General features: G+C 38.4%; 1 protein-coding gene and 1 long non-coding RNA gene across 5 annotated transcripts; one reads left to right on the top strand and one right to left on the bottom strand.

The window, feature by feature from the left end:
* Positions 1-11,649: 11,649 nt before the first annotated feature.
* On the bottom strand, positions 11,650-53,226 carry RDX (radixin). Of its 2 annotated transcripts, XM_074860109.1 has the most exons (15): positions 52,929-53,226; positions 45,023-45,091; positions 34,363-34,446; positions 33,917-33,952; positions 29,352-29,447; positions 26,992-27,266; positions 23,054-23,137; positions 22,464-22,610; positions 20,934-21,030; positions 20,173-20,336; positions 19,418-19,548; positions 17,152-17,312; positions 16,079-16,171; positions 15,001-15,243; positions 11,650-14,009 (listed from the first exon to the last, which is right to left on the bottom strand). In XM_074860109.1, the coding sequence occupies exons 2-15, from the start codon at positions 45,032-45,034 to the stop codon at positions 13,845-13,847; spliced, it is 1,788 nt and encodes a 595-aa protein (XP_074716210.1). In that variant the 5' UTR covers positions 45,035-45,091; positions 52,929-53,226; the 3' UTR covers positions 11,650-13,844. The 2 variants fall into 2 exon arrangements, with proteins under 2 accessions (XP_074716210.1, XP_074716211.1); XM_074860110.1 differs by lacking the exon at positions 33,917-33,952 and having other exon boundaries at positions 52,929-53,225.
* A 998-nt stretch (positions 53,227-54,224) lies between these two features.
* LOC141939748 (uncharacterized) lies at positions 54,225-58,410 on the top strand. 3 transcript variants are annotated; one of them, XR_012627719.1, is made up of 4 exons: positions 54,225-54,261; positions 54,348-54,754; positions 54,855-54,892; positions 55,014-56,694. It is a non-coding gene; the product is annotated as an uncharacterized LOC141939748 (long non-coding RNA). The 3 variants fall into 3 exon arrangements; XR_012627718.1 differs by adding an exon at positions 57,441-58,410 and having other exon boundaries at positions 54,231-54,754; positions 55,014-55,158; XR_012627717.1 differs by having other exon boundaries at positions 54,231-54,754.
* Positions 58,411-61,884: the final 3,474 nt, after the last annotated feature.

Genomic DNA, 61,884 nt, shown 5'->3' with positions numbered 1-61,884 from the left:
TTGGGGACATGCCCAACCCACAAGCCTCTCCAAGGAAAGCCTGGGAGAAGCTCCAGGCAGAAGAGGACCTGTCTAAAATCAGTTTGTAGGAGACCCAGGAGGCCAGTCCTCACTAGAGTCCTGCAGGCCAGGCCAGGGCATGGGTTGAGGAGCAGGGGTGCCCCACTCTCACCATAGCCAACAGCTGGGTGCTGAGACATACATGTGAGCATCCCGTGACAGGTGTGCAGAAGATGTTCCTGCTGTCACTCTATTTAATGGCCTCTATAGAAAGGGTTGGGCTTTTTTTTTTTTTCCCTTTTTTTTTTCCCCCCCTCACAGTTGAACGTGCCAAGAGCAGCAGGTAGGTACGATGGAAATTAAATGCTGCTATTAATTTACATGAGCTGGGTGAAGCGTAAGCAAGAGGACTGTGGCGGATAAGGAGCTGGCGATGGGTGTTTGTCAGGCAGGTTCCTTACATCGGCCAGGCTCACCTTACAGAGATCCCAGTTGCACCCTGGAACCGGAGCTGTGGCAGTGGTTTGGGTGACCCAACACTCCGCCCCTTGGGAAGCGGCCTGAAAAGGGGAAAATTGCACTGGGGTCTTGTCAGGGTTTTTTGGGAGATAGGGCGAAGGAATTTGGCTTTCATCCACCTACACAAAGCTTTCAGGCATGCACAAACCTGGATTTAATTTATATTATGCCAATTTCAGAAATAGAAATGCTCTTTTTTTTCCTTGGGGGAAAAAATGAACTGAATTCAGTAGCAAAACTCCCCATCTCAGGCAGTGTGTTTTCCTACCTGCTCCTCCCTGCTCCAGCAGTTGTTGCTGACTCTGGCACGAGCCACATATTTGCAGACTGACTATAACCACCAACCTGCTGGGGGCTCAGCCCCAGTTCAATGGTTTTTTTGGGGGGTGTGGACCACAGTGCCCTCCGTTCGCAGCCTGAGGCTCTGCCCTGGCCTTGTCACAATCAGCACAGCTGAGGAGAGGAAGATGCTCCAGGAACTGCAGAGAGGGATGACATGTTTGTTTATTGATTTATTTTATACAAGAAGAAATGAGTTTCCCTTGGCTCCTTCTGTGACAAAGTGATTTAATTAATGCTGAAACTCCATGTACACAGGACACAGCAGAGCTGCTCGTGGTTGGCACGGGCTACATCTATAGAATTATTTCAGAGAAAGGAAAATGTCAGCATGATAGAAATGGAAAGTATTAGTGTGCCACGTGCTGCCAGGAAATGGGGCTGCTACCCTCTTCTAAACCTGGATCAGGCTTTTAATGAAAGTTAACTTATTTACCGCACCCTTTTCTTTTGACATTTAAAACTGATTTAGTGGGAAACCACTCCCCCAGTGAGGGCCATCAAGTGCTGCAGTAGGAGGCTGACAGGGCTGGGGAGGCACGCAGGCTTTCATTCACTAACTTGCCAGCACACGTGAACTATGGAAAGTAAAGTGGCAGCAGAACTTTAGTCATGTCGTCACAGAAGCTGGGAAAAACCCCCTAAAAATGTATGTAAGTTTACAATATTGCCCTTTGCAGTCAGCGCAGCGAGGTGGGCAAGCCTGGAGACCCAGGGTGTGTGCACCCCAGCCACTGTGTGCCCGCTCGCCTGGCCCTGGCCAGTTGCAGCCCTGCTGCTTTCAAATCCAGACCCTGCTGTGGCCACAAATGCAAAGACCACTTGTGAAATTAGAGGAAAGACCCCCAGGATGAACTTCCGCAAGGATCAGGAAAGCCACTGGTCAGCTACCAAGTGTGGAAATACCACAGAGGTGAGGGGGAAAAGGAAGGAAAACACCACTTCAAGTGGTGATCAAGTTGCTTTCTGCCTTACAAACCAAGCACAGCTCTCAGGCCAGGTATTCACAGGCATGATTGAATTCACGCTTTCCTTCCCTGCAGGACAACATTCTTCATCACACAACTCTGCTACAACGATACTTCAGACAGACCTTTACCTATGGGTAAATACCAATCTGCTATTTCAACAACAACATCATCATCATCCTCACCAGGGCAAAATCCTGATCCCCCCAAGGTGACTTAGAAGCCTCCTGCGGTCTCCCCACAGGCATGATTGATTGCCACCCTGCATGGAAGACCGTGACAATTTTCAGCCATCATCAAGGCTTAAACAAAACAGCGGCTGCACCAGAGGAGACAATGACCCCGGGCTGAGTCCTCCAGCAGCTGCTGGTGGGGAACTGCCTCCTCTTCCCAGACCAGCTCCTGCCGGCCACCCGCAGTGGGTGTGAACCGGCATGTTCCAGCCAACAAGCAGCCTATCCAATCTGTTATAGCTAGACCAGAGCAGCTACATTTTGAGAAAAGCTATGATCAGCAGTGAGAAAGAGCTCAAGGATTTCATTACATCAACATCACTTTCTTTCATGTTGTTTTTAAATCTGGCTGCTAAGGTAACATTACACTTCATCTTCCCCAATTCCCCCTCTGCAGGACATCTACTAGAGAACTTCAACACTGACAACAGAAACCAAAAAAGTGGTCTAGGCAGACATCAGCAAAGGCAGCACAACAGTACATAAAATCCTTCGGAACATTTTGCAGTTGTAGTAAAGATGTATTTGCATGAAAGGGTCTTACTACCTTTCACTGTTAGTACTTAACAGTGAAAGGTACTAACAGCAAACAGAGTCTTAGAGAAGGTGGCTTCAAGTGCCAATAACTGCAGAAACACTTTAATATCTAGCTAAAGGTAAAATTCATGGAGGCCACTGTGCCTTGGTTCCCCTGAGCACCAGGAACATCTCTAACCCCCCTATGTGGATCACACAGGGAGGGAGGCTGCAGAAACAATTTTAAAAGAATCACTCACGTGCTGAGCAAGCCCATCCTGAGGCCCCAGTGCTGGCCTAGATGTGCAAAGCAGCCCCTAAAATCCTACAGCTCTGGATTTTATGTTCCTCTTGGTGTCCTGAACCCCAACCTTGTCCTCCAAGGGCTGAGCCAGGGTCTTGCTTCAACTGAGGGTGCTCCAGTTTAACCCACCACCAGTTAGAGGCAGGGCAGGCTTCCTTCTGCACAGCCCCCCAGCTCTGGCGGGGTTTCAGCAGAGGCTGGTGATGACCCACAGCCCACCCTGCCCACCCACAGTCCTGAGGTGTGGGAGATGTGGCTCCAAACCCTGCTAGGATGGGAGTGCACACAGCCCCTCTGCCATCAGTCAAGCCAGAGGATGGCTGCCTGCAGGAGGCACAGCAGCGAGCACCCAGGCAGCATCCCAGTTCAACGGGAGGCTTGCAGAGCACTGAGGCAGCTCCCTCATTAGGCAGTTACCAGCTAATGATTTTGGGACATGCTGTAAGGCTTTGGCAGCTGCCCTTTCATATCTAAGTCCTCTGATGGATCTACTCACACAGTTCCCAGTGCAGGAGGGCATTGGGCAAGAAGGCACCACGAGGAACACAAGTGTTTCCGAGGTTTGGTATATTCCCAGTATTCATTCCTAGATGAATTTGGGAATAATTCAGGTGTCCATCTACTCAATTACCAGCATCCTTAATTACAAGCTCCCATCTTTTCTTTCAAGAGCAATCCATTCTTTGCAAAGCCAGCCTCTCATGGCCTATCTGATCACAGCACAAGATGTTTACGTGGAAACTCCACTTTGGGCTGGTGCCACAAAATGAATTAAACTTCTCAGAGAAGTGAAAAAAAATTTTCACCAGCAATAAGCAACACTGATCATCAAATGAATAGTGATTCTTCGCATCAACATTAAAACCCATTTATTCAGTCTTTTGTGCAGGGTGCACAATTCAATGCAGTTACGTATACACAGTATGCACATCCTAATAGCGTACAAAAAGGCAAGTAGCAACAGGTGCTTACACTGGAAGTGTATGTACAGATATCTTAAATTGGGATTTTTACATTAGAAAATTGTCTGACACTATTCATGTGTCATCAAGGCTATTAGAAACTGTGTAGAAAACCAATAAAACTTGGAAAGTATCTATTCTTATTTCACTTTACCCAGGCTGGATACAGAGTCAGGTTTCCCACACCACATTATTTGTGGGCAAAGCCTACACGATCCCCAAGCACTTTGTGGGGTCACATCACCATTCACTCTAGCACATCCCATTACATGTTAAAGATTAACATATTAGTACTATTCCCTGTTTTTCTGGGAAGAACAGCAGCTTAAATACTTTAAAAAGCTAATTTTCTCCTGGGAAAAGACAACAAATGAAAGATTTAGAGAGACCATGAAAGAATCAAAGATTAATGAAATGTCGTAACAGCACTTCCTGGTCCTTCCAAAAAACTCTTCACAGACCAGGCAGCACCTAATTTAAAGCGCTGTAAACTGTCCAGATTTACAGAAGCACAATAGCAGGCCTTGGCAGACCACAGGTCTTCTGCTGATCTTTACCTTGTTCCTATCCTAAGGGCTGCAAGAGATCGTACTTTTGTAACCTGCACAAAAAGACACAGAGAGATCAAGTAGATTTAGCAAAAGGATAATAAACAAAACCAGTAAATAGAAATATGCAGCAACATCCAAAAGAGCCATACATCACTCCCTGTAACTATTCTGAATTTAATTTCTAACTGAATTTTGTTTCTAAGACATCAGCAGAATAAGGAAGCATCAGAAAATGAATGAAGAAACACATGGTTCTTGTGACCAAGGCCCCCAAGGACACCCAGAACCCATCTTCATTGACTTTCAGCTTGAAGAGCAAGTCCAACTCTCTTTAACTACTCTTCTATGCCAGAGTCAAATTCTTGCATGTACCAAGTAGTTTTGATGGCAAATTTTAGCATTATAAAGAACCTAACCTAAAATTCACCCAGGGAGTAGTTTTAAAGGACTAGTTTGCTAATGCAGATGACAAACCACAGCTGAGTATGATGTAGGTAAGACTGAGTTAAAACTGCTCCCAAAGGTGGCTAAGATGCCTTGTGCATAAATACACCAAATATAGAACATATTTGTAGAACATTCAATCACAGCCAGTATGATTTCAGACATCTCTTCTTTTTAGCACGGCACACGTGCTGTTTGCTGTATACGCTTTCAGGTTTATTCAGTTTGTTGCCTTGCATGAGCCTTTTGGAGTAGAGGTGAGGACAGCATTAATAATCTCTCTCAAATTCATTTCTCTCCTAAAGTTCTCTGGTGTTTACAATTAGTCAAAATTTACTTGAGTGAAGATACATTTAAACGATTTGTCATTTCCATGATGGTTCTTATGAAAATTCATTAAGTGGCTTGAAAAATGTTTTCCTTTTAGAGAATGACTTCCTTAAATATATTATACTACGAATAGGTAAATAATAATCAGTATTTTAAAGTCAGCCTTCCTATAGTGTGAACCTCTTATTCTGATTCTTTTAGAGAAACATTTCAGCTGTAAATATTAGTAAATCAGAATTTCATTCAAAAGGAATCAGGAAAAAGACTTCATTACCAGATGCTCTTTGTCATTGCATAACCATAGGGAATGAGTTGCTATTCAAAAGTAAGAAGCCCTCAGTCTACATTTTATGTTACATTAACGAGTGCAGCTACATCGTGTAACACATAGGAACGTTACATCAAATTTTATACCACAGCCTGTTTCCCACACAAATCATTTTTTGGCACAGAAAGTCAGTGGGAACTTCCAGGGCTTGACTATAAGCAAATAAGACGTGTGGTTAAGATTTAGAAGTACTAAAACCACTCTGGCATTTTAAAAGTCTGACAGCAATTCCTGGCCAGGGGTGGGGAGGAGAAACAGGCTTCTGGCAGTGAGTGAAACGATAGACTGGGAAGGTACCACTGAAATCAGTGAAATGTTTCCTGGTACTAAGAGATCCCCAGAAACAACTGGCTTTTGCAGGACAATGAAAACAAACGTGCAAATAGATGAGATTTGGACACAAGGACAAAACTGAACCATACTCACTCTGCATGCTGTAATATTTTTTAAACCATTTCATAAAACACAGCTTTAAAAACCTTGATTTCTGAAACTATTAAAGATCAAAGTTTATATAAAAATAAGTAGCAATTTGTGTATTTCACTGTAATACAGCCATTACAAGGCTTGATGCCATACTGTATTAGAAAACTCCAATTTAACCATGCAATATATTTTTATATATATATATATATGTGTATAAATTATCAAGCTCAGTTAAACTCAAAGCAAATTATACTACCTTTCCCTCATAAAATGGCTTCATCCATTAAGCTCCAGATTGCAAAGCTAGTTGCTGTGTCATAGGCAAAACACAATTTTACAAAATCACTGGGGAGGAAAAAGGCATTTTTACTCTTAAATTGATAGAATAAGCCACAACAGAAGTAATTAAAGGAAATATGACTGAAGAAAGAAATATATGGTATTCTCTTCTCTAAAGAATCCAGCAAATGGCAATAAATAAATAAATAAGAAGTCTGGTGAATTTTACCACAGTACTTTGCTACCATAAATTGTTTGAGAAGTCTACCTTGCCCATATGTCACTACCTGCCTCTTGTTTCCACCCTGTAATCTAAGTAGTCAGCTAATGCAACATATTTCTTTTGGTAAGTCTTAAGGCTTAAACTTTTTTCCCACACGATGTTTTTAAACTAATAATTACGCAACATGTTCCTTCCCCGTCTTAATTTGCATTCTCATACTGAAACAAAGTTATTTAATTGCATTAAAGTTCTCAATCAGCTAAACTGAAATCTATTCTTCAGATGAAATAAATGTCATGACACACTAGCAAGGACAAAAAACCCAACAAACAGTACAGCAGTAAAGCAAGGTGAGAAGAATCAGTCCAAAGACTGGAAGAAACACGTATGAAAAAGGCCACCCAAAGCATACAGAAGCCACCGCTAGGAAGAAGGTTCTCCAGAATTATTTTCACTGCCCTGTATTAAAATGAACAGAGACAGGTATGAGATCTTTTCCCCTCACCGCTGCCACTGCTTCAAGTCTGGATGGGCTGAAGAGACACTGGATCCCGAACTCCTCAAAGATACCTGCGCTGAGGCTATAGAGGAAGGAGTTCAGCTTTTACCAGGGTGACTGTCAGAGGATGTTCAAAGCAAGGCAGGAATGTAAACGTAACTCTTTTAAATAAGAGTCCCCAGGAGAGAGTCAACTATTTCGTGCTTTTTTCTATTCAGTATTTTTACACCCAGGATAACTGTTGTGCAGAAAAGCAAAGCCATAGCACCATGCAGTTGTGCCCGACTGCTCTGCTGTTTGAGTGGGCATAACCATCCTATTCCAGTGCTTTCTCTTCCATAGTCCAGTCTGACAGACAAACAAGTTACACAATGCAAGCACGGATTTCCTCTCCCACGTGCTCCCTTGTGTGTGTGACTAGGGCTGGGCTCAAAGTTGAACCTCATGGGTATAAACGTTGTGATTCAGATCTTCCCTCGTTTTCTGCATGCATTAACATACTTGTTTTCTGTTCTCCAGAATCATACTAGCAATTATTAACTAGTCAATACAGTTATTTTGTCTATAAGGTGGCATATACTCATATACTATGCATGCCTGACAAGAGAACATGTAGCCAAAATTAATCCAAAGATTATTCCAAGAAGTAGCAGTAATAGTTCTAAATTTAAATATGATGAGTTAGCTGGCTTTGTTGAAAACAACACTGTAAGATCCCAAATGCAAAAGAAGAAAGAGGAAGAGCTGTATTTTCAAATGGTACAGAGAAGTACAACAACTGGCACTGAGCAGCGAGATGGATGCCCGAAACACTGTTTGCAAAAGAAGAGATCCAAGAATTCAAAACATGAGTTAAACTGAAGAAAAACTATCAAGGATAGGAAACTTACAGCAGAAGTGCTGATTGATGATATGAAGATTTCTTATAATTTTCAGAAATTTTTCTGATATCTGAGCAAGCTTGCTGTCCTGTCCCAAATCCCTAAACACGGAATCTGCTCACTCAAACATAAATGAATTTGTTCCCATCAATAAAGGTGGTGGTGACAGAATCGACTGGTCTGTGTATTCTAGATGTTACCTACACATTCTCAACTTACTTTGTTGAAGACCGAAGTGCACTTGGCAGAAAAGTTTTCAGCCTCAGCCCCGATGCAAATGAATCTCTTTCTGGCAATACAACTGCAATTACCATATTTATAGAGATTATTAATTAATCAGAAGTGCTGCTTAAATAAAAGTGCAATTATTTCAACTCATTAGTAGAATGTATTTTAAGAAAATATTTGACACAGTAGTCAACCATTTACTGGAAGCTCAGTTTAGTAGAATATTATTGAAGTTATAGATTAAGAAGTTAAATACTGTATCAAGTTTAATGAAGAAATCAAGGGTGAATAAGAAGCATGAAAGCTGAGGCCACAGGGAGCTGTAGACTTGATATGAGATCCCACAGAGTTCAGCGTATGTGGCCACAGAGCCTGTCAGGCGATTACTGTTTCACATGGGTACCACGTGGTTTCTGTGTTGCTGGAACAAGTAGTGGGGCAGCTAGAACTGTGCATGTACACAACTCTTGTCAATGCAGAAATGCTCTAAGGCAAAATTATCAGACTGCAGAGGATGTCTTCTGCTAAAATTTAGCAAGCTATAATACAGAGGCCAGCCTAGGTACACATGGTCTTAAGAACTCCAAGACCTTTTAGGGCTGGGCAGCAGGCTTTCTAAAAGCCTTCAGCTAAATATTCAAGTAATGGCAACTCCTTGCGTGTAAATAAGGTAGTTTAAAAGCAAGCAAGCAAACAAAAAGACAAACAAGCAAAAAAAAAAAAAAAAAGCAATGCAATTGTCCTACCTCTGAGCTTGATCTCTTTTCACCTGATCCACTTATCCAGAACACAGGGAACATTAACTCTTACAAACATGTGCATTTGGAATATTTGCACCGACTAGGCCGCCTCCTTTGATGTGCATTTCCATCTCCCCTCGTTTCTTCTGCTGCCTAAAGTCTACTGCTGTGAACAGAAACACTCTGACACATTATTTACAAAAGCCAATATAAACATCTAATAGAATCTCAGCAATTCAATATGCTCCACTTCCCTTTGCTAACTTTGTCTTTCCCTAAACTATCAGCTATGTGGGCATAATTTATCTCTTCCTGAATATCTAGAATACTGCAGGCACTGCTGCAAACACTGTGGTCTTTCCTTGTGAAGAAATTTGATGGCTTAGGATTGGAGTTTTGGGGGGAGGCTTTTGAGCTTTGGTGAGTCCACTTCATTCACATTACATGAAATATACATTTGATATGTCAGCAAGCTCTTCACATGGAAGGCAGAAAAAGCAAAACAAGTCAAAGTTTCTTTAACTGCACTCCAAAGGAGAAGTCTGTCAACTCAGAGTCTGCAAATAGTAAAGTGAACACAAGTGACAGACTCCATGAATCAAAACAAAATCTGGCCTATGCCTATAGATCTGAGCTCAGCTCAGCGAAATGAGAACTGCAACTCCCTCCTGCAAATTGGCTGCTGAATTTGCTAAACAAACTACTGGTCACACACAGTGAATTTATGGATGCTGCAATAGTACACTGAAAAGGAGTCCTCAACACAAAGTGAATAAATGGGCCACTTAAGGGTTCTAGTTCACATTTGTGTTTGGGGTTTTTTTTGTGTGTGTGTTTAGGGGTTTTTTGATTTGTTTTGTTTTTTGTTTTTCTTATAGCCATCCACTGTTACTTTTCACTACTACACCATCCTTTCCAGCCCCGAGCTGCTCCTTACTGCTGACTAGGTCCCCAAACTGGGAAAAGGAGCACTCGTGTAAAACTGACATGCTTGCAGACCAATTGGTTCGGGAGGAAAGGTGCTGCATTGGCCTGCTTGGGAGCAGAGCAGAGGGACACACTGCCTGGCGAGTGCCCACAGCGGCCAGCCAGAACCATCTCCTAGCCACCCAACCAGCTGACCAGCCAGCATGGCATTTTGGCTGGGAGGCAGGTACTCTCCATCTCTAAGCACGAACAACAGGATATGCTCTGAGGGGGTCAAAGAAATTACCACAGTTTATATGCTGATCCATTGACACTTATTACATTTTCCAGGAAAATCTTATCACCCAGCCAAAATACATTGTTATATGTATGACAACTTCTATTAATAAGTGAACTTTGCTCTTTTGTAAGGAAGCTTTCAGTGTTCTTATGTTGATATTTTTACTCAAAGTACACTTATGAACACTAGCATCAGCAACCTCATCCCTCTGGGATACATCACCTCTGTTGAAATCCCTAATTCTTGAAATTAATCTGATGTTTCAGGAAGAACAACTTTTTAGATGGTCCACACGTGAGCAGACATGGAAAATATTCGCAAAAAAGTCCCTTTTCAAAAGAAAAAGGTTTTAATGAATCGTTTTAATTTCTATAATACTCTTTAAAAAAAATTAAGAAAAACATACTTGAGGTTACTTTCTCCTCAGAAGCTTAATATATTTAATTTAGAACAAAAATCCTTTTTCCTCAGAAGTGCTTAAGCAGGTAACTTGAATAGCCCAGAGAACAAGTTTTAAGAAGGAGGCAAAAGCACAGTAACGCTTTCCAAACTGGTTTATAAAAAGACAGACATGAATTTTGTTCTGTTTTGAACAAAATAAACAGAGTATATAAGAAACATGTACTCGAAGAGTACAACCAACAGAAAATGTAGGTTTTGATGTGCAGAGGGGACTAGTTCAAGAAGACAGAGTATCTTCTTTCACATCAAGGCATTCTGGGTGATAGTATGAGTCTGTCCCATAAATAGTGGTACTGTTTTGCATCTTTTCTCTCCACCTCAAGAAAATATTTAAAAAAAAACCTGTTCAAAGCATTTACCTCCCCTTTTGAGCACAATATTCTGAAGTCACATACCTATGCAGAAGCTCTCTAATAAATGAGAAAACGCAAATCTAATGCTGAAGCAGGAGAGGCTCCAAGAAGAGAGAAGTATAAAACTAGAAATATGCACAGTTAAAAGTATCGAGTACACACTTTTTAATTTATCATAGCAATTCTGCCATACAGACTAACAAAAAGGGTCATGTGCTTGTACTAAGTGCAAGGCCAAACAAATACAAGATAGAATGGAATGTCACCTGAGAAGAGGTCTCAGGTCTTAGCAGATTAATCTGTATAACTATTTATACAGGACTGTTCCTGCCTTCTCCAAGTGTTTTAGACAGGTGAAAAAGCCCATAAACTTGCTATTATCTAAAACATATGGCCATGCATATATTTGACAGCACTGTCCACTATAATGTGCAGTATCAAAAAAACACATCAAGGTTTAAGCTTAAGACATTGACCTATTAAACAAAATTTCACTTAACCTGGGGCTAAGCAATATGTAGGCAGTGATTGAAAGTTCTTACATTACCCATATAGAGCTCTTATGTGGCCAAATTACCCTCTGTTTTCAAGAGAGCCAATTTGCTCTGATGATTCACATCCTGTTTTGAATTGACAATCACCAGTGCTTCCTCCCAACTCTATGTGGTAATTTCTTAAGCAGAGTACCATTCTCTAGGGATACAATTTGAGTATTTTTTTAAATTTCATTTTGACCAGGGTGTGAAACAAAAGATGATCAAAATTTGTACACTGCTCTGGAAAAGGCTATTACAGTGCATTTAGTAAAGTTGTCAGAAATAAAGGGCATTAAATAACAACAATGGACCTCAGAGAAATTAACTGTATCTCTTTATTGTTAACCAATGAATGTTATCCAAAATAGTAGATGTAATTGTAGCTTAATTGTACAACACAAAACATGATGCTAAAGGAAAAGCATGTGGAAAATTACTTCACCAAGTAATCATTAAATGTATTTTTAGTATTTCTGCACCAGTAAGTGTTCCCAACTGCTGGTGACAGCAGCTATTACCACTTTGTTCATTGTGAAAATCTGTATTACAAATGGTTGTTCCTGGTTGTTTAGAAAAAAAAAAAAAAATCACACAGCTTTTTAAATGGATCTAATCCATTTAGCCCTACTCTATATATTGCAGATTTATGAACAGCAAACTTTACCGGTATTTTTTCCCAACTCTGAAACTGATGTATCAGTGTTAATGCACACTTTCCAGAGAAAATGAAAACTCACTGGAAGCACAGTATTTCACCTGCTATGGCAAACTGTTTGAATACCTTCATAACTTTGTTTAAGCTTCGGTGTATGAAGCCTGTGAAACAAAAACTGTTCTTAGAATGCACTGCAAGTAGAAACACCAACTTCCACCAAGCAGCATTTTGAGGCATGTGCACACCATCTGCACATCAGTCTTTAAGGTCAACCAGATATGTTTAGCCCCACAAACCAAAAAATATATTAATGTATCTTTATTTTATTTTCATGATGTAACCCCACATAGCCAGCCTTTAACTCCGCAAAATAAAAAAAAAAAAAAACAAACAAACTTAGTTGGACTGTTCATAAGAAATTTAAACCTACTGTGCATGAAAAAATGTTTAATAAAATGGCAAATTTTAATAGATAAGTGTAAATTTATGAGTGCATAATATCAAACAGAAAAGAGCTGAACCATCCTCAGAGAAAGCAGGATCTTCCACTGTAGATATTTAGTAGGGTACTATAACAGAAGGAATAACTGCAGTCCACATTAAAGTTATTTCTAAAGTTCAATTTCTAAGCAAATTTCTCAAAAAAGCAGGTCTCCTTTTCAAGAGGGAAAGGACTTAATAACAATGATCTGACATCAGATATGACAATTACAATACTAGCTTCACTGGAAACTGAAGCTACAAACACTTTTAGTCCAATTCTAGAAACTTTCATTTTATATTTGGAAACCCAAAGACAAACTGACACGCACATTCTACACCCCTTCCAGGAGATAGTATACCAGTGACAGGTTATAGCTTTAAAATATGTAATGTGCTTTTACAATTTAAGCTCAACAAAAGGCAGTTAGACAGTATTTAGCACTATAAATCCATCTTAAAGTAAAACAAAATCCTAGGAGTAAGGGCTCCTAGCATTCTATGATATCACTGTTAGTCAATTTAAACAGTTTTTTTTCATGGTGTTTGAAGGACCAGTCATCATGTACATAGTAGTGAGGTAGGATACTGTCCCCTCCCTGGGACTGATGTTTTCATATGCTCCCTTGCCAGAAAGGTCCAGGTCTCCCTACTGCAAATAAAATAATTACAAGCAAATAGCACATGAAGCTTTGTATTTTTTTTTTTCCTTTGCTGCATTAGAACATTTTGCACATCTAAAAGAATCACCTAGGAAAAGCAATACTTATTCAAACCTATCAACAGCCATGTGCTGCCCACAGGTAGTGTTCCATTTAAAAATATTTCCTGGAACTACCACCTGCCATCCAGACCTTTGTGAACAGGCAGGCAAAGAAAACCATCAATGATGACAGGACATGAAACACCAAAGAATTTCACTTGGGAGGAAAAAAAAAAACAAAAAGTCAGCAATATCAAACTCTTAATGGTTTAGCTACATTGAAAAATGTAATTTCAAACTTTATACTGAAATAGTACCTACCCAGTTTAGGTTCAGTTCCACTCTTCTTTCTATTTCTTAATTTTAAGCAATATATACACTTGTCAGTCATTATATACTTCACATCAGTTTCCAAAGAAAAAAATATGAACCAATGAAACTGAAAACGTGGAGAAAAAACTGCTATCATTCTTCACACCCTCCCCCCCAAAAGCTAGGGATGACAGACTGCCTAACTGTTGAATAGCTTCCCCTAAATTTGTCTTCTAGCCACTGTAGTCAAACTGGTATTAAGTGCTTTGGCAAAGTGGGGTGCAATCCATCAAATCTGCAAAGGCCTGCTTTTTTCTCTGTTGGTGGTTCAGCTTTACGAGGAACATATATGCAAAATAACAGCTCTCACATTGCTTCAAACTCATCAATACGCTGCTTTGTATTGCCTTGTCGGATTTGTCGAAGAGTCTTGTACTTATCACGGCCTGCTTTCACATTCTCAGCATGAAGGACATCATTTTGTGTTTTCTTGGTTTCATCTCTGGCTTGAGCCAACTCAGAACTTAAAGCCTGTTGAATAAAATATTTGTATTTAAGTGCTTTGACTAATCTTTTAACGATTCTGGAATTTCTGATAACAACTATTCTGCAGCTTGGATAAGGATTTCTTGAATGCCAATCTATGAAACCCTTGTGCTGTTTAGTAACTCAAGTTCTGAGATCTATCAGAAAGACTGCAGAGGGAGAGAGAAGGAGAGCATAGGATTCTTTCCTTACATAAGTGTGGTAATCAAAATAAAGAAAAAAAAAAAAAGGCCTCATACTCTAACATTCAAGAAGAAAGGGACCAGCAGGATAAAGCAGGAGAATGACCTTATTTTTCAATTTCTGCTTGACTAAAGACAGCTCTTGTTTATCTCCCTGATCCTGTTCAGTGATTGGCCAAGCAGAAAGGATATTACACATACACGCTACTAAGATATTGCTGCCAGAAAAAGAAGCAGCTTTCCATTTCTTTTATTTCCTTCCTAAATAGACATTTCATAACAAGGCAAAGGGTTACCACTAATATAGACTATTATACTTTGATGGGTAAGACTAGTCTAGGAGATTATGCTCCATTTCAGGGAAACAAGACTAATCCAAAATGGGCATAATTTAGTTTTTGCATTTACAATGTCTGTGAATGACTGCAAATAAATACAAATACTATCAAGCAAGTATCTGTTCCTACTGCTTAATGAATTTCAGTATTGAGAAAGGAAAGCATTATGTTTTAACATTCAATGTCCTGGACATTATGTAACTATTAGAAATGTTTACTGGCCAATGCGACAACATGCTAATACTTTTAAGGTATAAAGCACAATCTTACATCTAATCTTTCTATCTATTCCACTTCTAGAACACTATGAATGATATTGGTTGGTAAACTAGCAATAAACCTAGTAAATGATAAAAAGGCCGTTTCCTTGGCACACCATACTTTCAATGAGATTTTTGACAAATAATGAAAACACAAAGCCCGAATTACATTGATACAACTATGAATATTCATTACCTGGAGCTGCTTCTTAACACGTTCATTTTTCTGTGTTTCTGTTACCCGTTCTTCCTCACTCCTGTGATTCATGACACCATCAGAAGACAGTTCTGCACTGGCTTCGGCATTGTTCTCATCATGTTCATCGTGTTCATTCTCTGTTGGAGGAATAACTGGTGGGGGAGGAGGTGGAGGAGGAGCAGACATCACAGATTTCAGTTCTTCTTTGGTCTTTTCCAAGTCCTCTTGGGCTGCAAAAGCCTAAATATAGTAAACAGTACTTAGCATATTTTAAAAGGATTTATGAATAGTCAGAAAAGTAAAAATAAATATTTGAGATGTTTTCAGACACATGCAAACTCTCCTTTATAAATGATATGACTAGCTTACAAACTGAAAATTGTCAAATAGGAATACAGAGTAAAAAAAGATACGACTCAAAACCAGTGGTACCAGAGTGCAGCTATTTCCAGCAGTAGACAAGAGAAGAGTGAGAGAACAGGACAGTCGTACCGATTGCTTTACAACTTTCCTAGCCTCCTGAAATTTGAGGCTCAGGGACTTCCTAAGTCAAAGGTAATGTCTTCAAATTTCATATTCAACCAGAACTTATAAGAATTTGTTCAATCACTTTTTTGAACCTGTGCAAACAATTAGTATTCACATCCATAGCTAATTACAGATTTTGTGAAGAAATAATATTTTGCTTTAAACTATTGTCCAGTTGCATTCGATGTGTCTTTGTTATTGTTCTGGTTCATCTTTTCACCACCACTCATAATTCAAACTCCTGAGGTGTTTTCTTTTCCAACACGAAGCTCCAATCTATTTCATCACCATATGTAAGGAAGCCATTTCAAATCTTCGATCATACCTTTGTGATGAGAATTTTCCCCCCTTCATGACTATTTAAGAAATGAGTTAAATAGAAGTATAGGCTGGTTTTAGTAGACTGGAGAACAAAAACCTTTAAGAAAGGCTTCTCTGAAGCCTAAGGGAAAGAGAGATTCAATCCCATGGACTTCCCGTGGGATTTCCACACTCATCTCCCTTAGTTTCTTTGAAGTTCTGACTTCACACAGCATGAGCTCATTACTTTGTGCTGCCATTCTGAGGCTTCCTCTTCTTTTTTTTTCTTGGCCTCCTCTAGAAGTGCGATCTTGGCAGTAAATTCAGCAAGTTCTGCTGCCTGAAAAACAAAAAAAAAATGAAGCAGAAGTTTTAATTTGCTATCATTTTTGGCTCTGCAGTGGAAGAAAGCAGAGCCTTTGCTGTGATCCGCCTTGAAAAGAGGTAGTTACCATCCATCACTTCTCTGCTAAAAATAGAAATTTTAAGCATACCTGACAGAAGGAATGAATCAGTACTCTTGCCTGATGGAAATAAGTCCAGAAAAAATATTTATCTTCTGCACTTCCAAAGCTTGCTGGGTAAGAGCAAGCTGTAGTTACAAATTAGCATTTGGGGCTGTTTCAGTTTAATACAACTTTAACGGTTCCACCAATAAGATCATGATTCTGGATCATAATCTCAGTATTATTAAGCTAAATCTCGCCTTCAGAATTGTGTGCTAAGTTTATAGAAGATCAAAAGTCATTTTATAGTTGAGAAATCATTTTTTCTACTATTCTTGTGCCTCAGTTGTTACGTGAAAATCTTGAATTAGGAATAGTCTAGCACAGAACATGAGAAGATACTGTGAAATGCTGGAAACGGGGTGGGGGGGGGGGAACCCAAAACAACAACAACAAAAAAAAACCCCAAACCACAGTGTCACCAACTCCCCACCACCACCATCAAGCTTCAGAACAGACCTGCCTCAGAGAACAGGCTTCCCAGTGGACTGCAGAAGGAAGCTACTCTTGTTCTCAGTTGGATAAGCCTGACACTATTAGAAAGAGAATGTAGTGAGTGTTGTCAGCCTGAAATGTCTACTTCTTCATTTAATTTCCTACAGCTCCAGAGTTTTATTTTTTTCTTGCAAGTAGTGGCAAATCTAATATGGTTTTCTAAAAAAGTTCCCCAAACAATCTGTAACAGTATTTCACATACTTTTATCTGTGTTTCAACATACTTGTCCATTTGACAAAATAGATATAACCAAGAAAAAAGGCTAAATTTTCAATCATCTTTTTCAATTTGTTTCAAAATAGGGTTAAAGCTTCTTACTAGCTGCTCCTGGTTCTTCATTTGATCAGCTGCCTGCTTGGCTAGAGCAGCTTTAGCTTCTTCAGCTGCTCGACGCTCTTTTTCCAGGCGCTCTGCTTCCTCTTTTGCACGCTTTCGTTCTTGATCCAGTTCTAGAGCTCTTCTAGTCTGTTCCTCTAGCTCTGCCGAAAGGAAAGTTTGCAGACAAGATATCACTACCTAGCTCTTCCTCATATGTAACACAGATAACAGCTGTAACATGCTCAAAATAAAGTAACCTAGAAAGTTGACAAATATTTACAAGGCTGCCTCAGGCTAAGAGGAGCTGTTGAGCATGTTACCTGAAGCTATGCTCTACGTCTGATTTTTCCCCCCCCTCTAAGACATACTTTGGATATACTTAATCTTACCTGACAGTTCTGACAGCCCAGTGCTTCAGAAAATTATCACCTCACTGATAAAACTAAACACCTAAATATATGTACACATACATGCACATACACCCTCACTCTTACCACCAAGATTTCTTATACATTAAATCATGCTCTTACAGTAAAAAAAGCAAAAAACTCTTCTACTCTATTGAAATGCCTGACAAAGATTCCTTAATTGCAACAGCCAATATAGGTGTGTGCCTCCAGCAAAATGACCTAAGACCCACTGGGAAGGGTCAGAAAGATTCTCTGTAGAACAAAGCCAAAAAGGTGCAAACAGGAAAATTTAAATCAAGGGAGGGATAATAGTTGTCTACCTGCCTGGTTAGCAAAATACTGCAATCTAAAGGGCAGAACCCTGAGTGAAATAGGAAGAAGTAATAACCTACCAGTACTGTAAGGTAAGATTTGCACAGGCAAAAATACACTCCTCTGATGTGCAAGATGAAGTGACTATGAAAAAAGTCTTTCTGAAGCTCCTTGCTGATTCTAATGATAAGTTTTCCATCTAGGCATAACTGCCAGTTTCCTTCACGAGAAAACCTAAACAACTGCTCAGTTATTGAAATGATCCATTTGCCCTTCACCACATGCTTTAATACTAAAAAAGCATCTCCCCGGGTATGCTGACACATTCCTCATCTTTGCACTTGTAGTTTTAAGTAGGTCTCATGTAATCAATATTCTTCAGTTGGTTTCCCAGGCCTACTGCTTCAGTTATAAAATTAAACGAACAGCATTACAAGTATGTGGAGTTGTACGAATGCAGTACTTAGAAAATTACATAAAATGCATAAATATTTAAAAACACTACTTAAACAAAATCTTCCCATGAAGATGGAAAACACTTAACTACCAAGACAACCACAGAATGCAGACACCATTTATATAAACACTTTCCCACATGTGACTAGAAGGCTAAAAAGACCAGCAACACATGAACATTATGTATTGCATCAGAAATTAGGCTATATTGTTTACAAAAGAGTTATGAGAAAGTGTACATTGTTAAAACCTTTAGAATCACCCTGACACTGTTTTGTCCTGGGCTAAATACCTCTCCCTTAAACAATTCCAAGGAACAGTTCCTCTGTTACCTGTCTGGATGTGTCCAACCTGTTCTGCATTGAAAGACTAAAAAATGCGGGGGTAGAGCAGGAGAACAGTGTCAGGCATATGCAATTTATTTGCATAGATTTAGTCAGTGATTTTCTCTATCGTGCCTGAAGCCAACAGTTATGAACAGAAGAGAGGAACAAAACTTTTATGAATGTGAACCAAACCTGAAGCAAAAAAAGAACACAGAGAGAAGGGACTAGGAAATAGAGGAATCAGGGACTCTATGGGGCGGTTCAACACAAAGAACTGTGATTGGTGAAACTATGTTTATTCACTAAAATCTGACAAGATTTTAATTTTAAAATTCTCAAATCTTACAAGGAAATAGGAGAATGAAGGAACAAAGAATTTCCAAGTGAAAAGCTAAATTCAACAAAATCCTAGAGGAATTACTCTGAATCTTACTCTCTAATTTCCCTGCTCCCTCCAACTCCAGATTTTCATAATTCTGAGTTGAACTGTGTACATGTTAATTTCCTTTTTATTAAAGTGAAACTTTTCTATATTAGGAATTGGTTTTGTATTACAAATATACACATATATGCACACACACCATCTTTTCAGTGAAAAAGAATCTCTCAAATAATACACCACTAAATTCTTGTTATTACTAACAAAATAAATTTTAAAAAAACACAAACCAAAAAACCAAGAAAGTCCCCACATACCAAGAGAATTGTGGAACTACACATTGTCATCAGATATAAAAAAATCCAGGACCAGTAAGAGCTCACCTTTCTGAGCTTTCATTGTTTGTTCCTCAATTTGTCTTAAACGTTCCATTAATTCTTCCTTTTCACGCTCTATTCTTTCCTTTTCCTTTTCTGCTATCTCCCTTTTCTTCTTCTCATTTTCTAATTGTGCCCTGAAAAAAATAGTAAAAGGTTTTTTAACCTCAGATTAAATTCTACTCTAAGGATGCTGGTAGCCTATTTTTCAGTTTACTCAGCTAGCAGAGAAGCACGTAATTTTAAGTGCTTCAAATCCAGTTTACAATGCAAGAACCACCAAGTTTCACTTCAAAATACTGTACAGAACTGATTAGCAACCTTGATTATGGTTCAACCAGGTAAATCCACAATTATACCTGCATTTTAGACATGGCTCATGTTTCATCTGGGCTAGAAATGGCAACAGCATTTTTTAAATATACAATAGGTAAGCCATAACATTCTTCACTGAACTTGCTTTAAAGGTTCACCTGCAGAGTATAAAAGTCTCTAAGGATCAAGCAACAGAGTTAAGACTGTTTCACAAAAACATAATGAGAAACAACGGTACAGCTACTATTACTGTGCTGAAAGCTCAAAAAAGATACGGCTTTCTATTAAGACAAGTGAGCCATGACAATCCACAAACCTGCTTTCATATATTACAGAAAGAAAAGCAGCTCTTTTCTAGAATGCTAAGATGTCTGATATTCTATAACTTAGTTTTCTTAAAAGGGTAGAAGAATTTTTTTTCTGTTTCATGGAAGTTTGTTAATTACCTTTCCAATTGTTTCTGATGTTTCTCCTCTCTAGCTTGGGCCTTCATCTGTTGCACTTCAATTGTATCAGGTTTCCTCCTCCTCATGTACAATTCATGATTTCCCATACACAGTGCCAAAATTCGCTTGTTAATTCTCAGACGGGGTGCATAAAAAACAAAATCCTAGCAAAAACAGTATATCCATTAATCTAAAAATACAGTTGTGACAAGACTCAAACCATTACTGCATGCTTGCATTTGTTAAATTTAAAATTACAAGTATTTTGACATCCATCCTCTGAGCAATCCAACACCATAATCTATAAATCTAGTTACTGTCAGGAACTTGCAAGATAAATTCAAAGTTACACCTGGCTTCCTCCATGTAAGAGGTTAGCTAGTTTACACAAAATTATTTATTTAAATTTCTAAAAAAGTGAGACTATTCTCTTCTAGGTCAAGATTCTTCAGAAATCGAGTATATCTCATGAAAGGTGGGGCGCCAGAGAATTTAGCATCTTACACTGTGGCTTTTCAACACATCACAAAATATTAGTTGAATTAAAAAAAAAAAGAAATCTTAAGAGTATCAACCAGAATGAAGACAGAAAATAAACATATCATACTTCAAAATTAAAATTTCTTTTTGATTACTGACTATTCTACCAATGAGAATAATAACTGTCACAAAATCTTTACTAATGCCATAATGCCAGAGCAAGTCCTTGCACACTGAAATCTCTTCATATACAAAAGCATACTATTCTACACACTACTTACAGGGGCCTTTTTGTCAATTGGCTTTATGACAAATTTTTTGTCATTAAAAGAGATGTTTCTTATTTCACTCCAAGGAAAACCAATCTTGGGTGTCAGCCTTCAAAGAGAAAGTTCTCATTAGAAGCAGCAAAGACATTTTATTTATGTCCACTAAGCCTTAACTCCATATTAGTTTCATTATCACACTTACAAAACATAACAGTTCAAGCACATTTTGGTAACTTTTTTTCCCCCCCCCCACAATTCCATCAAATGAATAAATTACATGAGTAAATTTCATGGCACTAACAGAAGAAATTTCTATTGGTGACTTATTCTACTACCATTAAATAGATGCTAAACATCACAATCATGTACTGATCCTTTATAAGCTATTGATAATTTTATTTTCAGTGAAAAGAATAACTATTTAAATTTGAGAAAAGTCTGACATTTCAAATACTGAAATTAGCCTTCAGCAATGTTGTACTTTGATTTATTCAGATGCAAGATATGTGTTCTTATATTTCCAAAGTTCAAGTTAATTTCCGCTACATCTTGATTAAAATAAATTCAGTTCAGAAACCATTAAAGGGTTATGCACCAATTGCATAACTGCAAATTTTTTTCTCCGTGACCACAGAAATTTTTTTTCCAATTCATATTATCTTAATTACAAGCATTAGAAAATGTTTAAATATTTGATTGCTAAGTATTGGGAGTTAAAGAATACTAAAAATTGGTTGACGGTTCAATCTGATCTGAACATCTTCTGAGCATTTCCTTCTTTCAGGAGTTATATTGCCATCTAATGGCAATTAAGGCTTATAGAATTTTGTTACAGAGTATATACATCAAAAAGCATTAAGTTTCAGGTCAGTTGACAGCTGTTCTGGTGTTTAACACATCAACTTCAAATCACTGAAAGGACTGTTGACATGAGATACTAGTAACAAGTGTTTAGAAAAAGAAACAAAAGAACAAGTCTGTTGTTCTGTTTTGAGATTCTTCAAATTTTGTACATTCCAGCTCTCTCCCTCTTCAAGTAGGACAGAATATTTGATCTCTACCAGGACACAAGATTAATCGATTTTCTTTGATGTCTAAAAGATTTCACTTTTAGATACCAAAGTTTTTCATGCTCTAACAGCTATAATCCTAACCACTGCTCTTACAAAACGTTTCTCATTAAACATGTCGCTCAGCTTCTCAGTGTCCTTTTCATTCTGACTGAAGAGAAAGTCTTGAGGGAGTGAAAAGTACAGAAAGAAACCATATAAAGATGATCTAACCATCATATATCCATATTAAGCAACGTAAATCTAAGTTTCCACAGAACTGCTCTTCCTTTTCCTTCTTTTGCATCTCTATTTAAGCTTTAAAATTCAAATATTCTGGCAGTTAACATCTCTCTTTTCCTATCTTTTACATAGATTAGAAGCTCTTTGAGAACCTATTTTGCTAGATGTTATTGAATACACAATAAGATGGTTTTTGTATCATCTCAGGATCTCCTAGGACAGGACTGCAAAATGAGTATTAGCCACTTACTTATCATCATGCTCATAAATATTCAGACCCAAAGCATCAACTCCTAGCCACAATTCAGTTCCTTTTTTATTCTTTATTTCAAAATAGTTGACTCCATACATTTCTAAGTCTTGTGCTATCTTAAGGTACTCCATCATAGAATCTTCCCTGATGAAAGAAGAAAAAATAATGTGATAGTGTACACAAATCAAAAGTACATTGTAAGAATAAGGTAACTGCAGAATAACTAATTAGTGTAAAATTTAGTTGACTCAGATACTTGTAGAGGTCTATACCTTAATACCCAAGTACAGTCCAATCACCACACTTTGTCTTTTCATCCTGTGAGCTCAGGAAATACTAAATATATTTTAGAGGCAGGCAAATGTGGACAAAGGCAGTTGCCAACCTCACCAGAAATCACGTAGGTAAGCCAATAACATTACTGAAAACTCAACCCCCACTGAAGCTTTCATGGAAGCTTTTGATAACCGCCTAACCTGGTTGGAATAAAAGAAAGCAGTTTCCAAACAAATATGCCACCTCCCAAAATACATCCTAATAATAATAAAAATGTCTTAAAGGTCTTGGAACATCTTTTATGTAATTACCTTAACATTCCCCTGTGCTCTTCATGCCAGTTCTGTATTCTTTCTTCCCACTGTTCTTTTGTCAGTTTGTGCTGTTCTAACACACTGTGAATAGAAGTTGTTGCTATTAAATGACACAGACAACCAATTTAACCTCTTAAAAGTTTTAAAAATAAGTTTGATTACACAGGGTAACATATGCTTTAATTGAATAAACTTAAACATTATTTCCTATACACTGCTCATCTTTTTAACCCAAACAAACACAGAAACTTTGTATTTCAACAAAGACACTTTTAAAATAGTGTGAAATCACTTCTTTTTTCATGGTATTTTATACTCTCTGTAATAGAAAAGTCACACCATAGTATATCTCAACTTCCAGTAAAGTCATAAAAGGGAACACCTGAAAATGCAGACCTATAAAATCCTCATGTGACAAGGCTGCAAATTAAGCTCTAGGTATGCACAGATACACTCAAGCTTTCATTCTGCTGTCATTTTAAAGAAAAAGTAATGCATTAAGAGAAGTTAGCAAACTAGTTTGTTGGGGGCTTTGGGGGTAGTTCGTTGTTTGCTTTTTTAAATAAATAAAATAAACAGTGAAGCGGTTTCAGAAAATTATTTGAGGTTTATCTACAGCAGGCTGCAATAATGGAATTATATTTTGACCTACTAGAACTTTCAATGTAATACTGAAATAAGAAATTAAATGCATCTAACTTTATTATGCTTTTATACCTGCATCTAGCATTTCAAGCACTTCTAGAGAAATTATTTTAAAGCACAATTAAAAACAAAAAGATCCTGCAAGATAATATTACTAAAAAAAAGTCAGAACAGTTGTTTTCCTTCCTTTCTCTTTACTCAGGAAAGTAAAGATTTACTACTTTTCCCTACATTTTTAGGAAAGTACAGTAAGGAATAGACTGAGTGATGCAGAAGGTACTAATGCGGGGTTTCTTCTGTTATAGGATCTTTCTGTCACTTGATTTGCTACTCTTCCCCATATCTAGAGAAGTGCGCTTTTCAGTGATAGCCATATCACATTTTGATTTGCTTAGTGTGCATTCTCAAAACTGAGGCAGAGGTTTTAGTTTTTGGACCTGCACAAAGCTGACACGTTTACAGCTAAATGACAGAAGAACATACAATGACAATACATCCTTTTAGTTTCTCTGTTTTCTCATCTTTAGCCTTGAATATAAGTATAAGCCTAATTATAACACAGAAGGCTGTGCCAGAACGTACAAAGTAGAACAGCCTGCTTTGGCTGTAATAATCTAAAAGCATCCTGGCAATAATTTACAAGTTTCTATTACATTAAAAAAATTAATTCTAAGTCTTTTAGAACAATGTTAATTTATTACAGAAGTTCTGTAATTAAATCAGGCCTGATTTTTACATTGTGATATTTACATTGTGAGGTGCTTTCCACCATTATTTCTTCTATTCTTCCAGCAGATATTCACAAAATGTTCAAAAGCTTTCACAGTAGTATAACATAAAGCTAACAATCAAGAAAATAAAGGACAAAACAGGATATTGCAAAATACACTCTCCCAGGATAATGTCACACAAGTGCCCACCTGAAACGCCCTGCTCCCAAACTCTTCTTCACAGAATCACAGAATGGTTGAGGTTGTAAGTGACTTCTGGAGGTCATCTTGTTCACCTCTTTGCTCAAGCAGGGTCACCTACAGACAGTTGCCTGGGACCATGTCTAGACAGCTTCTGAGTGTCTCTAGGGAGGGAAAACTCCACAAGCTCTCCAGGCAACCTTTGCCAGAGCTTGGTCACCCTCACAGTGACCTGTGCTTTCTTGGACTTTTCAAATTAAGTTAAATTTCTACTTCTACAGAAATTCTTTGCACTTTCCTCTTTTTGAATTGAATTTGAGTTGAAAGACACAAAGCAATGGGCACAAGTTAAATATATTTGAACATAATTTTTTATTTTATTCTTCGCTGCAAAGGTGGTTAAACACAACAGGTTGCCCAGAGAGGTTGCAGAGTGCCCATGCTTGGAAACATTCAAAACCCAACTGGAAAAGGCCTTGAACAACCTCCTGTAATTAGAATAGGATATTTCAGTTGGAAGGGACCTACAGTGACTATCTAGTCCAACTGCCTGATCACATCAGGGCTGACCAGAAGTTAAAGCATGTTATTAATGGCATTGTCCAAATGCCTCTTAAACGCTGACTGGCATGGGGCATCGACAACCTCTCTAGGTGACTCTACTTTGAGTAAGGGGACTGGACTAGATGATCTTCAGAGATCCCCTTCCAACCTCAAATGATTCTGTGTTTCTACGATATCCTCAAAGCTGGCAATGTCTTTGGTGATAGCTATCTTGTCATTTAGTCCCTCCATTCTCTCTTCACATGCTACTGATGAAACAGCACTAGCAGATATGCAAGCACTACTGCAGAGTAACTCAGCAAGGATTTGATGCCTGTTGCTACCCAGCTCATAGTTTTCAACCAAAAAATACACAGTTTTCACAGGTGAACATTAAGAGTTTAATTAACATGAACTGCAAATCTTGTCTCACCTTTTTCAGTAAAATTTGGCAAAGCTAGTCTACTTTGGGAAACAAGTAAGTGGTTTTGACATTATATTGTATATTGCTCTGAAGTAATTTTATGATGTACTTGTTTTTCTGGCAAATCTCCTGGTAACAGGAGGCAAAACAGGAATAATTGTGTCTGAATACAAAAGCTGTGTGCTCACTCAGTGCAGACTGGCACACGACTGGTTGAAAGCATATGCTGGGAAAGCATCTGAACATTTGTCTACTGAAAAGGAGCATCTTAAGTATTTGAATTTGTGTCATACACAAGCACTCCAGTGTTCACAGGCTGTCATCATAACTGAGCAAAAACCAAGATTTGTGAACTAACACATTCAGTAATGACAGTTTTACTGTTTCTACATCTCCCTGCCTTCCTAACTAAGGGTATTTTTCTAGAAAGAGGTATAGACTTCATTGTCACAAGAAGGAAGTAAAGAGCCAAAACTGAACTCTTAGACAGGATTTTTAGAAATCTGAAACATTTTTACAAATATTTCTTTCAATACTTCACCACAATCCTTTGAAATGTTTTTTTGCTTGCTAGAAAGTTCTCAAGCTTAGTTACACTAATAAGCGAGTTTCCACTTCTAGTTTTCAAACCAAAGAGACAAAGCATATGACTTTTAAAAGAAACCTCAAATTATTCCACGGCTCTCACTTTTTTGAGGATGCGTTAATGTTACATATTCAGTAAGCACACATTTGTCCACAGTACATCACTATGCATTCATCTACACAAACAAAATTGTCCAACATTATACATTTGTGTTGCAATGCTTCTCTTGCTGCCAAAACATGCCAAGAGCATGGTTTCAATTGCGTAAAGAAAGAGAACTATAATCTTGGTGCTTACTGTTCATTACCAATTAGAAGAGTTACTGATACAAAAGAGTTTATGCTCAACAGCAACAGCAGTGATTTAGTTCTTTTCATTTTCTGTCCAGGCTAGTGTTTTTCTGCAATATATTTCATTTGCAATACACTATGATTATTTTCAGGAAATTATTATCATTTAAATGTACAAAAGCATCAAGAATTGAAGAAAAGGAGTGAGTATCAAATAATCTTAGTGACCTCTATTTTGATTTTAATTTAGCAGAAGCATGCCTCCAGGAACATTAGATCATTTTGGAAGAAATTTGTTCAACCGCATCTGTGCAGATGGTTGTGGATGGGACAGAAAACAGGTGTCAAGAAAGCTGTAGTTGTGATGCTTCTTTGTTATTTAGAGTCTAAATTAGGATCTCTGAATTTTACTAGCAAAGCAGGCACTCTTAAGAAAGCTACCATTAATGCACATTATCACTTAATATTTTAATTATCAAAAATATGCTGTAATGAAGTTTTTATGCAGCAGATGATGCAAAAACAGTCTCACTCACCGCTGAGGGAGAAGTCTGTCATTGGCTAGGTAGCCTAGTTTATGTATCTCCTTACTGTAATCTCCATACTTGGACTGGACAGCGTAAGAAGCCAGAAGAACTGCAGTTTCAGGTGGGCAATATATTTCATCATTTAAGATCGCTTCTTTGACTTGCAGAAAGAAAAGTCTCTGAGTTATTTCCTGAATTAATTCTTCAGATACATCCTCTGGAAAAAACTTGGCCCTGAACTTAAACTGCAAAGGATTTTCTTTCCTTACATCTTGCTGCGTTACCTGAGGGAAAGGAATAAAGAAAACTAAAAAGAGCACTAAATGAATATTAAATAAAACTAACTCAGTAGTAATGAATTCTTTAGCCCTCTGCACTGAAATCCAGTGCTTCCTGACAAGTCCACTGTGGAACTCACTAAAGGTTCACACGGCACTGAATCAGGTACACCAGTGTGGATAAATCAGACAATTTTGAAATACTACTCAAAGGCTTGTTTAAGAGGTTTTTTTGTAGACTTGTGTGAATTTGTATTTATCACAATAAAAATCTGGAAAAAAAGAAGTTGTAATACATATTAAAAAAATCAAAACTAGATCCAAGGATGAACTGGTGAAATTTGGATGTAACAAGGTTTCTTTAGCAAGAACTACAACACATTTCTTCAATGTAAGTGTAAAGTTGGATTGTTTTATAAGTCTTTGAACTACTGAATTAAATACGCACACTTTGTTCCTGTGCAAAAAACCATAATGTTATTAATCACATTTTTCTAAAATGGATAAGCCTTATAATCGTGATTTCTGTGAAGAGATCAGATGTGGGCATCTTAAGTTTTTAAGTAAGTGTCTGCTTCAAATTTCAACAAAACCTCATTTTTAGGTAGAATTTTCCATTTCATTTGGGCTCAGCTTTCAGCACTGATTATGACTAAGGCAAAAGCACTCAAATTTAAAATAATTTTAACATCAAATAATACAGTGATCTTTAAAAGGTACATTCATAATAAAATAAATCTCATACATCGCAATTCCTCAAGCACTTTATTACACATTTAATTTTATGTCACTAGTAGTCCCTCTAGAACTTCTTCACTATGCATGAAATGATGCATATGTTTGCTTGACTTGCAGGAAGTATCAAAAAACTGCAAACAAAATGCAACCATTTAATCACATGCATAAGGCAGCATAAGTACTATATTCAACATTTCAGATGTCAATTTAAAAAGTTCTGTTTGCTTTTCATTATTGTCCATCTGCTTCTGATTTACATACACACTATTTCACTTTAATCTCACAAGTGAATGATTAATTGTGCTCCTGCCATAATAAAACCTTCTTTGCACATCTATTCTGTGATTTATGATATCAGTATTTACCACAAATATTTAAATAGTAACTTACAAGTTAGAGTCAGTTTATGATGATGCATTTAAAAATCAAATGTTACAAGCTTTAAAAAAAAAGATAGGTAACTGCCTTAGTCAAAGAAATTAGCACACCTTTGCTGCTCCTGAACTGCACCAGCAACTTAACTTGCTAAAGACTTTCACAGAGCAATGTCTACTGGAATTTTCACAACTGATGCACCAAATCCTGTAGTCTCCAACCACTGGAGGGAAGCCATTAGGACTAACAAAATATCTGTAGCACTACAATGTTTATTGCATATGAAACAAGACACATATGAAATTATAGGAGACAGCTTTGGTGGTTAGCAGGTTTAACTTGCTGGATTTACCACAGAGAAGGGAAGATTATATAAATGCAGACAGTAGGACTTGCTCTTAAAAACCTCCCAATTTACCTCCTAATAATAATTAAAATTCATAATTAGAATTTAAAGTAAAATGACCTGGTTGCCAATAGCCTGGAGATACAAAGTGCTCAGTGCTGTTAGGAAAAAACAAAAGTTATCCTACAATCTACCTATTAGATACCTAAACAAAAGTTTAGGAGCCTATTATTGGTGTCTTCTTTAAAGATCTATAGCTGTATACATGCAAATTCCTGAAGCTCAAATACTTCACACACACACCCCCAACTGTAAAACATTTATTCTATTATATTTTGCTACATGAAAACAGGACAACCATATGAATTTAAGTTTTCCTAATGCATGCATCACCATGGTACTGGAAATACAGGAAACAGTATCTCCTTCTCAAATTAAATGTTGATGCAGCTTTTCACATTCTTTTATAACTAGCCAAACTTAACACTGTATTTTGTCATTTATAGCAAATGAAAAGCAACTTGTCAACTAAATTTGAAGCCAGCTGTATCTCACCTACAACATTAAAGCAGCAAGCCTTATAAAAGTATATTTCAAACTGTACACTTGCCTAAACATTAGGGAATTGTTACCTTTTTATTTAGCTTCAGCCAAGTTGAGTAGCCTTTGCTGTCCACATACTGTAGCCCAAAAAACCAGACTTCACGAAGACCAACAGTTTTCACCACCTAAAGATAAATTATACATAATCATCAGTAATCACTACAACAGGATTTTTTAATGGTAATTAAGCAACAGAAACCATCTCAAACTGAAATGTAATCAGGTTTTACATGAACAAAAATTAAAATAGTAGCAAAACATCAGGTTCGGGGAAGCATTCACCTCAGGTCTAAACAAACTCAAACACTATGTTGTCAAACTACCAACTGGAGTGTGCAGCTTATAGCATACATCAAACTCAGCACCTGAGGAATACAAGGTAGCAAACAGGACCCTCATATTTGAAAGACAACTTGTGAAGCTGTAATAAAGAATAATACTTGTGGACAAGTATGAGGTAATGAGGATGAATAACCTCTTTCAAATATTTTTGAGATCTTCTAAGCGTTAATGATAAAAGGGATAAGGATGATCTAGCTGATAAACAATGCATGGATTTCCTGTAAGACTTCTGATCAGGTCTATCACCAAAGGCTACTAAAGAAACAAAACTGTCCTTGAATACAGGGAAGGTCTTTTTATGGATATACTGGTTAAAAAGAAAGAAGAAAAAAATGAACTGTTTTCACAACAGACTTGTAGTGTAACCACCAGGGAAGTCGTGAGGACTTCATATATGATCTGCAAAAAAGGATGAAACTGACAAAATCTGCTGTGGAAAACCTTCCATAAAGATCTGTGAATGAACAGTAAAAAGGAAGATGAACCTCAACAAAAGATAATATTTAATAAAAACAAAATTATGTAAAAGACAACAATTTTAATTATGCGAACAAAGTTCTTGTTGAAAAGGAAAAAAGCAACAAAGCTGTTCTATTACTATACACATCTATGGTATTCCCAAATCTCTAATACTACATATGGACTAGTCACATCAACTTAAAGAAAGGATGCTGCAGCACTGCAAATGTTTCAAATGTTGGAAAGAATGATCAGTGACATGGAACATTTTCTGCATAGCTAAGACTAGAACTAAGGCTACTGACAGAGAAACAAGGAAAAATATGATCTATTAAACTTGCATGGCATGTAGCTAAGGAAAAGAGAGAATGATTATTCAATATTTCTCATACTGTAAGAATTAAGAATATCAATAGAAATCATTAGATAGCAGGTTGAAAGCAAACAAAAAGCACTTTTACTACACAGAGTATAATGAAACTGTGGAACTGTCTTACAAGTCTTTTGCATAGTAAAAGTACGCATGGATTCAACAAGCAATTAATCAGAAAGGTCCAGCAAAGATTATTAAATTAACTGTAAACTCTGGCTCCGAAAGATCCAGTATGGCAGTACTTACATATGTTCTCAGGTTGGACCATGCTGGCAAGCTGGTTTACTGAAGGCTGTATTATGGAAGCATTCAGATGCATGTGAAGTAAATAGAATTTTACACATAGATCCTCCTCCATTTTAAAGAAGTACTATCGGGTTGCAAAATTAAGATTTTGAAAATTAGAAAATGTCACAAGATAGCTGTGCAAACTTACTTCTGATGCCTTGCATATTTGCATTATTACTTAACAATCATTCAGGTGTGCACCTTTTTACCTCCTCTACCCTTTCACCTCCAAACTCCAAAGCACAGAATGGACAATGTTCACAGATTCAACCCGATTCCTTTAGTGAGCAGTTTTGTCTAGAATTCCTACATCATTTACTTTAGAACATAAGAAATGCTAGGAACAAGTTTATGTTACTAGTATGGTCCTGAGCAACATTAGATTTGGGTGTCCCAACACAGAAGTTTCAGACCTGCTGCTTCTTTTGGCACAGATCTCCTATATGATGTTGATCAAACTACTTATGGCTTTATCAGATGACTGAGAATACTCTTTACAGCTGTCCAAGTTAAGCCTTTGTACCTGATCAGCTCTCTGAGCTGCAAAAGAAGTCAGCAAGAACTACAGATGCTCAACAGCTCTGCCCATAAGGTATAAGGAGACAAGTGCTTATGCGCACGTCAAAATATTTTGCTCTCACCTGCTAACTACAGCCCTTCAACTGAGATGCATATTGCACGTTATTTAAATACAGACAACTCGTCTACTGCAATACAGAGTTCCACATGCTTGCAAATCAACGCTAAAAATAACTTACACATTAGCCTGTTTTACTTCAGACTCCATAAATAAGGAAAGAGCATCGTCTACCACTGCCTCTCAGCTCAAAGGAAAGAGAAAAAAATTCTGAAACTTTGTACCAAGATAATAGAAGCGCTTATGCACTGCAGTAGCACAATATGAAAAATAAGTACAGAATGAGAAACTTAGGAGTTTGATTCTCGCTCAGAAGATTCATTAAGGGACTTCAGGCAAGCCTTCATCTCATCTGTAAAACAGATTTATCCACCATCACATCCTACAACTTGACTGTTAATAGGCAATAAAAACTTCTTGGAGAAGAAAAGCAACCAGAGCAATAGACATGCTTTGGCAAATTAAAACATACACATAAAGACAAACTAGCAAGAATTTCATTGAGTCAGCTTCCAAAAGATTGTAAGGGACAATTTATGAGATATTTGGAAAGGACAGTGGGGTATAACTTGCCATAAAGGAGACAACCCTCCCATTCTTTCTGAATGTCAACTACAGTAAACCAGAGGTACTGATGCCCAGTGCTAACACCTTATTGAAAACGACAACCAACCCCTACCATTACCATCAGTGTGTAGAAACATGACCCACCACAGTGTTCTTCCTCTCCTAGGAAAGTTACAGATGCTAAATTGGTTGACTAAAGGAGGACAGATTCTCTCTTGCCCATTCTGACCACTGACAGGATAGACAGGAGAGGAGTAACAATAAATATGTTAAGACACCTTCTGAAATAAGAGTAATTTAAAAAAAAAAAATGGGTTTGGGCAATAAATAAGAATTTTACTGAGTTTCACAATGGAAGAGAAAAGAGAAAGCCACAGATATCAAATGCTGCATTCTTGTCTGCTAGCAGATGAAGATGATGAACACACACACGGAATGGGAAACAACTCCAGAAAACACAAATTAAAACCTTAAAAGAACCACTGACTGAAAAAAAGGACAAGTTGCTCACCAAAAACATAGAGGAGCACTAGACAACAGCTAAATTAATGGAGGGGTTATTTTCTGCAAGCAATAATCAACAAGTCTACTGTCATGTACACCATTTCTGCATAAACCTTGAAGGCCAATCATCTCAAAAACAGTGCTGCTCGATTCTCTTTCCCTAAACAGCGTAATTTTTGTCTGAAAATTTCATGCTGGTTTTGCAATATAGTTCAGCTCTTGAAGTTACTCTGCGGAACTTGCATTTGAATTTAAGATCAGGTGGAAGATGGTTCTCTCCTCACAACTGTGTTGGTTGATTTTGCCTGACCTAAGAATTTTTCAATTTAAACTTCCAGAAGTTAAGTGTAAGAGCTGGTGAGATGTCAAACACCACACAGTGAATCGCGGAACAAAGTTCAAGAGAGCATGAAAAAGAATTCAGAGCTGTATCTTTGTTAACTGTTTGTGAATGCCCCAATTTGGATGAACCTGATTACCTGGGCACAAGACGTTACACAGCAGAATGTCACCCCACCCAGTACTGCATGGCAGAAGATAGCAAAGGTTGGCAAAAGACAAGTCACAGCTTGAGGCTCCTGTGCCACAGATTACCATACTTTTTATTTGATGATGGTGTTGGTTAGACAAAAAGCAGGACAGCCCCTTTCTTCAAGAAGTCTTTGTAAGAGTCATGAAGTCTATTCCTATGTAAAAGCTAAAGATGTTAGTTTAGAGAAAGGGGTGGAGGCTAGAAGACTTAAGAGTCAGTCAGTCATTTCAAACAAAATTGCAAATTAAATTTTGTTCATCTAAATGAAAAAGCTCAGTGTTACAAAACAACATTTTCCTTTCAATTTATATACTAAGACATTTAATTACCTCTTAAAGGTCAATTAAAAGTGTAAGAGTTCTGAAAGGGTTCTTTCAGTGTGTTACTTTCTCTTAATACCCATCACTACATACTTTAAGCATCCGGAGTGGAGTGGACAGAAACAACAGTTCTTCTAGACGTAAGTGTTGATATAATTAAACTGGTTTCGAAGAGCAATTTCAAGTATTTCTGCATTTTTAACTAGATGAATACATCTTAGATCTAGATAATATATTTTTTTGTTTCTTGAGGAAAAATAAAACAACACATTGACAAGCTTCTATTCTTAACATTTTCTAGGACATTCCACAAACTAGACCAAAAAACTGTTTCAAGATTCTGATGGCTGCATCACATGAAATGAATGCAAGAACAACCCTTTTTAAGAAACCATTCGTTTAGGCTGTTTGACTGGTGTACAACAGAGACATTATCAAGTGAGAATGTGTGGCTCTCATGGATCTACAATCCATAAGAACATTAAAAGCCATCATTTTCACTTTTCCATTTAGTCTTTTTTTTTTTAACTTAAATTTCAAACTGGATCATAGGACAACATAACTTTTCTAACATTTGGGAAGTGAAAAAGTATCCACAGCTTCCATTCCTGGAAAAAAAAATAAAAGATGTTCACTTTCCTCAATGAACTTTTATTGTTACCTCATTATTAAACAGTGAAGGCTATATAAATTTCTCATACACATAATTCTAACAATCATCTTGCAGTTGCAACTATAATGTTATTAGACAAAAAAATACCATTAATTTCAAAGCAGTTCTATATGCATGATTCAACTGAAGCCTCATTGTTAACCTATTTACACAGAGTTGTCTTTGAATTTATTACATTCCATGAGAAGTAATGAGGAAGTTCAAACTGAGAGGCTAGCTTAGATAATGTAAGAAAAACCATGATCTATACATGAGAACACTTCTGCTTTCTCAGTCTATGCCTTAATATCCACAATAGTTTTATGTGTTTGTACACGTACACACGCAGAGACACATGTAAGTTACCTGATCAAAGAGCTGCTTGCCTGTTGTATTGGGCTGGATGGCAAATTCCAACTCTGCATCCATTGTGGTTACTCTGACATTGATCTGCAGAAAATAAAGAAATATTTAAATCATACTGTAACAGTGTAATGCTTCTATATACTGTGATTAGCCTGTAAGACATAAAACATGGGAACTAAATTAAACTATTTTAATGGTCTTGTATACACACAGAACACAGCAAATACAAAAATGGAAAAATTGAACCTGTAAAAAATTTCATTTTTTGTTTAGTATAAAAGCATATTCAGGATAATATTTAACACTAGGTTTGAAGGTCAAACCAGGGAACAAAGTTCAAAATCAATGTAATGGGATAGCTGACGTGACTACTGTCACTCAAAGAACACTCAGCTACTGGGCACTATCTTTCAGTGAGCTTCCCAAATGTGTGCAAAAGAAGAGTTCCTAGTCATACACATACCATTTTAAGGTATTTCTACTTGACAATATAAAAAGACAAGCAGCTCCTGTCCTGCCATTTCTAAAATTAAGAGGTTCAGTGGTCTTAAAGTATATAGACTAGAGTTTGTACACCTCAGGACAGTCTAATAGCAGATTTTTCATCAATGGAAGGAGGAACTATAGAAGTTAGCTCTGCTTAATACTGATCCCATTCAATTCCCTTACTACAAGGCTGAAAAAACACTGCTATTAATTTAATTTCTTCCTTCTGAAATAGAGACCATTTTCTAGACGACTCTGGACAGTCACTGTTTTTATTTGTTCTAAAACAAGCAGTCAAATATTCCAGGAGATATCTGGAAGACTCCATTACTTGGAAGTACAACAGTCTGTTCCCATTTCTCTTCAACTGGTACACACAGAAGTTAGAATTTTCATGAAATAGAACACAGTACTAAATGCATAGTACTGTCTTCTCACTGTTAGAATGGTCCTCCATTCCTACTGCCAGGGTATCACATTTTATTTATCATTAGTGAATAGGAATATAAAGTGTTAAAGGTCAAATCTACTTTGCTATAAATGCAAAAACCAGTAACATGAAACTTATTTAAGGCACACAGATATATTCTAATTTCTTTCCCTCTCTACTATAAAATATGGAACAGGAATAAATTAGGACTTGTATTACAGGTTCTTACACTACTTGATCTACATCTGTGTAAACCATTTCCATTAACTATTTCCCTAATTTTGCCACCAGGTGGAATACTTTGAGAAGTGAGAGTCTGGAAATATCTCCACAAGACAGAGCACAGAAGGGAGATCTAAGGTGTGAAAAAGAAAACCAGATAGAATTTTGTCCCTGTGCAACAGATTAAACTTGTTCACTCCTTTCTTTTGTGTCAAGGTAAACAACTTTGGGCATGAGCTGGATACACAAGACAAGAGTACTGGGAGTCTGAGGACCTCTAGGTTATAGACCTACAAACAAGGAAGATAACAGGGGGTTAGCAAACTTTTTTTGTGTGCAAACATTGATAAAGAACAAGAGTTGAAGGCTTTGGAGTAAAAGATAGTAAACTTCTATTGCAAAAAAAAAAATTAGAGAGTGTGTGTCAGGAGGAAGGAAAAGAAGTGTCTTCTGTAGATTCTCTCACTGCCCATTTTGAGAGGAAAACAAAATTGCCTATTCTCTAACAGAATACTCCATTTAAATGGTAGGTCTAACTGCCAGTTGCACTGGTTTAAGTGTGGGGGGGTGCCCCTTAATTACAAGAAGAGGGGTTTTTTTAAGCAGTTTTTCAATTTTAAAAATTAAGCCTGCTTTAAGGCAACTACAATAAGCAAGTTAAAGGATAAGGCTAAAATGTAACTTTAATAAATGCCAAACCCCTTCGTTATGTAACAGCACCATTGCCAAAACAAGAAGCGTCACAGAAGATCTAAAGCACAGCAAGTTCAACTAATTGCAGCAAACTTCTTAAGAGCTGCAGCTGAAACTTCTTACATAAATATCCTGATAATAAATGTCATCTTCTAAAAATGAAAGAATTACTACCTGAAAGTCTATATCCCTCACAAGAACTAAAATACTCAAACATTAAAATAACAGATGTAATACAGAAGCAAACTCAACACAACCTGCAGATGGTGTTCACTGCTGGATATTACTGCCTCAAATAAAAGCTGAGTTCTGTAAGAGTACACATCTGCTACATCTGTGATAGATACAAATACACATTAGGAGTACCTGGCAACTTAAATGCATTACAGTAATTGTTTACGTCTTCAGCAATTTTCTTTTTCTTTGAACTTCTGATTAACAGATCAGCCAACCGCTAATATTTACACTTTAAGTTCTAAGAAAGTCATACATTAAATGATAGCAATATTAAAATGTTACCTTTTATGATACGAGTTATTTAAGAAGAGACTTACAAAGTTAACACTACATTTGATCTTTTTCCTTCCGAAGATTTTTGGACTGACTTATGATTTTGGGCACACAAAGACCGAGCTTTTACAACCTTCTAACATTGTTTCACAGCTTCAGTTATTTCTGAAAATAAGGTTACTTTGGGCAAAACCTGAGACTGAGCCCAGAAGGTTTACTTATCTAATCGAAACCTCAATCACACAGCATGCTCTCAACAAGATCACAGAACATCAAGGTTGGAAAAGACTTTGAAGATCATTCAGTCCAACCATTAACCTAACACTGGCAGTTCCCAACTACACCGTATCCCTAAGATCTATGTCAACTCTACTCTTAAACACCTCCAGGGATGGGGACTCCACCACCTCCCTGGGTAGCCCATTCCAACGCCTAACAACCCGTTCTCTAAAGAAATACTTCCTAATATCCAATCTAAACCTTCCCTGGCGCAACTTGAGGCCATTACCTCTTTTTCTATCGCTTATTACTTGGTTAAAGAGACTCATCCCCAGCTCTCTGCAACCTCCTTTCAGGTAGTTGTAGAGGGCGATGAGGTCTCCCCTCAGCCTCCTCTTCTCCAGACTAAACACCCCCAGTTCCTCAGCTGCTCCTTATATGACATGTGCTCCAGACTCTTCACCAGCTTCGTTGCCCTTCTTTGGACACACTCAAGTAATCAAACCTCTGCTGTTAGTTGCACCGTCTGTAAAATAAAGCTAACCAATTACATTAAGAAGAATCATGAGGGAAGTATCCACATTATAAATAAGGCAGAGAATTGAGAAAATGCAGGCAGAGAAGGCCCAGTAAAATCTGCAATGGACTGTTACTCGTGTAAACTGCCGTTGGCTATCCAGCTACTTTAAAGCGACACTCCTAATGTGACATTGGTGACAGCGGGAAATTATCTGAACCACAAATTATGCAGACAGACACTAATCTGAACGTAATTACTCTGAACCGACTTTACCACATGAATACGGAAACAGGAAAGAGCTCTTGCAATGGTGACAAGAGAAATGTATGAAGGTTTCCTGTAGCAAGCGTTGGAAGGCTACCACTACTCATACCACAAGACCCATTTAATACCTGCTTTTCAATCTTGCTCTCCCCAGGATTACACATCTTTCCTCAAACTTCAGAAACTATGACAAAGCACTAGACAAGTCTTAGCCAATTACTTCAGCTGCTCAGTCATGAAACAAATCCCATTCTGTGTTGCACAGGTTCAGGGTAAGAGCTGCCACAAGTCTCATGGGGTATATTAATATGTAATTTTGTCTGAACTCTGAGTACGTGCCTTCTGAGGACCCTACTCTGGTAAACTGATCAAGACATTCTCTAGGTGATTCTGCAATTTATAGGACTATGCCTCAGCAAACATCCTTTTTTAAGGTTAAAAAGCAACTACACACAAACATTTCTGATGCCACAATTTAACAATCTATATCACTTATTACTGATCGAGAGATCGCTACGCAAATATTAAATACTAAATTATCATGGTAGTCATATCTGGGAAATACTTAAAAATGCTATTGTAGACTTAGTAACTGGGTAGCTCAGACTTTGCGAATCTTCTGGCAAGGTCCATGCGCTGAGAGATCCTCCCCTCCTCCTCCACAGATCAGGCAACATCATATCTGAATGGAAGCTCCGCAGTGACAGACAGAATTGACACCCAGCAATACAGCACTCCTAGACCAGCCCTCTTACATCCAGAACCAGAAATCATTGACAGACCACCACGACATACACAGTAAAAAAAACCCCAGCAACTCTCCCCCCTGAAAAAACCCAATAAACACCAAACTCCAATGCTTCCAACACCTAACCCATGGAGCTATGTATGGTTTTAATGCAGAGAACATATGACAGCTTCTCAGCTCCCACTTTAGATATATGAATATACTGATGTTCATCCAGCAAAGCTCAGACAAGAAGTGCACTCTTGGGCTGGGAAGAAGGTGGCATTTAAAAGAAAAACATACAACCCATAGGTAAAATGTGAACACCTTCAGGGTTTGCCTCTTTCTGGCAGAATTTCACTGTGACTATATTGTCTTCATGCAACTATATAGTAAATTACATAAGCCAACTGTATTTAAAAGACCACAATGGAAAAGTAAAAGGGCAGGTTAACAAGTTATTTTCTTTTTAAAAAAAATTCTGAGAGGAAGAAAATGCTTAGCACAATGTTTTCTTCAGCTGGCTACCTTTAAGAAACAAACCTGCTGTAAGAGGGTATAAAGAACACAGTGAAGTTTAGCATAGCATAGAAAAAAGTCTGCTGGACATTTAGAAAGATGTTACTGCAAAGTTCTAATTTAGAGCACCAAATCTCTGCTTAGAATACCAATACCTACCTCACAGCTTTTAAAGTGACTATTTAGCTTGGCCCATTTGCCTATACTGAACAATATAAACAAGCAGTCAGAGACAGAAACCTTCCACCACAAAAGGATCACCAAACATTTGGAAAAAATTGGTACAAAAAGTAGTTTCCCCTTATTTCTGGCAAGACAGCTTTGTCTCAAAATCTGGGTACATATACATATTTTTTATCTATTTGTAATAAACTTTTCCCAAATAATAATGCTTTAAACCCTTGTATTGTGACAGTTATCTTCTTCACCTTATAGAACAGAATAGTTTGGGTTGGAAGGGACCTTTAAAGGTCATCAAGCCAAACCCCCCTGCAATGAGCAGGGACATCTTCAAATAGATCAGATTATCAGATTGCTCAGAGCCCTGTCCAGCCTGGCCTTGAATGTTTCCAGGGATGTGGCATCTACCACCTCTCTGGGAAACCTGTTCTAGTGTTTTACCACTCTCACTGTAAAAAAATATTGTCCTTTTATCTAGTCTAAATCTACTCTCTTTTAGTTTAAAACCATATCCCCTTGTCCTATTGCAACAGGCCTTGCTAAAAAGTCTGTCCCCATCTGTCTTATAAGCCCGCTTTGGGTACTGAAAGGCTGCTGTAAGGCTCTTCTTTTCCCCAGGCTGAACAATCCCAACTCTCTCACAGCGTGTCCTCATAGGAGAGGTGTTCCATTCCTCAGATCATTTTTGTAGCCCTCCTCTGGACCAGCTCAGGCAAGTCCATGTCCTTCTTAGGCTGAAGGCCCCAGAGCTAGATGCAGTACTGCAGGTGGGGTCTCACAAGAGTGGAGTAGAGGGGGAGAATCACCTCCCTTGACCTGCTGGTCACACTTCTCTTGGTGCAGTCCAGGATACAGTTGGCTTTCTGGGCTACGAGTGCACATTGTCAGCTCATATCCAGCTATTCATCTATAAGTAGCCCCAAAAGTCCTCTGCAGGGCTACTCTCAAGCCCTTCATCCCCCAGCCTATACTGATACTGGGGGGTTGCCCCAACTCAGGTGCAGGACCCTGCACTTGGCCTTGTTGAACCTCATGAGGTTCACATAAGCCCACTTCTTGAGCTTGTCCAGGTCCTTGGCATCAGAACTTGGCAGTCTGAGTTTATCTGTATTTCACCAGACTTGCTTCAGAATAATTAAACACGGTCAAGGGAAAGGGAAGAACATATACATACATGCTGATTATTCTTTGTGAAGGGAGCAACTGATGTTTTGATAACAAATGTTGCTAATGGGTTATGAGGACATTTGCTGCAGCTCACAAAATTGTTTTTTATAAAAAACAATCTAAAGCAATTATCTATGAAAGAATTCGTCCAAGCCAATAAAGAATATAGTCAATGAACACACCTGGAACAATAACATCCATGTGTATATATTAAAAACATGGATTTCAAATGGGAATTGTATTTTTGTTGTATTCTTTCACTGCTTTAAGAACTTGGAAATAACACTTCTACGCTTCCTTGTAGTATCTAAATGGAACCCTTCACAATTTAATATTAATATTGAACAGTCACCACATTAACCATTGGACCTCTTCTCAAATATAGATAAGAGTCCATAGAATATGCACAAAAACTGATTGTTAGCTTAATAGTCCAATACTTCCTATTATTGTACTTCATTGTATCATTCATAGATACTAGTTGTGGCAGTTCAGCTTTCAGTAGGTATCAATATTTAGTAAGAAAGCCATTTAACATGACATGAAAAAGGTTTCCAGTGGTTTTACTTTAATAAATGCAATATGAATTAGTCACATGCAAAAGTCACAGAAACCAGTCCAATTCTTATAAGAAAACTGCATATAGCAAAAAAAGTTTCTTCCAAGAGTTTCTTCACACTAGTTCAGACAATTACTGTATCAAGTTTGCATATTAAATTGTTAAGAAGTAGCAGTACATTGGTCCCACCGCTTTACACACTGTACAAATATACACAGCACACTCTCCATATCAACCTCAAAGCAGACATAGGAAAAGATACAAGAGAAAAACTAACGAAGGTAAAAAGGTCCTGAGGTCCCTTCCAACAGCATTAGGAACAGAAGAATACAGAATAACGGCAAATAGATTTTACTAATAGACAAATCAAAAGAAAGCAGTTCTCCAAACTGACATCAGTTGTGTATTTATGCTACAGAAATAAATCATATTTCAAATCATAATTCAAATAGTGCATTACCTCAAAGATTTTCCTGTAGAAACCTCTAGTCAAAAATTTATACACTATTTCAGTTCACTCCACAGAAACTACCTTGATCTTGTAAATATTCATTCAAATTTTAAACATCCATATTATTCCAGAATCCGATACTCCTTCTGAACACACAATATCGTAAAACGTTGGAATCGAAAAGAACTCTTTTTTAATCTTTGTAACTTTGACACGTACCCCTGTTACTGTCCAGCATAATGCTTTCTCTTTCGTGCCTTGCAGACTTGTACAAAAACGTTGCAGACTACCAGCAAAAACAGCTGATAATTTTAACTCCTCTTACACCCTATAAATGCAACTAATATTTCAGTCAATTAAACCTAATCTTCTTAGCCTATGAAATGATTAGCAGTTATGTAACTAATGATGTCTAATTTTAGTTTCTGTGTTTCTATTTTTGGTGAAGATCTGGGAGAATGGCATACAGCTTGGAAACATTTTGTATCTGTTCTTTTAGAAAGAAAGTACTGAAAATAAGATTCAACAAATATTCTATTCTTCAGTAAGCAGAGAACTAAGCACTCTGGAAACATCCCTATTAAAGGCTCCAATTTTGATTACAGTAGCAAAGACCTAATTAAACAAAGTCACCAATTTTTTTTAGATGGATCACAACAGAAGCTGAATGAAATTTAATTTTGCACTGCTAGGCAGAACTGAGAATATTAAGTCTCAGAACTATTTTGTTTTAAAAGTAGAGGAGATGCTGAGTGAATTGCTTGAAAGAATAGAAAGCCACTTTGTTACAAACACAGCCAAAGTGAACAGATTTGTCTACTAAAGCAATCAAACAAGAAAAATGTTTCAATTATATATATTTTTCAGGCACATATTACATTAATATCTCAGGACAATATATTAAAGTCACTTTTACACTTTCCAAACAGCCTCTTCACTCAAGCTATTTAACTCAGTAGCCTCTAAGAGAGAAAATCCCAAACACATAAGAACAATGACCTTTTACTACCATGTATAAGAAGATCATTCAAGTGGCATGAACCTTATTTCAGACTGAGACTTCCGGGAAAAATGAAAGATCTTTGCTTTAAAACTCAACTATGCCAAGACCCTTTACTAGTCTTCATTTATTTAATTTTGTCTGGAATACTACATAAAAATTTTCAACGTGAAAGCAACTTTTCTATGATTTAATGTTTACTGATTTCATTTAAACCAATCTATAGCTTAATTATTTGTTACACAAAACAAACTAAAAATCATTCCAAAAATGTGGAGAAAATTTACTTATAGTTGTACTGCACAGATTCACATATTTACAAGATAACCAGATTTTCCAAAAACTATAAACTGGATCATTACAGCAGAATCTGGAAAAAACAATATATACCTAAATAGGTCACAGTAATACAGAGAAGAGAGCTATAAAATAACACTGTCAAAAATCTCACCAGTTACGTTAACTGGGTTTTCTTAGTTCTTATCCATGATTATTTCATTAACTTTCAGGTTACAAGACCTCCAATAATAAAGCTACAGAACACTGACAGTCTTATTGTAGCAGCTGTCAAAAATAAGGAACATGGAGTTGAAGCACAAATAGTTTCCGGAGTAGAAGTACATTTGGTTATTGTGGATTGTCTTTAAAGACAACTGGTAAGAGCTACAGTGAATGTCCAGAGCAAGAGACCTACTACAGTCAAGTACTATCAAACCCTTGCAGAACAGCATGACTCTTCAAAGAACAATGTCAGATTCATTAAACATAACCAATGACTAGGCTCTTACAGTCTCCAAATGAGGAGAGGAAAAAAAAAAGGGAGGGAGGGGAAGCTCCAAAGCAATCTACCATTTAAGAAGCATCCAGAGCAAAACCCGAGGTTTGATCTTTATAGGTAAAATTACTTAATCTTTGGCATGTGTGCTACTTCTTCATTCACTGATTACCAATTATAATTACAGCAACCTGTAGTTTACAAAGAATTCCATATGACTTTTTCAAGAAATATAATCAATTTAATTTCATTTCTTAATGACTCCTTTCACTTGGCTTCCTTCTAAGATCTCATATGAGCCTACATCATCAAGAGATATACAAGAACATCCCAACATGAGAACTCTTTATCTAATAAAGCTACTCACAAAAGGAAAAAAAAAAAATTATCTTTGGCACGAGTTCAGCTTCTTTCCTAAGATCTGATAGCTAATTTCCATTCCTAGGGCAGATTGCGAGCTCTTCCACACCTCTGCAATCTCAGTTCTAAGGATATTGCTTTTCTTGTGAACAACCCTAAAACTGTATTTCCTATGATTTTCTCGGGTCCTAAAAATAGAGGGAACCCCGCCTGCCTAAATTTTGTGGTTCCAATCCCAGAATTTAAAAAGAAGTACCCTCACTCAGGCTGTCTTTTTTTCTAGTCACCACTTCTGTGACTTCATTGCTCTGTAGCTTCCTGGAGTTGGGGGCCTCAGGAATCATATGAGCTCACAGGGACTTTTTGCCTTATTCTTAATATACAGTTTGCCAGCTGAGAAGCTCTATCAAAGGCACTACTCAATTATCATAGCCAGGACTCAAAAAGGTGAGAAAACAGTATGCTGCTAATTCATTTTCCTGCCCTTATTAGTGCAGCTTTCTCCAAGAATGGGGCAGGATACAAGTAACTAGTTCCAGCTTCAGAAAGTACTAAAATGTCACTCCCAATCCACAGCAGTGAAAAGCAGAAATTACTGAAATAATATGGTATGGCCGGTTGGTCAGTAAACCAACAGCAAAGCTCAGAGAGAGCTTCTAGTCCTTGGACAGTCCCATGCTAACTAAGCATTCTTAGTAATAGATCTACCCTGCTCCTAATCTACTACCTCAATGAAACATCACTAAACAAAGAAAGCCTGAGGCTATTACATAAATCAATTGAGTTGAATAGAAATAAGCTCCCCTGACAATTCCATTCCCTTTCTGAATGCTTTCCTCACTGGATACAAAGGGAAGAGACAACCAAAAGTCATTTAACACATGGTAGATGAAATCCTAAACAACCAATATCACATCAACAGCAAAAGAATCAAGCTGCTGAATAATTATGCCCTCAAAGAATTCTAGAACTATTACCAAAACAGAAATTGGAGATTCCCCCCCGCCCAGATAGAAAGTGGATGAACCCTTATCTCAGTTGAAGCAAGATGAATAGGAGACCACAAACACTGCCTATTTCCTCCCTTCAACACTTACCTTCTTGGTTATACCCTCTACCATGGTAAAACTACCACCTAACTTAGTGCTGTTGCTGTCACAGACACTTTGCACATGTTCTGTCTTCCCCTGCCAAATCCTGCAGCAAATCCTTCCACTGATTCTCACAGTCACTGAGTCAGGCTCAAATTATGCCCCCATTAACCACTATATGTCATCTCATCTCAAAGTCAACAATTCCTGAAAAGTAATCCCTCCTGCCAGCCAAATGGGCTCTAAGTTCATTGTGGTTTATAAGTACGGCCCCCACCTCCAAGTCTGCTTCATGCCCTCTGCAGAACTGCACTTTCTTGACCTTTTTTCACATTGTTATTAAACTATCTCAACTCCAGTTGTACATTATCAGATCTCATGAAATCTAGAAAGGGCAGAGTCAAAACAACTACAGCTGTTATAAGATCACCACTCTGAAACATGAAAACCCCGTTAGATTTAGATGAGTAAGAAAATAGCTACTTACTGGTTTCGGCATTTTCTTGTTTTCTTTAATCTCTCGTCCACTTAAGTCTTCTACAAACTCTGTCCCCTTCTGTCAAAAACAAAATTAAAAGGGTTGTTTTTAAATTAATCAAAACAGAGTTCACGTACATCACAGCAAATAGTACAAATTCCAAAGCAGGTAAACAAGTGCTCTACATGTACCAAAATACATTTCTCAGTAGATGACATAAATAAAAAGAAACTAAATTAACCAGTATCAGAATCTGTATCTTTAAGTAGTAACCTCCTTTCTAGTTTTTGTAGAATATTAACCCACTAACGTTAGAATAAAGAGACAACAGTTCCCCAAGTACTAAAAATTCTTTTTAAAACTTTTCCAGATATCTTCTAGTATTAAAAACCTTTAACATTATTTATGAGGAAGTAGAATTTGTACAAAGAACTCCAAAGCTGCAATTTAATCTGTCAGCTCTAGTCAAACTTGAAACATCATGAAAACAAAGAAAAAAACTAACACAATTTTAAAGCATCAAAACTGTATTTGATGTCTATAAAAACATCCGTTTCTCTCAGTGAAGGAATGATACGGTCATTTTTCCCAAATGAAGACAAATGCAAGTACACCATCACAGTAAAAAAGGAAGAAAATCTGCTCTGCTTAAAATAGAGTTGGTTTTTTTTTTTAAGCAGAAAGGCTGTAAGTTATGTCTATGTGGTAATGAAAATATTCACTACTGTGTTCTGTTCCAAAAAAGTTTTTATGACTGAAAAAAATACGCTTGCAATGTTACTGGTTGATAGCATCCTGCTTCCTTTTCAATTCATTCTAACTCAGGAAGAATAAGCAGCTAGTCACCTTCTCTCACACTCTTAAAGTAATGACTTCCATGAATCAGTCCTGCTGCTGGTCTGCAAAGAGTACCAAAGATGGCATTGTCTTCAAAAACATTATTAACTTGAATTACATATATACTAAGAAGAATGAAAGTGACATACTACTCTGAATAATCTGAGATTCCAGTATTATAACTTCATGACTGCATCAGATGAATAAAATTTTCAGAAGAGCTTAAAAACAAAAACATATAAGTAGAAAAACAAAATGCGTAGAGTAATTCGTTTATCAAAAGCAAACTTCTCATTTATAAAGAAAAATGCAAATATAAAGTATTGTTATATGTATATTTACAAAAGTAGTTCTTTTTCCTTGTTTTTCGGAAATTAAAAAATACAGTAAATATTAGAAACATTTGCACAGCAACCTAAGGTGCACTAGCATTTCATTTTTATTTCTTTTTCTAATCTGTAGAGATATCTTTGAAAAGAAAGGGTCTGGAAAAAAGAGATAAAAGATTAAAATGGCATTTAAGAACCATCAATGTTGTCGGCTCATGAAGAAAAATGAATATTAAGACTAAAGATTAAAGAAAGAGAGATCTAATGCAAATGTGGAGCAAACTTTGTTTAACGAAAAATCAGCCTGAAAAAATTAAAACAGTATCTTTAAGTTATATTCATTATGATATAATTAAATGTAGCACAACTATAAAGGTATAATACTACATTTGCTTACCATAAAGACAATTACATTCCAGCAGATTTATTTTTTTTAATTACAGAAGGTATTCTAAAGTATTGGACACTATCAGTAAGACTACTATTTTAAGATATTGTTCAACATAGTCTTGAAAATATGAATACACTTTTCTGTAATTTCCTCCCCCCCCCCTTTTTTTTTTTTTAAACCACAAAAGCTTTTGGGGGGAGAGGAGGGAGGAAAAGGGTTTTGGGTGCTTACAAGACTGGCTTTTGATAAAATTCAATGGCACATTTCCATTTCACAGAAGAGATTGCCCCCTCTTCTCTCCCCTTTCCTTAATGTACTCCTCAGAAAAATTCAAAAGAGTAGTAAGAAGAAAAACAAGCTTGGCTCCAATATCTGCTAACAGTAAGCAGGATTCTGAGTTGCAGTAGTCCCTGTGTTCATCTTTTTGACAGTAGAGGCTCATTGCTTGCAAAACTAAAGGCAGACTGAAGCCCTAAACTCAGTTAATTAACGATGCAAAAGCTAAATTAGATTCTCATCCACCATTTTATAAGTGTGCCAACTCAACAGTACTAAAAGGAATAGAAAGTAGCACAACTAATTTTTATGTGCCTATAGTTATATTAGCATTGAAAAGAAGGGGTATGGTAGGATGATTGATAAGTCAGTCCAGTCTCCAGGAGACAAACAAGAGCCTATGGCACAAGGCCGAGATCTGTGTTATCAACTGATTACTTTCTAAGGTCTTTCTAAGAGATACCATGTCTATCACTTCCTAAAATGACTGTCATAGCCTCATACTTATGGAAGAATTTACAACGATAAAATATATGTCCCAACTTCTTGCTTTGGGTTTTACCCAAACATTTTGTTAAACTATTATCAACCAACCCTAAATTACTGATTTGAAAACATATTTTAAAACCTTGAGGTAATTATTAAAATCAGAAACATGACTACAAAGTTTTATAGGATAATTCTATGTCATCAAATCACAATTGGTAGACATATAATTTAAATGAGTTTACAGAATTACCATTTACTGTTCGCATGCAATAAAACAAAGCCATCAGCTAAAAGTAAGAATCCTCTTGTGCAAAACTCAATAAAAATGAAGTCTCACTGTCAGCCCCACAGATCTCATGGGCCTGATAAATTATCGCGGTACGTGAGCAACATAAAAAAACCTGCAAAATAAGTAATATCCCAGGCATTTTTTGTTGAACTGTTTGCTGCAATATCTTTTACTAATTTTTTAGTAAAAAAAAAATTCTATCATTTCTTTAAAAAAAATATAGAAATTTAATAAATTTAGAGCCAACTATGCTGAACTTGTTTCCATTGCAGATGGTAAAGACCTTGTGCCACATTATACGAAAAAATAATCAAACTCAACTGATAGGGTCTACAACTTAAATTCATGGACCATTGTTTCCATTTTATATATAATGCAAAAAGCAGCCTGTGTCTATATATATTCATACTCAAAATGTTATGCAATTTCAAAACAGTATATTCACACAAAAGCACTGCAACTAAGTATTATATGTATATAAAAATCAAGGAGTTCACAAATCTTAAAACTGTGCAAAAATTGAAATCAAATAAGCACTGAATAGAAAATAACGCCCTATCTTTCCCGATTAATGCCACCAGCTAACATTAAAACCAAAACAAATATAAGGAAAATATTTGTCCAAAAGAAACCACAAATCACTGCCAGGCAAAATATTGTGCATCTCCACTATTATTACTGGAGTAGGAGCTCACTTCTGCTACTTACGCGTTTCCAATAAATTTATATTTAGTGGATGCAACCATAGCAGTTTTATGAAATTTTTATCTTTGAAACAATTAATTGCTTATACTTAACACTCATGTGAAATGGCATTGCAAGTAGAGGGGAAAAAAAAAAAAACAACCAACACCACAGCCAACTGGGATTGGGAATGATATTCCTGTCGCTTCCTGCATTCTGAAACCAGCTTGTGACCTACTAGATATAAAGACTCATCACTTCGGCATTTCTATTCCCAAAGGTGCCTCTTCCAAGCCAGGATTAGCAGGGTTGTGACTTTGCAGAGTTCCTACTGCTACAACACTCCAGCCCTCGAGACCTTCACAGCATATGCAGTAATCTGGACTCTGGACCAAACCACCAAAATATCAGCAGGCTCCACATCACAAACAAACAAAAAATCATCCAGAACTTCAAGAATTATCTTGAAATGAAGAACTGTGATTTCAATTCCTTTCAATACAAGGCAGTTAGAATTTTTAAATCAGTATTATCCATGTTTCCAGTTATGTCACAGAAGCCAACAAATAGAGCAATTGTTGGAAGATGACAAAGAAAGCTTTCTTCGGAAAATGATGGTGCATAAAATGCTTGATGCCAAAATTCTGTCAAATAATTTATGCAGCAGCTGTTTTCAAAAGCAACATTCATACACACAGCCACGGGTCTGAGGTCAGGTGAGGATGGGACAGGAGGCAGAAGGCGGGAGCAGGACGCCTGGCTGGCAGAGAACCAACCGGCAAAAGCAGGATCCCTATCTGACAGCTTAGGACAGTCTCTCAGAAGCAGTCTCTTCAGCAGTGTGCCTCAAAGCTCTAGCGAGAGGGTCATCACCTGTTTTCCTACATACGATGGCAGGACCACAGAGCTTTAGCCACAGCAATGTAACTAACTCGCTTACAGGAACTCATTTAAAATTAATATACTTTTTCTTTTCAAAGTCTTATACCATCCCATTTTTTGTAATCCCTACAAGTTTTAGATCTTTGGGGAGGCAGCAAAAGGCAACTTACAGGCCACTGTACCTGACTAACTGGTCTCAGCTTTCTACAACAACACCTCTATTCCAAAGCAGCCTGTGAATGCCTGCAGGGCAATCATCTTGTAGACTAACAGCTCCCTAATGACACACTTGCTGCAGTCCAATAAACAAGCACATTCACTACAGACTTTACTTCTGCATTCATCTTTTTCAGAAGGACAGGACAGAGAGGTTGTCTACACAACTGTCTGTGATATAACCAAACCAAGGGGGGGATCCAAAACAAGCCATCTATCTCACAAAAAAAGGAAAATAAGAAAAATAAAGAGCTGAATTTTATAACTAACATGTAATAATTGAGATTTGACTAGTGGTAGAGATCACATGCAGAGCTTTACATGACAACTTTTTTTTTTTCTCTGAGTAAAGTATCTTTACCTTCTTAAAACCACCGTTTCCCCCAATCCTCCTTTCCCTGAAACACTTGAGATAGGCTTGCTGTCTCTCTGAAAAATAACTGCAATATAACCTGCACAATTGTTATGCATTAAATGTATTCAGTTAATTATATTTGAAGAGTGAAGTGTTTCTTCTAAACTGGAGTTCCTGAGAACTTCAGAAGTACAAATGAAAACTTGGAAGTTGCCAACACAGTAGTTAAATAAAAAGCAACACAGACCAGCCAAAGAATATTCGTGCAATACTTGCAGTTTTACCAGTTAATAAACTGGTATGCTACAGATGTGCTATACAATTTACATATAGTTAATATTTATTAAGTTTAGTAACCTTAACTTCAAATTTTAGCTTCAAAGTATTCACAATTGGCCTATTTGAAGTAACTCTTAAGATTTTTAAGGGTCCTACAATGACAGTATGGCCAGTCTTCCCATGTACATCTGATATACAAGCAAAAATGGAAATAAAAGAACGTGACTGATGCAGGTACTCTATTGTTTCAAAGTGAAATAAACTTTTCTCTAAAAATAAAGTTAGCAAAGGATCATGACATAACCAAAATTCTGGGTATATCCCATTTAAAAACCAGGTATTATATTTTCTGAATGATGCTGTTAAGTCTCTTAGAACTAGTTCCATAAAATAAAGGAAACTTATGAACATGAACTGGCCACTCACATCAGTCTCCATACGCACTAGCTAGAGTTCTTAAATCAAAATGTTCCAGTGTAAAGATTATTAACTCCCTTTTTGGGCCAATGTAATATTTGTTTTTCCTTGTACTACATGACTTGAAGGTTTCATTTCACGGAGTGATTAATAAATGTCTAAAGCAGAAAGGAAAAAAGTTTAAATTTAAAGCAGAGCTACGAATTAGCCTACTGGTAAAGTTAGCCCACAGATACAGCCCTTCAATCTTGAAAGGAAAGAGTTTACCTAGGCCCCTTCAGCTCTGGAGTAAACTTGCTGAGCATGCAAGATACGCTGAGTGCTGCTTTAATGGATCAGTATCTTTCAACAATCAGGACTTTCTTTAGAAGTTTGTATAAAGCTTTGTTTACATTTACAGACTTGAAAATCCTCCCTTTCCTCTACTCCCACAGATTCCTGATGCTATACAAAGTGATAGGACAGCTTTGATGTATTAAACACACCCCATAGAAAGAAGTAATACCTTAAACAACTTCCCTTTTCACCTCTGCCAGCATAAGTACCCCTTCTCAAAAAGTGGAGCAAGACTGTTGAAGAAGAAAGGCTGTATACCTATCCTGGGCGATGGCTAAAGTAACTTTCTTTACCAGGAACTGCCTTCTAATACCAAAACCCCTCCGCTTCTTACGCCCCTATTTTTGCATCTTGTAGATGGATCCATATTCTCACTCTATGGCTTTACCTAATTTTCTGTGAACCAACTTTTTACTGGCAGTTCTATTATCATCAAGCCCTGCAATGCTCTCTACTGCAATGGCAGAAATAGTCAGACCAGAACTCTTTTTGTCATCACTACAAACACTTTTACACCGTTTCTTTCAGCCAGCAATCAAGGAAAACTCTCTGGACAGCTCCTGACATGTCACACCATGTCATTTTCACTGTGTTTCCTACAGCTGTTTGTTGTACTTTTGCTCTCTAGTCTCCCAACCTGATAGAAGAGCTGTGTCACTTCAGCACAAAGCTTGGAAATATGCCACTGCCTTGCAAGTGCCATTTGCTGGGAGGTTGCTTATCTGGGAACATTACACTGACTTGTAGTTTATTTTTCTCACAGTCCCTCTTATGCTAAATCAATAGATCAATAGAGGCAAGTCTTGTAATGCAATAAACAGTTACTACTTGTCTCTTATCTTTAACGATCAAAAAACTACCTCATCACAGTAGCCGTAACGTTACTGTACGCCAACTCCACGTCTTCCCTCACAACACGCATTGCCCAGCAGCATTGTGCCAACGCACTATATAAAAGCTGACAGCAACAATGGTATTTCTACAGCCTTCTGAATATGTGAAGTGCTGCGCAGGCAGATACATCCTCAAAACACTTCTGTGACATAAACACGATGACAAGCATCTCTGATGAAAACAAAACAGAGTAAAATGCAGGGACATGTCTGAGGCCTGACACAAACCAGTCACAAAGACAGAATTAATTAAAACTCAGAACTGCAACTCCCATAACTCAGTTAAAAAGATGAATCTTTTTAAAAGTCTGTACCAGAAAGAGGAACATGAAATACTTGTCTAGGTTGTTACATAGACTGGAAAAGACAGTTTAATAGCCCCGTACAAGTGATGTGCTTAGTTGCGTTGGCATAGAATTCAAAGAGTTATTTTTTTCAAATCCGAATTAAGAAAACTGACGGAAGAGAAGCGAGTTCCACAACGTTGAAACTAAAACCCCTTATCTGCGCTAGACTTTAAGCATCAAGGTTAATTACAAATGCCCACGACTTGTACAAAACATTAATCCATTCAAAAAAACAATGCACAAAGGCTCATTCAGAGCCACTGTGCCCATTACGTCGGCCAGTATTTAAGGACTCTAAAAATGTGCATTTGTTGAAAACAATAGACAGCAACAGATGCTTCAAAGCACTTGTTTATGAAGTAATTCCTTATTATTCTTCCACACCGCCACAGTCAGCTGGCCGACCCGACTGCCACATGTCTAGGGTAACCTCAAGAGCCACGACGCTCGGGGACATGAATAATGCAGAGGGGGCTGCGCGGCACGGGCACGCCGAGGGCGCGCTCCCGGGGCTTCCCCGACAAAGCGCCCTCCCGCCCGCCGCCCCCTCAGAGGCGGCGGGGTGGCCGAGCCGGGCCCCCCTCCCAGGCGGCGGCGGGCGCTGCGCCCCGGACCCGCGCGGCGCGTCGCCACGCCGCGTCGCCGCCGCAACAAGTCGCCTCGCTGCGCGCCGGTGCCCGCCGAGGGCTGCGGGGGGGCTCCCGCCTCCGGCTGCCGCCAACGCGGCGGGGGAGCCGGCCCCCGCGGCCCGCCGCCCCCGCGCTGCCCTCCGGGGCGCCGCGGCCGGGGAGACCCCGCCCCCGCGCCCGCTGACAGCCGCCCGCGCTCTCCTCGCCTCCGCGCCCCGCGGGGCCACCGCGGCCTGGGCGGCGGCGCGGCCGCTCCCCCACCTCACCTGGGGCTCCGCTTCCCCCGCGAGCGGGGTGGGCGCTCCGCGGCGTCGGGCGGAGGGGAGGAACGAGACCCCGGGGTAGGGTGCTGGGCGCGGCGCTCTCCGCTCCTCGTGGGGCAGGGCAGGGCAGGGCGGCGTCCGTCCGTCCGTCCCCCGCCGCCGCCGCGCAGCTCCCCCCTCGCAGCGGCGCAGGAGGCGCCGCGGGGCCGCCCCGTGCTGCTCGCCGCGCCGCCAGGGACGAGGCGCCAAGCGCAGCCGCCGCTGACAGCTCCGCAATATGGCGGCGGCCGCCACCGTTCAGATTTTCCCCCCTATCAGATGTTGCTCCTGCGCCCGCACTGGGCATGCGCGGCGCGGCCCAGCATGCGCGGCAGGCGGCGCGAAGCCGCTGCCCGTAGTGCCGGCGCTGGCGGAGGGGCGCGGGGGCTGGCGGCGCGCGAGCGGCCCGCGGGCGCGGAAGGAGCTGTGCGCGGCCGTAGTGAGGCGGCGGTGCTGTGGCCGGCGGCTGGGGCTGCCGCTGGGGGACGCCGGAGGTGGTGGTCGGAGTTCCCGTGAGGGGACGGCAGTGAGCGCGCCCACCCTCTGAAGCGGCGGCCGGGGCACGGCGGCCCCCAGCCCTGCCAGAGCCGGCACCGCGCTGCGGCCCCTCTGCGCGGGGCTTCGCCGCGTCCTGCATGCTCGGGCTGCGCCGGTGCCCGGAGAGGCGAGTGCCCCGCGGAAATGACCCGAGCACAGCTCTGCCCGCGCGTGTCTGCCTGTAATAGCTCCTCGGCGGTAAAGCCGCCCTCCAAAAACTCTTTGCTCACGTCAGGGAGGAGAAGAGGAGAAAGAACACTTCCGTCACCACAGCCGGGGCTGAGGGCAGACCGGAGAAGATAAAGCCAGAGGAGCTGGCAGCGCGGGTGTTTTCCATTCAAAACCCCGCGAGGAAATAACGCGCCCTCCTTTTTTTCTGGGGAGAAAAAGGCGCGCGGGTATTTCAGGGGGCCCCGTGGGTGCGATAGGCGCGGTGGGGGCCCGGGTGTTTCGGCAGATAGGGCGGTGCCACGGCCGGGAGCGGGGCGCGGGCTGGGGTGAGCCAGGGGCTGGGATGGTCGAGCTGTGGTGGCTCTTAAGAAGAGGGAAGCCGTCAGAGGAAGAGCACGGAATGCAGTTTGAGTGGAGGGCGCTGAGCCTGTTCCCTTCCTCCATCTCATCGCAGTGATGCGACCCTCGCTGCTTTTTCATCACTCGGGTGGGGGAAGGAGTCACACTGAGGGGTGAGATCACACTTTTTCATGTACATATTTTCATTTTTTCAGACACAATCCCAATGGGGATGGAGAAGAAAACAGCAGTAAGGAAAATCCTTCTGAAGGACAGAGAGGTTGGGGCAGTCCCAGCCCCCTCTGTGCTTTTTTTGCAGTTTATTTCTGTTTGCAGGAAAGTGAAGGTGCTCCCTGAGCTCAGTGGCAACATAGCCAGGGAGGCCAAACAGCAAAGTTCAGTGCAAAGGGATCCACTTGAGCTACCAACTCTGAGTCATGCAGCTGCTATTAATACACCTCGCCCTCTGGCTGTCTGATAAAGAAAGAAAGGTTGGGGGAATAACTAAGAGGAATTTTCAATTAAACCTGCTTCCAAAATAATCATAATAACATTTTAGGATGAATCGGAGGTGGGGAGAAGGGGAAGAAGAAGAGAGCAGCCTGGCAAACAACAAGGAAGAATCTCCCAGAGAATCTGTGGGAGCCTCAGTGCCTATTTTTTTTTTTTAATTTGTTTGGACAAAATTCCAATAAACTAGATGACTGCATAATACAAACTACGATGAGATTAAATTGAATTATGTAAGCTTGAGTTTAATTGCATCTTCTAGAGGCATTTAATGAGTTTAGTCTGTGATGATTTTATGCATTTGTGTATTTCAAACAGACATTTCTCTTGCAGTTATTATCACAGAACCTGAACATCTCAGGCTATTAAAGGTATGTTCAATTTCCTCCCATGGGCTAAAATTTCAATTCCAGCTTTGTTTATGCCATTTTGCTCCAAGGAAGACATGACAGTGGCTAATTCTTCCTTCCTCTCTGTTGTTCTTCATCACAGAGAACATCCTGGCTTGAAACAGAATATTTTGCAGTACATTAAACTTCTAAAGTGCCTTGCAGCCTCTGCAGATACACAGTTCCACTGACCAGCCAGCATTAGTATGCAACGTACTCTTCCCTGTTCAGACGGCCTTTTGCTGCAGGTCAGAGTAAGATCTAAGGGAAATGAAAAAAACCACCACGGAAAACCAAACCCCGTTTCATTCAGTCAGCTAAAGAAATTGTCTACGATTCAGTGCAGTGCACAGATAAAATGTGTTTACTTTAGTTGACTGAATGAGAGGCTTGCTTTTCTTCCAAAATAGTCCATTGTGAACTGGTTCAAATGTAGAATTATTGCACTAGGGCATGGTTTCTTTACTAGTGTTGATAGCATGTGGAAGAAAGTTCTTTCAATTTGTGCATTATCACCGTAGGATATGCTTATCTCTTATCCCGTTACATGACGAATATTATTGCTCAAAAATGTCAAGGTAAATAATAGTCTTATCTTCCTTGTCAACAGTATAATGTGGTTTTCTTCTCACCTTGCTTCCTTAACAAGGTGTAAAATTGCAGTTTGTCTGATAAAACAGGGCAGTAAAAACAAAAGTGTAGTTAGAGATCGTATTCTTTTTAGCCATGAAATTGAAACTACAGAAAGAACTACAGGCAGTAAAGAGAGCTTTCAGATAGCCATATCAACTTAAATTACACTGTTCTATAAGAGGTAGGTTATAAAGATAACGATAAGAATGCCATAACTGCAAGATATAAAGGTTTGTCTTCCAGCAGTAACGCCAAAATACAGCTCTTCATTAAAAAACAGATTTTAAACTTTCATTACCCTATCTGAGGAATCAAACCTAGAATTGCTTTTGAAAGTAAAGATTTCCAGGCCAATGCTTCTTTTCTTTTTCAGTGCACCTGCAAAGGCATAAAGCATTAGTCAGTGAAGACCCAGTTGTGTGTTAGTCTACTTTTATTAAAGCTAAATGTATAATCCAAGGGGCATTTATTGGATAAGGCATTTTGGAAAGGAGAACTAGGAAAAAAAAAATCACCTTGAGGAATTACTGAATTTTTTGGCATCTTAAATGGTATGCAACACACCTTTACTTTATCCTCTAATTCAATTAAGATTTATGCCATCAGCTAGGATAGAAGTATAGTTCTGCCCATACCATGTCCCTAACATGAAAAATTATACATGGACCTAGTCTACAAGCCTAGCAGCTAGCCACTCTGTCTGGGAATATTTATGCATATGACTCAACACACACATACTCATCTATTAATATGTTTACAAAAGCAGACCTTACATCATCTAAAATTATTGCAGGGTAATTTTACTATTACTAATTGTATGGTCTAAAACAAATTTGTTCATTTTTTTGTCAGTATTTGAATAACAATAATAGGATATGTTACCTTAATGGACATGAATCGTATTTATTTTTCCAACAAGTATGTTAGATTACCTTTTAAAGTCTTTGCTAGAAATGGAATTGAAAGAATTTTGTGGTCATTAGATGAATCCAATTCACAGATATTTTAAATATTTGGTGAAAATAAAATAAATGTCTGAAGTAATAATTTTTATGTCTGTTGTTAAATTGGTCTGTCATTTAAAATTAAATTTTTCATGCATTATTAAAATACCAGATTTCAATAAAAATATAAGGGTTCCAGTAGCAACACTGAGCATTCCAAGTTGCCTTTATTGTGTGCATATATATAGTCTCAACTTTGATCAAGTTAAAAGGCAAAATGTGGTATGACTCTGGAGGGATTTGTCCTTTTCCTTTCTGAAATACCACAGCTGTGTGAAGCTCACTTAGGTGTCCTTCAGGGCCATGATCCTGCAATTGTCAGCACCTCCACAAGCCTCAGCTCTGGGGAGGGTGACAGGAAGTCCAGGTCCAGGGCTCTTCAGCTGGATATTTCCTTTCACGAGTGTGGTGATGAGGGAGGACAGACCTCATGTGCAAAAAGTTACACGGAAGGGGGATTCTCCCTCCCTCCCCTTCAGGGACACGCAGGAAACAACCTGATCAAAACGTCTGAAAAACAGCAGTCAAGATAATCTACTAATGAACTGGTGTGTTGGCAGCTGGCTTGGTGCAGGCCCTCCTACCTTTTGTTTTAACAACCTAGCTGAGGAGGCTTAGCCTCACATTGACGCTGAAACTTGACTGGCCAGCAGACACCTTCACCACTGAAAATCTGTAAGGTTGTTTGCAAAAGTTTTGTCCTGCGGTCCAATGAATTCCTGCTGGTGAAAGACTTAAGGAGAACATTGCTTCTCTTTATGACCGTGCCCACCAGAAGCAGACACGTTACACTGGCCTAGGGCCTGGCTGAGTGAGAAGCCCAAAGGCTTTACCACTGACCATCTCACACATGTGACCTCTTCCAATGACACATTTTTGGTTTTCTCTTTTAGGTATTTAGTCTCCGGTACTACAGCAGATACCAGCCTATCTCAGGACCAAATTTTAATATCTTTGCTGTTCAAGATGGAAGTAGTAAAATCACTTGGACAGGAGTGTGTTTATTCAACAGTGTCAAATACAGATCTTAACAATTCATTCTAAGGGAATCAGTGTTTGCATCTGTGGTAATAATTTGCTAATTGAAGTTTTGTACACAAAGTATGTATTATGCAGACCTTATGTTCCATCTATTATTTCAACCACCATTATCATTTTATGATTTGTTTTTGTAACTGTTGGTAATTGCACAAGAGACAAGTTAACAAATTAAGCTGCTTTGCAATTAGGGTTGGGGCAAGCTGTCTGAATTCCTGTATCCAAGATGGGACATAACTGCTCATGTCACTGCTCTTGTGTCATGTCACCCAAACATGCCTTCACTGATACATAAGGTTGTCATCTAACAGCTGACACTTAGCTGCAGTTCCTGCTTCTGGCCACTTAATGTTTTTATCTCATTCATAGTTATAATTATTATGACAAGTACAAGTTGTTCCACAGTGACAGCATTGTTTTTTAAGTGACAGCATTTATTTTAGTTATAATGTGGCTGTAGCTGGGTCGTGTCCATGGCATTGTAAATCAAAGTCATTGATAATCATAGAGGTATTCACTTTAGTGAAATAATGTTAAGTATTTATAATGGAATAAAAGAGGTTGTAAGGTACTAGGCAGAGTTAAAGGCACCAATCCAGACAACAACTTTTTTGATGAAACTATTTCTGTGGGTGAAAAAAAGGAATATGGTTTCCAAGGAACTGGATGCAAGTGTTTGAAAGCTTGAAAAATATACACAACTGTTAGAGCCAAAGCAAATGCTTTTGTTTGGTGTTTTTTTTCCCCTAAGGCACATGTACACTGTTCTGAGATACAGCCATACAACTTTGTGAATAAACAAAATCATATTAAAAAGTAGAGCTTTTTACTAGGAATCGGTCACTGAAGTATTTTTAAGTCCTGACTGCTTCTAATTTTATTGCATTTACTTGCTTCCTTATTAACAAGCAGAAATAAGTAAGACTGTGGAAGGGGAGTTACAACTTTTCAGGCAAAATACATTCTCAAGACTTGGTGTTATCTCCCTGTTCTACCAAAATGGCCATGTCAAAACCTCAATATAGAAGTCCACCTTTCCCCTCAACTCTAGCCAAATAGAGTGGCTAAGACTCATTTTTTAAGATGGGAATTTCCTGGAATATTTGTATATATTTAGGAAAAAAGAGTGAAAATTGAAGTAGACTGTTCGGTTTTGTGTTTTCCAGATATGGGACATTTTTGATAGCCTGCCAGTAGCATCACAAAAGATGAAAAAATGCCTGCAGAACCAAAGGAAACACCCCATCACCTCTTTAAAGGGCATATTCCACAAGTCTCCCCAACCCACTTTTATTAAGAAAATGGTTTAGTTAGAGGAAAACAGATGGCAATTTTTGCCAAAGTTCTTTTCAGCTAAACCCTGTGTAGCCCCTAATCATGAAACTCTGGTGAAAAAAACAATAGCAAAAAAAAAAGTCCCAGCATGAACATTACGTAAAGAAGTAGAGACTGAATACAATTCCTCTCTTATTTTAAATGTTATGCCTCCACTGAAATCACTGGCTTATTTCAGAGTTAATCCGCTAGTACTGAGTACAAAGTCGTAAGTCCGTAGACATTCTGAGCTTCTGAAGGAATTTAGGAACAAAAAGGCTGAGCTGATATTAGCAAAGCATTTGTCATTAAATCCAGCTACAGCTTTATTACTGAAGTGGACACCCCCACAGATTCATCTTTTCTCACCTCATAAGCATAGCAAGTGATGAATGTATCAAGGCACTTCATTTGCAGAACTAGATTAATCTCAAGGTTTTATCATCAGCACACCTACAAAGATGCAATTTTGAGTCTACAATGTAATTTAGACTTAAGAGGGCACCTGCTCTTGCAGCAATTATTATGTTGCAATCTAACTTTGTCAGAACAAATCACTCTACATTAAAGTTCAGCAAAGAGAAACACGAGGCAGGAAAGGGAGAAAGACAAGATAATTTTAGGATGCTAAGAACTTCAGTGTGCTGTGTCTCCAAGAATATTTTTAAAGGCTGCTCCTTTTTTCTTTTCCCTGTGTATGAAGAAGGTCTGAAACATTTAAGAGTATTTATTTGCTTTTAGAAAAAAATACTAAGAGACACAGTCTTTGGCTATCCTTACGGATACCTCAAAGGCAGTTGAAGAACCAGGTGGGCTGGAATATTACAAGAGTACCAAAGCAATGAATACGATTAAATTGAAATGGGAAATTAGTTTGACTTAGTCCCCTTAAGGGTCTAAATTCTGCTAATGGTTTTCTATTACACATCATTCATGAAGTTCACTGGTGAACAGAGATTGAAAGGATGGCACATAAGGACAGATTTGATACTTCAGGTGCTGCTGAAGTTGAAATTACAAAATAGATAAGTAGCTCCATGAAATTAGATTGACTGAGGTTGTGTGTGCTTGGAAACAGAGCCCTGTAACTGACTGACTCAGTGTAGCTGTAATTCTTTCCTGTGGCTGAGGCAAACCTGAGAACTCTGCCTGGCGTGGACTCCCTGCTGACCGGCAGATATGAGATTGCTCAGTCAATCCTTCCCAGCTGGGGACACTTCAGTTGTCTTTTTCTTCTTTCTTGATGGCTATTTACATGAAATTTGTAGGATATTAATTTCTTCCAAGGCCCCTACCTTTCTTGCCTTTAGTTGAAGTTGGCTAATAGGTTTTAAAGTTATCAAGTAAACTTGCAGAGGAACCTAGTTTGATGACAAAAGCTGGGCTGAAAATGAAGGCAGAAGAAGTACCAGTCCAAGTCACTTATCTTGTTAAGCAATGAACAGGTTTTTTCCTATATCCTGAACTGATGTTCAGACTAGACTGTATATATTTATTTTATGCATTTTTAAATTCAACATTTGGCATTAAATGCTACTCACAGCCTACATTGAAACTAGCAGGTTTGGTTACTACTTTTTCCATCTGAAGGTTCAAAATTTTGTTACATCCTGGAGTTGATGAATTCTGGCAGTAGTTTGAACATCTGTCTGCTGCATGCATTTCTATAGCTCAGACATTCATCTTTCAAGTTTAATTAGATGAGATGAAGCATTCCTCTTGCTAAGACCTCTGGTTTGGTCATTTCTTGTTTCTTTTAAATAAAATATGTTCCTTGCTCCGACTTAATGGATCAAGAGGAGAGTTACTCTGGTTGCCCTGCTGATTGCTCATCATCTTCTATATGGAGTTTCTTCTATGTGGAGCCAGTCAAAACCACTGAGGTTTTGCATGAAAATGGAGGTTTGGTAACTTGAAGATCTGACCTTTCTTGCTTCTTTACATCATTTCCTATCAATCACGTTTAAGTACAGTTGAGCATTTTTTTCCTCATTGCTTCAGTTGAGCCCTGCAAACTTAATTTCTATTGTCAGTCTACAAAAGACTGGGGGAATTTAATCAGTGGTGGTATAGAGGGAGCACAATGGCAAATAAAGTTTGCATAAGGTAGAGAACGTAAAAAATTAATCTTGCACATTGTATGTTAACAATATTGTTTCCAGAAAAAGACAGAGCTATCAATGTAGACAGTACAGTATGTGGCTACAATCAACAAAATGTTTAAGTTTCATACATCATACAACCTCAGCTGAAATCTGTGTACAGCTCTGACTCTTGTCACCTAAAAGACTACAGAATTAGGAGACATTTGGAGACATCGAAGGAGCATGAAAAAAAAGGTCTCTGACTGAATTAGAACTTTTTGCCTAATGAAATAAATAAGAAGAGACTCAAATATGCAAACCTGAGGCTTAGGAGGAAAAAAAAGCAACAGCCCTTTCCTGAGCGCTGTAGAGGAATGGAAAACCAAGAGTGGGTGAGTGCTCTGTTGGCATCTTGTGGATAGAAAAGGAGCTTAACAGAGGCAGGCTTGAAACCTTCTGTTGGAAGTTTATGCTTTGTTGTATTTCTGTTAACAAGTCAGCCACTGAGAAAAAGCGTGGTATAAATTTGAAACAGTGATGTAATTACAGTAATGTGTGAAAAGCCTGGACAAACTAATTCAGCGTAAATGTGCTCAGGGCTAGCAATCATCCTAATCTAAAACTCCACTTCCAGCCTGGGGTTGCAGCAGCTCCAAGAAGGGGAATGGAAAGCCCTGTAAAAAACTATCTTCTTGAGGCAACAAGGATTATTTGTGTCTTTATATGTGATTTCCTATGAAAAAGCATAAAATCACTAATGAGTAAAAAGAAACAGCCAGCAGGATGGTCAGTAAGAAAGGGCAACAGCTGACTGGGAGCAACTAATCCAAATTACATGGTGACACTTGGGCATGCAACAGCCTAAACTGAGGCAGGTGGTCAATCCACTGGACTTGACACC

The sequence above is a fragment of the Strix uralensis genome, chromosome 2 (genome assembly GCF_047716275.1).
Source record: "Strix uralensis isolate ZFMK-TIS-50842 chromosome 2, bStrUra1, whole genome shotgun sequence".
NCBI lineage: Eukaryota > Metazoa > Chordata > Aves > Strigiformes > Strigidae > Strix > Strix uralensis.
Note: the sequence above shows the minus strand (reverse complement) of the source record. Positions and strands in the feature narration are given on the sequence as shown.

Excerpts from the sequence above, each read along its gene's own strand:
- RDX (XM_074860109.1), bottom strand. Across the intron at positions 16,172-17,151 it reads TGAAGAACCAGGAGCAGCTA|GCAGCAGAACTTGCTGAATT; the intron begins GTAAGAAGCTTT and ends TTTGTTTTTCAG. Across the intron at positions 14,010-15,000 it reads GTGTTAAGAAGCAGCTCCAG|GCTTTAAGTTCTGAGTTGGC; the intron begins GTAATGAATATT and ends TTTATTCAACAG.